Raw genomic sequence first — 72089 nt, forward strand, 5'->3', positions numbered from 1 at the left:
TGTTTGACTGTGATCCGTCGATCACCTCGAATGAGAATGTCCGCACATTCCAACACTACATGAGTCATAGTTGTATTGTACAGATTTCTGGGACCTTGTTACGATTATTACAGACGCATCACCGAACGACTGACGGCGCTTTTTGTTCACTTCCAACTCTCCGCAGACATTTGGTAAGCGCCTATGAATATCTGCGATTCTTTGGGTTTCCGCCAAAAGAAAATCAGTGACAGCCCCCTTCTTGGAACGCATCTCCTTTGCAGAAGCCATTTGTTAGCAATATTTCGTAGAAGAATTCAAGGAACATTGTTTCGACCATATGCCTTCTTCTTTAATGATCTCTCGATACTCTCCGCCAAATCTAGCAGTGTTTTTCACCTTCAAAGAGCCTACACCTAAGGTGGGTTTGTGTACGTTAAAATGACGGGCATACTAAAGTTGAGGTTCCAAACAAGCCCTCTTTGTGAAAGATTGTTTTTTTCCCAAATTTTATTAATATGCAGTATCTAGTTTTGCTTATGAAAATTTTATTAGTCTGGCTGCAACTACATTAGTATTTATGTGTGCGTTTCTTCTCGCTATATGTAGATGATGCTATTATCCAAACTAGTCGTCACTAAATAAAGTGATATGCAGCTTCTTGGAGGTCATATCTTCTTTTTTCAAAATTTGTGTTGTTTATTTACGTCAGTGCGACGTTGCAATACGGGACGATTTTATCCAACAATACCACATTACTTCAGCGTAACGGAAGTATTTCTTCCCATACTACTGAGAACTAATGAACAGCTTTGGAAGAAGAAGAGATTTCACGTCTTATAGAACTCGTAGGCACCATCGTAAAAGGAATCGTTTTTCGTAATACATGCTGAGATGCTGTTCGGAATATGGCTTGCGTTTACATGTTTTATATGTATTTTACGCTGAGTATTCTGTGCATTTCGTATATCTCATCATCTATGACACGTAACTTTTTCAGCTACCGTCATTTTGCTTTTCCTGAATTTATGGAAATCCATGCATATAAGTCTTACCACTGCCTGCAGGTCTGCAAACAATTTGTTATTTAGCAAAGCTGGCCCCATCATCAGTACACAACTGTTTTAGAACAATCCACACGTGAGGCAGCGAGTCAACGTCTCAAAAAATGTGTGTGAAATCTTATGGGACTTAACTGCTAAGGTCATCAGTCCCTAAGCTTACACACTACTTAACCTAAATTATCCTAAGGACATACACACACACACCCATGCCCGAGGGAGGACTCGAACCTCCGCCGGGTCAACGTCTCAGTAACTTCACATAATCTCTTCTTTTCCGCATGTAGATGAAATTTCAATTACATACTCCGAAGGCAGTAGCTATTCAATACAGGGAGCGAAAGGTTATTTACAACCTGTACAGAAATCAGCTGCTGTTATAAGAACTGATGGATATGAAAAAGGAACTGTAGCTTAGAAGGGAGAGAGGTAACTTTGTAGTCTATCCCTAACGTTATTTAATCAATATAATGAGATATCAGCAAGAGAAATCAAGGAGAAATTCGGAAAGGGAAGTAAGCTTTCGCGGAAAGAAATAAGAACCTTCTGGTTTGCGGATGATATTGTAATCATGTCAGAGACGGCAAAGGACTCGGAAGTGCACAATAAGGGTAATGGAATGTAGTCGAATAGAATCAGATTATGCCGAGGGAATCAGATTTGGAAATGAGACACTAAAAGTAGTAGACGAAGTTTGCTATTTGGCCAGCAAAGTAACATACAAGGACCGTAATAGAGAACAAGAAACGACAAACCACGAAAGAATTATCCGAATCGCAGCAAATCGGCAGCTGTGATGTAAATGTACAGACAAATAAATGATTACAATTTCAGAAAAAGTGGATGATTTATTCAAGAGAGAGAGCTTCATAGATTGAGCAAGTCACTAATAAGTTGGTCCACATCTGGCCCTTATGCAAGCAGTTATTCGGCTTCGAATTGATTGATAGAGTTGTTGCATGTTATCCTCAGGGATATCGTGCCAATCCAATTGGCAAGTTAGAACGTCAAAATCACAAGCTGGTTGGAGGACCCTGCCCATAATGGTCCATACTCTCTCATTTGGGGAGAGATCCGGCAACTTTGCTGGTCAAGGTAGTGTACGTCAACCACGAAGAGAAGCAGTAGAAACTCTTGTCGTGTACGGACGGGCATCATCTTGCTGAAATGTAAACCCAGGATGGTTTACTGTGAAGAGCGCTATAAGAGACGTAGAGTATCGTCGACAGACTGCTGTCATGTATGGATACCGCGTATGGTATGAAATTAAATGTCGCCCCAGGCCATCACTCCTGATCATCAAGCCGTATAGAGGGCGACAGTCAGACTGATACCCCACCGCTGTCCAGGGAGTCCCCAGACACGTCTTCGGCCTGGAATCTCATTGACTGGAGTAGAATTGTCTTCACTGATGAGTTCCATTCCGAACTGAGACCCGATGACCAACGAAGAAGTGTCTGGAGACGCCTCAGAAATGGTTCAAATGGCTTTGAGCACTATGGGACTTAACATCTGTGGTCATCAGTCCCCTAGAACTTAGAACTACTTAAACCTAACTAACCTAAGGACATCACACACATCCATGCCCGAGGCAGGATTCGAACCTGCGACCGGAGCGGTCACGCGGTTCCAGACTGAAGCGCCTTTAACCGCACGGCCACACCGGCCGGCGACGCCTCAGACATCGTTGGGATACCAACCTGAATGTCACCTGCCATACAGTTCGACTACCAGGAGTGATGGTCTGGGGTGCCATTTAGTCACCTTTGGTCGTCATCCGCGGCACCGTTACAGCACAAAGGTATGTCAAAGATATTCTCCGCACCGTTTTATTGCCCTTCCTGGGCAGTAAACACAGATATTCCTGAGAAGAACATCTAGCAACTGAGTCAGTCAATGCCTCAATCAGTCAATGCCAACTCGATTACCTGCTTGCATAAGGGCTAGAGGAGTATCAACGCGTTATTGATTTGCATAATTTGTGAAGCTCTTTCTCTTGAGTAAATCATTCAATACTTCTAAAATTTTAATCATTTGTTCGTTTGTACACGTACATCACATCTACCGATTTCCGTCCCATTCGAATAATTCCTCCACGATACGTCACTATGTCTTAGAGTGTAAAATGCGGGAATGGTTGTAGCAAGAAAAGTTTTTCTGACAAAGAGGAATACGTTAACATCGAACACAAATTTAGTTGTTAGGAAGGCTTTTTCGAAACTACCTGTCTGGAGTATAACCTTGGGCAGAAGAAAAATATGGGCGATAGACATTTGAGACAAGGAGAGAATGGAAGGTTTGGAACTGTTATATCACGGAAATATGCTGAAGATTAGGTTGGCAGATGAAGTGAGTAAAGAGGAGATACTGAAACGAAATGGGAAAAAAAGGAATTTGTGTCATTATTTGACTACAAGAAGTGATCGATTGACAGGACACATCCTGAGACATCCCATAATGCTCCATACTTTCTCATTTGGGGAGAGATCCAGCACCCATGAGAGTTTTTTAGGCCAGACGGTAGTTAGAAGTTCTCTGACAAACAGTCGATATGCAGCAAGGAAGGTCAGACCGCTTTTTATCAGTAAACTGTTCCCGAATTTACTGCCCTACAGGAAAGTTCTCGCTCTCAAATCATTTTTGGGACCGAGAGCTGACTGAAACAAGAAGCGGAAAGCTCCGAGATACTTAGTGAGTCGTGGATGTATAACGGAAGACAGATTAGAGGCCATAGGAGGAGGAGTTTCAGTGCAGTTGACAGAAATATTGTCCTTATTGAGGTCGAAGTTGAGCGTGACGGTGAAGCTATCTGGTCGCATGTAACAGGTGTAGGCGATACCAAATTAATTATTGGATGTTTTTACCGGCCACCCGATTCCACTGTGACAATTCTAGTGCCACTGAAATATAGCCTACGGTCATTAGCGCGTAATCCACACCGACAACTGAGCGGTCAGCGTGACGGATTGCCGTCCTACGGGCCCGGGTTCGATTCCCGGCTGGGCCGGGGATTTTCTCTGCTCAGGGAGTGGGTGCTGTGTTGTCTTTATCATTATTTCGTCCCCATCCGGCGCGCAGGTCGCCCAATGTGGCGTCGAATGTAATAAGACCTACACCAAGGCTGCAGGACCTGCCCCGTAAGGGGCCTCCCGGCCAAAGACGCCAAACGCTCATTTCATTTCCATTAGCACGTAAATACCCAGATCATGCAATACTAGTTGGAGGCGACTTTAACTTCCCGAGTATAGACTGGGATGTCTATGGATTCATTGCGGTGGGTACAGAAAGACAGTCATGCGAAATACTTTTGAACACGTTTTATGAAAACTGTCTTGAGCTGCTACCTCGACAGCCCAAACTCAGTGAAAATATCTAAGACCTTGTAGATACGAACAAGCCGGACCTTATCGACACTTTCAGTACAGAAACGAAGATTAGTGATCATAATGTCATTATAGGAACTATAGTTACAAAAATTAATAAATCAGTCAAGAAGGCAAGGAGAGTGTGTTAGATGCAGCAGATAAGCAGTATAGCATTTCACTTAGACAGTGAACTGACATCACTTAGTTCCAGTAAGATGGACTTAGTGGAATTATGGGGGAAGTTTAAGCAGATTGTAAAACATGGTCTGGAGAGTTACGTGCCTAGTTAGTGGATAGGTGATAAAAACGACCCACCATTGTTTAATAAAGAAATTCGTAAGATGCTGAGGAAGCAGAGACTGTTGCACTCACGGTTCAAAAGAGAACGCTCAAATAATGACAAGCAAAGGTTAATAGGGCTTCGTGCGTCTGTGAAAAGTTCTATGAGCGAAGCATACAACGACAACCCCCGAAATACCTTAGTAAAAATCTGGCAGAAAACCAGAAAAAGTTCTGGTCGTATGTAAAATCGCTGAGAGGGTCTAAGGCCTCCATTCCGTCCCTTGTTGACCAGAAGATAGTAAAAAGAAAGCCGAAGTTTTAAATTCCACGTTCAAGAAATCGTTCACTCGGGAGAATCCTACAAACATTCCGTCATTTGACGATCAGACAGACACCCGCATAGACGACATACTACACTGAAGAGCCAAAACATCTGGTACAGCTGCCCAACATCGTGTAGGGTCCCCGCGAGCACGCAGAAGTGCCGCAACAGTACGTGGCATGGACTCAGCTAATGTCTGAAGTAGTGATGGAGGGAATGGCACCATGAATGCTGCTGGGCTGTCCATAAATCGGTAAGAATACGAGAGGGTGGAGATCTCTTCTGAACAGCATGTTCCAAGTCATCCCAGATATGCTCAATACTGTTCATGTCTGGGGAGTTTGGTGGCCAGCAGAAGTGTTTAAGCTCAGACGCTTGTTGCTGGAGCCACTCTGTAGCAATTCTGGAATTGTGGGGTGTCGCAGGGCGTCGCAGTCTCCTGCTGAAATTGCCCACAGTGTACATGAATGGATGCAGGTGATCAGGCAGGATGCTTACGTACGTGTCACCTGTCAGAGTCGTACCTAGACGTATCAGGCGTCCCATATCACTCCAAGTGCACAGGCCCTACATCAGTGCAGAGCCTCCACCAGCTTGAACAGTCCCCTGCTGACCTGCAGGGTCCATGGATTCATGATGGTGGTTAGTGTTTAACGTCCCGTCGACAACGAGGTCATTAGAGACGGAGCGCAAGCTCGGGTTAGGGAAGGATTGGGAAGGAAATCGGCCGTGCCCTTTCAAAGGAACCATCTCGGCATTTGCCTGAAACTATTTAGGGAAATCACGGAAAACCTAAATCAGGATGGCCGGAGACGGGATTGAACCGTCGTCCTCCCGAATGCAAGTCCAGTGTGCTAACCACTGCGCCACCTCGCTCGGTTGTGGATTCATGAGGTTGTCTCCATACGCATACACGTCCATTCATAAGATACAATTTGAAACGAGACTCTTCCGACCAGGCAACGTGTTTCCTGTCATCAACAGTCAATTGTCGGTGTTAACGGGCCCAGGCGAGGCGTGAAGATTTGTGTCGTGTACACGGGTGTGTCTTCAGCTCCGAAATCCCTTATCGATGATATTTCGTTTAATGGTTCGCACGCTGACACTTGTAGATGGCCCAGTATTGAAATCTGTAGCAATTTGCTGAAGGGTTGCACCTCTGTCACGTTGAACGATTCTCTTCAGTCGTCGTTGGTCCCATTCTTGCAGAATATTTTTCCGGCCTCAGCGACGTCGGAGATTTGATGTTTTACCGGATTCCTGATATTCACGGTACACTCGTGAAATGGTCGTACGGGAAAATCCCCACTTCATCGCTACCTCGGAGAAGCTGTGTCCCATCTCTCGTGCGATGAATGTAACACCACGTTGAAACTCTTCTAAATCTTGATGACCTGCCATTGTAGCAGCAGTATCAGATCTAACAATTGCTCCAGACAGTTATTGTTTTGTACTGGCGTTGCCAACTGCAGCTCCGTCTTCTGCATGTTTACATGTCTCTGATTTGAATACATATGCCTATGCCAGTTTCCTTTGTGCTTCATGTAATAAGCATCCCTTGCGTAGAGTTACAGCTTTAATATTTGAAAGCAAATTAATCAACAAGTCCAAATGGAATCACATTTCGATTCTGCAAAGAGTACTCTACGGCACCGTCCACTTATCTATCTTGCATTTATCCTGAATCTGCTGTCCAACACAAAGTTCCAAGCGACTGGGAAAAATCGCAGGTGACTCCTGTAAATCAGAAAGGTAAAGAAAGAGACCCACAAAATTACAGACCGATATCCCTAACTTCGGTTTACTGCAGAATTCTTGAACATATTCTCAGTTCGAATATAATAAACCTTCTTGAGACTGGGAAGCTTATGTCCACGAATTAGCATGGTTTTTGAAAGTATCGCTTATGCGAAACTCATCTTGCCATTTTTCCACATGATATAATGCAAACTATGGATGAAGGGCAATAGGCTGATTCCATAATTTCACATTTCCGGTGTGCCATTGCACGCTGTTAACGAAGGTACAATCGTAAGGAGTAATTTCAAAGATGTGTGAGTTTCTTGAAGTCTTCTTAAATAATAGAACCCAGTATGTTGTCGTCGACGACTAGTGTTCATCAGAGACAAGACTATCTTCAAGAGTACGCCAGGGAAGTGTGATAGGACCGCTATTGGTCTCTATATACATAAATGATTTGAAAAACAGAGTGGCCATTGACTTGCGGTTGTTTGCTGACGATACTGTGGTGTACAGTAAGGTGTCGATGTTGAAGGACTGTAGGAAGACACAAGACGACGTAGACGAAGTTTCTAGTTACTGTAATGAATGGTAAATAGCTTTAAATGTGGAAAAGTGTACGTTAATGCGGGTGGGTAGGAAGAAGAAACCTGGACTGTTCGGATACAGTAATAGTAGTGTACTGCTTGACACAGTGAGGTTCTTTAAGTACCAGGGTGTAACGGTGCAAAGCGATAGGAAAGTGCGGTTCACATGTAAAGGAGTCCGTGTATAGGACGCTGGTGCCACCTATTCTTGAGTACTGCTCGAGTGTTTGGTATGCGAACCAGGTCGGATTGAGAGAGTACGTGGAGGCAGTTAGAGGTGGGCTGCTAAATTCGATATCGGTAGTTTCGAACAACACGTAAGTGTTACGGAGATGCTTCGGGAACTAAAATGGGAATCCCAGAGCAAAGGCGATGTTCTTTTCGAGGAATACTATTGAGAAAATTTAGAGAACCGGCATTTGAAGCTGATTGCTAACGATTCTACGGCCGCCACCATTCCGCGTAAGGACCATGAAAATGAGACATGAGAAATAAGGGCTTCTACAAAGGCACATAGGTACTCGTTTTTCCCTCGCTGTGTTTACGAGTGTGACGGGGGGGGGGGGGGGGGGGGGGAATGACTTGACTAGGAGCGGTACATGGTACCCTGCGCCACGCACCGTACTGTGGCTTCCGGGATATGTATTTAGGTGTAGATGTAGATCCTAAGGTGTCGGGGAGGGTGAAGGGGGGGGGGGAGGGGGGAAGTAACATTTTGTTACCGAGACCAATGGACGAATACAGTAAAAGTAAAGTAAATGGTTTCAGAGGGATGAATTTTACAGTAACTATGTAGAGATTATGGGGCTTACACAGGATCAACTAGCCAGGAGGGCTCTATCAAATCTGTCGTCGGACTCAAAACCACAACAACATAGTGTAGTCCTGGTTTGCCGATCTCTTACGAGTAGTACGACTCGCTAGCAATGTATGTAATGATATACGTAACGGTGCCCGTGAAGCGTGATTAAAATGATTATTAGTCGCTAAGTGTTCAGCGAAGAAAGTGACTGATTAAAAGAGCAGCGTTACCAACTTCCCAGAGTTTTCGAGAAAGTAACAAGAATCGTATTTCTTCTGACTGTACTGCAGTCCACAGCCGTATACAGAAAGGAGGACGAGAAATTCTTTTGTAACTGGTACAGTGCTCCCATCTGCCGAGAATAAACTATTTTAAAAGTGGCACACTTAGCTCCAAGAGCTCGAAGATTAAATTTGCATCCATTTCGGGATGCCTTAACTCAATTCTGTCTTTATAACTCCCCGGACAGGAGCTTTATTGCTGACATTTCCATCGTAACCCACCAGCACATTTAGTTTCAGATGCACTTTTACACAGTCCCGCGATTCTTCGAGTTCGTGGAGTCCAACCGAGTGACGCCTGCAGAGAGACGCAAGTGTACAAGAATATAAAAATTTTGGAGATGAATGAATGAAGCAGCTTAATTAAACAGCAAACCTCTTACGTCACTGGCACTAAGATATTTCAGAAATATTTGTAAACTGATGCTCAGGTGATAAAGGGATCGGCTGAAACCAAGATTCGTATTTCACCTGTCGATTCTGTAGCACCTGAAACCAGCTACTCTTGAAACCATGTCACGTTTCATAATCACTTTGTCGTCCAACACGGTAATGAAAAGGAAATGTGATGAACCGTTCAGTGGAGCGACCTTTTTCGAGCACTAAAAGTGATGAAAGTTGTGTTCGATTGACAGAATCAATAATATGTTAATAGAATTTTATTGATTCACACTGTGACATATGATCTGATGATGACACACATGTGACACAAGTCATGGGATACCTCCTAATATCGTGTAAGACTTCCGTTTGCCCGGCGTAGTGCAGCAACTTGGCGTGACATGGACACAATAAATCGTTGGAAGTCCCCTGCAGAAATATTGAGTCATTCTACCTCTATAACTGTCCATAAATGCGAAAGTTTTGCCCCTGCAGGATTTTGTGCACAAAATGACCTCTTAAGTACATCACATAAATGTTCGATGAGATTCATTTCGGGCGACCTATGTGGGCAAATCAGTCACTCGAAATGTCTAGAATGTTCTAATTTTGGTCCGGTAACATTTTCATCCATAAAAATTCCACCGTCACTTGGGAACATGAACTCCATGAACGGCTGCAAATCGTCTTCAAGTAGGTGAAAATAACCATTTCCAGTCAATGATCGGTTCATGACCAGAGGTCCTAGTTAATTCCATGTAAACTCAGATCACATCAATATGGAGTCACCACCAGCTAGCACAGTGCCTTGTTGACAACTAGGGTCCATGGCTCCTTGGGATCCGCGCCACACTTGAACCTTACCATCAGCTCGTACTAAGTGAAATCGGGACTCATTTGAACAGACCATGATTTTCCAGTCGTCTAGGGTCCAGCCGATATAGTCACAAGACCAAGAGAGGCTCAGCAGGCGGCGTCGTGCTGTTAGCAAAGACATCGCTGCCATAGCCCATTAAAGACAAATTTCGTCTCACTGTCCTAATAGATAAATTCGTCATACGTCCCACACTGCTTTCTGTTGTTATTTCACGCAGTGTTGCTTGTCTGTTAGCACTGACAACTCTATGCAAACGTTGCTGCTTTCGGTCGTTTAATGAAGGACGTCGGTCACTGTGTTGGACGTGGTGAGAGGTAATGCCTGAAACTTGTTGGTTTAAAAGAGGGGCGAAGGGACAAGACTGCTAGGTCATCGGTCCCTTGTTCCGAGCCGGCCGGAGTGGCCATGCGGTTCTAGGCGCTACAGTCTGGAACCGAGCGACCACTACGGTCGCAGGTTCGAATCCTGCTTCTGGCATGGATGTGTGTCATGTCCTTAGGTTAGTTAGGTTTAATTAGTTCTACGTTCTAGGCAACTGATGACCTGAGAAGTTAAGTCGCATAGTGCTCAGAGCCATTTTAACCATATGAATCTTGTTCCGAATGAAACAATACCACAAGGGTGAAAATAAAACAGACGAGACTGACTAAACAAAACGAAGAGAAACGACGGAAGGGCAACAAACACTTAAATGGAAAAAAGGGGAGAAGAAAACCACAGAAACCCAAGAAACAGGTGGAAGAGATTAAAGCAACAAAAACAGATTACCATGGCTGGCTGACCATGAGCTGGTCGCTGTGGCCGAGCGGTTCTAGGCGCTTCAGTGCAGAACCGCGCTGCTGCTACGGTCGCAGGTTCTTATCCTGCCTCAGGCATGGAAGTGTGTGATGTCATTAGGTTAGTTGGGTCTAAGTAGTTGTAAGTCTAGGGTAATGATGCCCTCAGATGTTAAGTGCTTAGAGCCATTTGAAACATTGAGCTGACCGTGGGAATAAAATGGAGAAGCCAGCCACTCTGCAACACATTAAAACCTCCACCCTAAAAGTACTAGGGTGGAGGACACAGAGGGACAAAGGACATGTGCGAAAACTTACATCAAATGATAAAACCCACCCACACGAATAAAACGTAAAACTAAATCAGCCGATGAGGCGTTGACAGATAAAATTAGAGGCAAGATTTCGTCGCAGGGCAGTCAAAGCGGAAGAGTGCAAAAGCACATGGACCACTGTCAAGTGGGAGCCGCATCGACACTGAGGCGGGTCTTCACGGCGTAGGAGGTATCCGTGGGTCGCCCAAGCTTGGCAAACGCGGAGCCGACAGAGAAGGACAGAGTCCCTGCGAGAGGCCCACATGGAGGACTGCCACACACTCTTAATGGCACGCAGTTTGTTGTGCACACTGAGACTATGCCATCGTCTCCCAAAGTCGAAAAACCTGGTGGCGTAAAAACGAACGCAGGTCAGTTATTGGAATGCCGATCTCCATAAGCGGTTTCCGTGTAGCCTGTTTGGTCAGCCTGTCAGCAAGTTCGTTGCCAGGGATTCCGACGTCTCCTGGGGTCCACACAAACACCACTGAACGACCGGACCGCTCCAGGGCATACATTGACTCCTGGATGGTCGCTACCAAAGGATGACGAGGGTAGCAGTGGTCGACAGCTTGTAGGCTGCTCTAGGAGTCAGTACACAGAAGAAACGACTACCCAGGGCATGAAGGGATGTGCTCTAGAGCACGAGCTATAGCCACCAGCTCTGCAGTGAAAACACTGCAGCCAACGGGCAAGGAACGCTGTTCAATATGTCCTCCATGGACATAAGCGAAGCCAACGTGATCATCAGTCATTTCATGGCCTCGCAACATGTCTGAGAGGAAGTGACAGAGGAGAGCCGCGGGGTGAACTGAGTCCTTTGGGCCATGTGAAAGGTCCAGGTGAAGCCGCGGCCTAGGTGTACACCATGGAGGTGTACGCGAATGAACCTCGAGTATAGGTCGTAAAGGCAAGGACTCCAGTTCATATAGAAGGGATTGGACGTGAACTCCAATTGTAAGCCCCGACCTTTGCCGCCGATGCTGAAGATGAACCGTCGTGGGTGGGAAAAGGAAACGGTAATCCGGAAGCGCAGGGGAACTACGAACGTGTGCAATGTAACTGGCGAGCAGTTGCGCACGCCTTACCTGCAATGGAGGGACTCCAGCCTCCGCCAGGACGCTGGTCACCGGACTCGTCCTAAAAGCTCCCGTCGCTAGTCGAACGCCACAGTGGTGTACTGGGTCGAGTAAACGCAACGTTAAGGGAGTCGCCGAACCATAAACCAGACTACCATAGACAAGGAGGGATTGAACAAGGGCTCTGTAGAGCTACAGCAGCGTAGAGCGATCTGCACTCCAGTTAGTGTTGCTCAGGCAGCGGAGGGCATTGAGGTGCTGCCAGCACTTCCACTCAAGCTGACGAAGGTGAGGAAGCCAAGCAATTCGGGCGTCGAAAACCAGTCCTAAAATTCGATATGTCTCCACTACAGCGAGGGGATCGTCAGTGTGGTAAAGTTCTGGTTCCGGATGAACGGTACAACCCCGACAAAAGTTTATTTTATTTTATTTATTTCATTAACAGTACAAAGTAACCTTCCACCTTGAAGTTTAAGGTGGGTCGGATGCTTTTGAATCTAACAGCAAAAACTTCTCATTGTTATAGTCTTATTGGTATACAGTTGTTTACGCTTTTTTTTAATAATATAAAGAACATAATATACAAAGATTTCTCTGAGGTCACAGCGAATTAAATGCTTAGCAATTGTTAAAATGGTTCCATATAATTTGTTATTACCTAGTTGATGTGAATGTAATTTATATAATGCAAATGTCAAAGAAAAATAAAAAATGTAATACAGTGAGCATGGTGAAAATAATTTGCAGTATGTAGACGGAAGTGATATGCTGTATTTAGAGGTGTAATACAGTCCAAGTAGCATGTTAGTCGATAATGGCCTATTTCTACCTATTTCAGATGAGAAGGCCTCGGTACAACCTCGAGCTATTCTCATCTGAAATGGTTTGTGCTAATGTGTGTTTACACTGATTATACAGATTAAATACTGGTTGAGCACTTCATACAGAAGTGCATAACACACGACATTGAGGCCGAAAACTGAAAGCCGTGTGCTAGAGCCCATGACTGCGCCTTGTGGATGGCTCTCTGTAAGCGCCGCTCAGCAACGCGGTGCGGGTGGAGTAGTACGAAATGCAGAAGTCTCCTCCATACAGAGAGGGTGAGACGGACGGCCCTACAGCTGCTGCTAGACTATTAATGGCCACTAAGACTAGAGATCACTCAATACAGAGGCCTGCAGGACCCCGTTCTCCTGGATATGGGGGGAACTATGGCAGGCACCAACTTGGACACGGAAAGTACGAAGCGACAGGAAATCCTGGATAAAAATCGGGAGCGGGCTTCGAAGACCCCACTCGTATGAAGTGGCAAGGATGTGATGTCGCCAGGAGGTGTCATACGCTTTTCGTAAATGAAAAAAGACAAGAAGGTGTTGGCGTCTGGAAAGGCTGTTCGGATGTCAGACTCGAGGGACACAAGATTATCAGTGGTAGAGCAACCCAGGCGGAAACCGCCCTGGCACGGAGCCAGTAGGCCACGTAACTCCAGAACCCAACCCAACCGCCGACAGACCATACGTTCCAGCAGCTTACAAAGAACGTTGGTGAGGCTGATGGGCCGATAGCTATCCACATCAAGCAGGGTTTTGCCGGGTCTGAGCACTGGTATGATGGTTCTCTCCCGTCATTGCAATGGAAAGAAGCCATCGCACCAGATCGCGTTGTAGATAACGTGGAGATGTCGCTTGTAGTCAGACGAGAGATGTTTAATCATCTGACTGTGGATCCGATCTGGCCCAGGAGCTGTGTCGGGCGATGTGCAAGGGCACTGAGGAGCTCCGACTTTGTAAATGGGGCGTTATAATGTTCACCGTGGCGTGTAGTGAACGAGAGAACTTTCCTTTCCATCCGCCGTTTGAGAGTGCGAAAGGCTGGGGGGTAATTCTCCGACGCAGAGGCGCGAGCATAGTGCTCAGCAAAGTGCTCGGCAATCGCTTTTGCATCGGTAGATAACACGCCATTTATGTTAACACCGGGAACAGCTGTTGGGGTCTCGTACCGAAAAACTCGTTTGATCTTTGCCCAGACTTGGGAAGGTGACGTATGGCACCAAATGGTAGAAACATACCTCTCCCAACACTCCTGTTTCCGTCGTTTTATAAGCTGGGGAACGCGGGCACGAAGCCGCTTAAAGGCTGTTAGGTGTTTCAGGGAAGGGTATCGCTTATGCTGCTGTAGAGCTCGCCGACGATCCTTAATTGCCTGAGCCACTTCCGGCGACCACCAACTGACTATCTTTCGCTGGGGGCACCCTAAAGAACGAGGGAACACGTTTTCCGACGCCGAAACGATCGTTGTAGTTTCCTGCTTAACTACCACATCGATGTTACCATGTGGGGGAGATTCAACGGTGACAGCAGACGTGAAAGGGTCCCAGTCTGCCTTGTTTAAAGCCCACCTGGGCAGGAGTCTGTGGGCCTGACGCTGGGGCAGTGACAGGAAGATGGGGAAGTGGTCACCACCTCACAGGTCGTCATGTGCTCTCCAGTGGATAGATGGGAGCTGCTCTGAAGCGCAGCATATCAAGAAAGGTAGATAGCTTACCTACTATGCTTCGTTCTGCCGTGCAGAATGCAATCATGTGTTTTCTGACTCTTCTAGACACTGATGGGCACCATAATGAGCTCCTTTTGTAGGAGTAATGGTACCGGTATGTAATGGTATGATGTACCGCAGCAGCACATTAAAACTGTTTCAGTTGAACTGATTCTGCATTATTTCTCTTCTCCATGCCCTTGACGTTAATGCTACCAAGTTTGGTACTAGTACGGTAATTAGTTTCCGTGTTATAACGTGTCAAATAGGGAAAGTTTAATCACAACTACCCGATATATTAGCATACTGATTGTGCGAACATTGATTCTACTGCAGGCTCGATTAAAATATCAACAGAAAAAGTTTGAAGAAAGAGCGTTATATAAACTTTCTATGAATCACAATCAACAGTTACGTTGAACTCCGTTTAAAAGTAGTATTTTAATGAACTACAGTATCCATTTAATAACCAGTGATTATACTCTAGACAGAGGCATATTGATAAGATAATCTATGTATTTATTTTTGTACCAGTACGTATCTTACGCATATAACAATCCTTCCGAAAATGTATATAACATTACTACACTGATGAGAGGAAACGTTATGGACACTGCCCACCGTAACACCGAATGCCGCCTGGTGGCGTTGTGGGCACATGACGTGGTAACGAAGTACGTAAGCGGAGCAGGCAAGGACGGGGGATCATCCTAGCAAAGATATGGGATGGGAAAATCCGTTGACATATGGGCCTTTGACAAAGGTAAGATTATTATTACGCGCAACCTGTGAACGAGTATCTCGAAAACGGTGAAGCTGGTCGATTGTTCTCGTGATACCGTCTTGAGCATATGTGGAAAGAGGTAGGACAGTGAAACTACCACTAGGCACTAAATCGTTGGACGTCCAAGGCTCTTCACAGAATATGGGGTTCAGAGGTTACACATCGAACACAGACGTGTGCAGGGATTAGAAATGCATTTCGATTCAGCACATCACTGGCGTGAAATTACGAGTGTTACTGGAATTTTTTGAACAGACCTCGTATTAAAAAAAAAAGCTATTTGCAACATCACTCTCAATAAATGCTAGTACAAGCCTGGTATGTGTCACAGCATCGTGACACTGTTAAGATGAGTAGTATAACATTTTTTACATAACTGGTGCAAATGTGATGCCGTTCGCTAGTAAGTGTGCGAGCTTTCTCGTAAACTAGCAACATCCAAAGTAAATTTAACGTCATTCTTATTGTTATTCACACTAAGACCGATACCAATTACATAAGTATATTACAACACAACTTTCACGAGGGCGTGCTAGCAAGTAATGCCTCCGAATTTTTTATGTGAAAACTCTTAAGGCCTTTTTTTTTTAAAAAAAACCAACGTTATAAACAATTTAAATCTTTACTCTCCATGTCTACATATTTGCAGACATCTGGCCGAACTGCAGCGTGTAACATGTCGGTGTGTTAACGTAGCTATGTCGGTACGTCAGAAGCAGCGTGCTGCAATCGAGTTGCGAATTGGAAGAGTTTGTCCACCGGTGGAGTATCCTCTCCTTCAGCATGACAACGCCAGACCATACACGAGCGCTGCGACATCTGCAACAATCCGACACCTTGTGTTCTTTTGTCAGCGATCATACTACATACAGCCCCGACTTGGTTCCATCCGATTTTCAACTATATCCAAAGTTTAAAGAACACCTTCGAGGGCTTTACTTTGACAGTGATGAAGCGATGCAGGCAGAGGTGAGGTTTTGGCTCAGTCAACAAGTCAATATTCTACAGTGACTTTCTGAAGAAACTGGTCTCTCATTGGGAGGGATTTGTTCGTCACTGCCGGCCGGTGTGGCCGTGCGGTTAAAGGCGCTTCAGTCTGGAACCGCGTGACCGCTACGGTCGCAGGTTCGAATCCTGCCTCTGGCATTGATGTGTGTGATGTCCTTAGGTTAGTTAGGTTTAATTAGTTCTAAGTTCTAGGTGACTGATGACCTCAGAAGTTAAGTCGCATAGTGCTCAGAGCCATTTGAACCATTTATTTGTTCGTCACCACGGTGACTATGTTGATAAATAAATATGTAGGCATGGAGAATAAAGACGTAGGGTGTTAAAACGTTTGTTCTATTTAAAAAGCTTTAAGAGATTTTTCATAAAAAATTCGGAGACATTAGTTTTACAGCACGCCCTCGTAGTCTCATTCAACAATGAATTGCAACGAAAATGTGCACCATTGGTGTAGAACATTGAGTCTACATAATCAGAAGATGAACTGGCAATGTTCAGGTTGTATACTGTTTAATGAAATTGGGTACAGATGACAATCCAATACAATTTGTGTATATGGTAGAGTCGTGGAACTCCTTCGTCATAAATATAAAAAATTATATGAATAAAAGTGTATCAAATTTTTACTGAATTGCCTCCTTTACCTGCAGAAGTATGACCGTGTAACTGCATCATAGTAAGGTGGTTGACAGAATTTGAGAACCGCAATTTGTGCCTCCAGAACGCTCCAGATCTCAGTTACTGAAGACACTATTCCTGAAATAAAAACTAATTGAGAAAAAAGGTGTGTTTTGAGATAGTGGAATCATTCAGCCTATCTGCAGCTGTCGTTACATTATTCTGTGGGACCACACTGAAGTGTGAAATTTTACTTTTTATAGACAGCCTGGTCCTTGACTGGGGAGACAGAGGTGCATACGAGCTGAGCTGAATCGTATTTCGTTGTGAAAAAAGAACGTGAAAACTTTAAACTTGCGTAGCCTGTTACATGAATAGTATTTGTACTGTCTAGAATGCCTTTCTCCACCTCTGAAATATTTCAGTAACCTCACAAAATAACATGCGGGTGTTCGAAGACGAGAGCGTAAAAACAGTAGTCCAAACTACAGGATGTAACAGGAAAAGATAATGAGGGTTAGGGAACTGTGATACTCTACTATCAAATAAAATTCACATGTATGAGGAATGCGCACATCGATGAGTGCCTCAAATCACTGAGAAACTTCAAACTGTTTGTCTAATATTGAATCGGCTATGTTTCAAAATGTCGGTATACACTGTATTTTGTACTGACTCTTAGCTACAGCAGACCTCAAAACTGACAAGCGCCATAGAAGGAACTGCTACTGTATAGTATAGAAGTTAAATGAAGTAAATATGCAATGAGATGAAGAAAATAGCCAATTTTATTCAAAGACAATAATTACGCCGAAGTAATCGTGATTTGTAATGATCCCTTGGACATGGCGAAAGGCCGGTCAGGGTTCTTAATAGGGCGTGTGATCACCCTGCACAGCAATGCACGTTGCCCTCGAGGTTAGTAAGGAGTTCTTGTAGTAAGGCGTTGCATTACTTCATCAGCGCGCTTGACAGCTGATGGATGCTCGTTGGCGCATGGTGACATGCTGCAGTACATCTCCCCGCAGCATCCCATACCTGGCCGTTGTGATTTGAATCGGTGGCACGGGCAGGTCAGTCCATTAGTCGAATATACACTCCTGGAAATTGAAATAAGAACACCGTGAATTCATTGTCCCAGGAAGGGGAAACTTTATTGACACATTCCTGGGGTCAGATACATCACATGATCACACTGACAGAACCACAGGCACATAGACACAGGCAACAGAGCATGCACAATGTCGGCACTAGTACAGTGTATATCCACCTTTCGCAGCAATGCAGGCTGCTATTCTCCCATGGAGACGATCGTAGAGATGCTGGATGTAGTCCTGTGGAACGGCTTGCCATGCCATTTCCACCTGGCGCCTCAGCTGGACCAGCGTTCGTGCTGGACGTGCAGACCGCGTGAGACGACGCTTCATCCAGTCCCAAACATGCTCAATGGGGGACAGATCCGGAGATCTTGCTGGCCAGGGTAGTTGACTTACACCTTCTAGAGCACGTTGGGTGGCACGGGATACATGCGGACGTGCATTGTCCTGTTGGAACAGCAAGTTCCCTTACCGGTCTAGGAATGGTAGAACGATGGGTTCGATGACGGTTTGGATGTACCGTGCACTATTCAGTGTCCCCTCGACGATCACCAGTGGTGTACGGCCAGTGTAGGAGATCGCTCTCCACACCATGATGCCGGGTGTTGGCCCTGTGTGCCTCGGTCGTATGCAGTCCTGATTGTGGCGCTCACCTACACGGCGCCAAACACGCATACAACCATCATTGGCACCAAGGCAGAAGCGACTCTCATCGCTGAAGACGACACGTCTCCATTCGTCCCTCCACTCACGCCTGTCGCGACACCACTGGAGGCGGGCTGCACGATGTTGGGGCGTGAGCGGAAGACGGCCTAACGGTGTGCGGGACCGTAGCCCAGCTTCATGGAGACGGTTGCGAATGGTCCTCGCCGATACCCCAGGAGCAACAGTGTCCCTAATTTGCTGGGAAGTGGCGGTGCGGTCCCCTACGGCACTGCGTAGGATCCTACGGTCTTGGCGTGCATCCGTGCGTCGCTGCGGTCCGGTCCCAGGTCGACGGGCACGTGCACCTTCCGCCGACCACTGGCGACAACATCGATATACTGTGGAGACCTCACGCCCCACGTGTTGAGCAATTCGGCGGTACGTCCACCCGGCCTCCCGCATGCCCACTATACGCCCTCGCTCAAAGTCCGTCAACTGCACATACGGTTCACGTCCACGCTGTCGCGGCATGCTACCAGTGTTAAAGACTGCGATGGAGCTCCGTATGCCACGGCAAACTGGCTGACACTGACGGCGGCGGTGCACAAATGCTGCGCAGCTAGCGCCATTCGACGGCCAACACCGTGGTTCCTGGTGTGTCTTCTGTGCCGTGCGTGTGATCATTGCTTGTACAGCCCTCTCGCAGTGTCCGGAGCAAGTATGGTGGGTCTGACACACCGGTGTCAATGTGTTCTTTTTTCCATTTCCAGGAGTGTACTTTCGTTCCAAGAGCTCCTACACCAGCGCTGTTTGATGCGGTCTCGCATTGTCGACCATAAAAATGAATGCTGAATGCACCGCTGAAAAGACTAATACGCGAAAAGAGAAGAGTGGCACAATGACGTTGGCCGGCGAGTGTACCGTGTTAAAAGATTTGAAGATCACTACTCCAACAGAATATTATACCTCTCGACACTATAACACGCAGACCACCATTACGATCAAGTTCCTTGGCGCATTACGCGATCCCACCTCTCGCCATATTATGGTACGTCCAGAATCATTAATCACACTGAATCTACTCGAATCTGAGAAGAGCATGCGACCCACTTCTCTTTGGTCCTGTCCGTATGCACTGGGTACCATCACAAACAGTGCCACCAATGTAAGGGTATCAACGGAACATATCGTACAGACCACGCTCATGCAGTCGCCGTGCCACTGTAGAGGGTGAGATTATGTGTCTTGCACCCGTGTTAAAAGTGGCTGTAATTGTACCTGCGATTTGACATGGGTCATTTCGTGCCTGTTGCGTAACGTAGCGGTCATCCGTTGTAGTTGCCCCGAGTCGACCACCTCCTCTCCTTCCGGCAGCAGAACCTGGTTTTCGGAACGCTCCCCATGCTAATGTAACTATAGTGAGAGCAGTACCAAACACTTGGGCTACACTCGTCGCATAGTATTTCTTCCAGCTACCCGAAGATTTTTATCTTTGTAAAGTCATCCAAATTATGTGTCTGGAGAACATCATCACAGTGCACCGTAACAGCTCGCTGATTGACAGACACAATACCTTTTCCCGTTCCTTCAACTGTCTCATGTTGCGGCACCAGCCACATTTGGCGATGTAGTCACGCCGATCTCACGCCAATCGAGGCCCAACTTTATTTTTGCCACTGGGTGACCTCTGGCAACATGTTCCCACACTTTAATTCTTTTCCAACAAGTAGTTAATATGTCACGTTAGTTTTTCTAGATCGTCCTGAAGTTTTGCAAAGCAGCGTATTTCGAAAAATCAATCTGTTTAGGACAGCATTGGAAAAAATTGTTTACTACTTTTCAATTTCTGTAATGTTTGCCGTCGCTTCAACAGCAATATTGTTAGGGACGGGGAAGCGGCTCAGTTAAAGCAAGGGTGAAGGAGGAATTGTCTACATCTACAACTACATTTATACTCTACCAGCCACCCAACGGTGTGTGGCGGAGGGCACTTTACGTGCCATTGTCATTGCCTCCCTTTCATGTTCCAGTCGCGTATGGTTCGCGGGAAGAACGACTACCGGAAAGCCTCCGTGCGCGCTCGAATCTCTCTAATTTTATATTCGTGATCTCCTCGGGAGGTATAAGTAGGGGGAAGCAATATAATCGATACCTCATCTAGAAACGCACCCTCTCTAAACCTGGACAGCAAGCTACACCGCGATGCAGAGCGCCTCCCCTGCAGAGTTTGCCACTTGAGTTTGCTAAACATCTCCGTAACGTCATCACGCTTATCAAATAACCCCGTGACGAAACGCGCCGCTCTTCTTTGGATCTTCTCTATCTCCTCTGTCAACCCGACCTGGTACGGATCCCACACTGGTGAGCAATACTCAAGTATAGGTCGAACGAGTGTTTTGTAAGCCACCTCCTTTGTTGATGGACTACATTTTCTAAGGACTCTCCCAATTAATCCCAACCTGGCACCCGCCTTACCAACAATTAATTTTATATGATCATTCCACTTCAAATAGTTCCGCACGCATACTCCCAGATATTTTACAGAAGTAACTGCTACCAGTATTTGTTCCGCTATCATGAAATCATACAATAAAGGATCCTTCTTTCTATGTATTCGCAATACATTACATTTGTCTATGTTAAGGGTCAGTTGCCACTCCCTGCACCAAGTGCCTATCCGCTGCAGATCTTCCTGCATTTAGCTGTAATTTTCTAATGCTGCAACTTCTCTGTATACTACAGCATCATCCACGAAAAGCCGCATGGAACTTCCGACACTGTCTACTAGGTCATTTATATATATTGTGAAAAGCAATGGCACGCGAGAGGTTACTTTAACGTCTGTAGACGTCCCTCCATTGAGAACAACATGCTGTGTTCTGTTTGCTAAAAACTCTTGAATCCAGCCACACAGCTGGTCTGATATTCCGTAGGTTCTTACTTTGTTTATCAGGCGACAGTGCGGAACTGTATCGAACGCCTTCCGGAAGTCAAGGAAAATGGCATCTACCTGGGAGCCTGTATCTAATATTTTCTGGGTCTCATGAACAAGTAAAGCGAGTTGGGTCTCACACGATCGCTGCTTCCGGAACCATGTTGATTCCTACAGAGGAGATTCTGGGTTTCCAGAAATGACATGATACGTGAGCAACAAACATGTTATAAAATTCTACAACAGGTCGATGTCAGAGATATAGGCCTATAGTTTTGCTCATCTGGTCGACGACTCTTCTTGAAGACTGGGACTACCTGTGCTCTTTTCCAATCATTTGGAACCTTCCGTTCCTCTAGAGACATGCGGTACACGGTTGTTAGAAGGGGGACAAGTTCTTTCGCGTAATCTGTGTAGAATCGAATTGGTATCCTGTCAGATCCCGTGGACTTCCCTCTGTTGAGTGATTTCAGTTGCTTTTCTATTCGTTGGACAGTTATTTCGATGTCAGCCATTTTTTCGTTCGTGCCAGTATTTAGAGAAGCTGAACAATCGCTCATAGCTCTCAGTGTATGCACTTTAGAGTACCTGTTTACAGATTTTTTCTTGTATTGGTCCCTAATACTTCCACCCAAAATATCAAGAGACAGGTTTCAGAGAATTGAAGATGAAAAAGTGCTCGTAACTCTTAAGTTAGTCATTTTAGAGTCCATGTTTACTGAGACATTTTTGCTATTTGTATAGTGAACTTTCTGCATTTATGCCATCAATTATGATGCATCCTGTATAATGTAGTATCATATGAGAACATTATCAATGAATCACAGCTGGAATCAGTGAACACATACAAATGCCTGGGTGTGACAAGTTGTAGAGCTATGAAATGGAATGAACACATCGGTTCAGTCGTAGATACAACAGATGGTAGACTTTGGTTCATTGGTGTGATATTTCGAAAACGCTATCAGACTAAAAAGCTTACAAAGCACTTAATCGGCCTATCCTCAACTACTGTTCAGTTCAGTGTGACCCATACTAGGGATAACAGTGGATATTGAACACATACATAGCAGGTGAACACGTGTGGGCACATGTTTCTTTGACAAGTTGGAGAGCGTCACGGAGATTCCAAAAATCTGTACTGCAAAACGCTTAGTGATAGATGCCCGTAGAACTTAGAACTACTTTAACCTAACTAACCTAATGACAGCACTCACATCCATGCCCGAGGCAGGATTCGAACCTGCGACCGTAGCGGTCGCACGGTTGCAGACTGAAGCGCCTAGGACCGCTCGGCCACCCCGTCTAGAAGGATTCAGGAACCAGGCTTAAGTGAGGATAATAGGATTACACTTCAGCCTCCTACGTTTGGTTCCTCTGTGGTCCACAAAGAATAAAAAAGATTAATTACAATGTGCACAGAGGCATTTAAGCAATCAGTCTTTTCTAGCTACATATGTGAATGGAGTGGTCTCAGGTCCAGATAGGTGATATAATTGGAAGAATACTCTGGTATCCTCTTAACAAAGGCTCGCTGAGTGCAGATGCAGCTGCTTCTAATTAAAGAAAATTAGATCACTACAAGTCACAGCGTACAGACACTACCAAGGATGCAGAACACTGCCTCTGGGTGCAAGAGGCGTGTAGAGAAAGCCGGTAGCTTTACACATTAACGCAGACCTATAGAGTGATATTTCTACATCGAAGACCACAAAAGGAGATGTACTCGGCGAGCCAGCAGGTGGTTGTGACATTCCCGTGAGAAAGATGTTGAAATTGGGATGAAGTGGAGCCTAAGTCAGCCAAAATCTCTCAATGGTGAACGCTAAATGAATCTACGTACTGCTTCTATTTACTTGTTCACACCATCTCTGATAGAACTTTAAAGTAAAATACCTCTTCCCCTTCCTTGACCCGTATCACTGCCACTGAAATTATTCTGGAACTGTTTTAGGAACGCTCCATCGACATGAAGACGTTTGTGTAGCCCTGTAAGTCACATGATCTCAGTCCTGTTGAGAGCATTCAAGATGGCAATGAATAATAGAGCCCTGCAGCCGAGTGGGCTATCTGTTGTGGGTTGGCAGGAGAGCCAAAACCGTATTATTAGAGGAAGCCGAAAGGCACGCGTTTTAGCTCACGCAGGCTGGCGTGTGGTCTGGAACAAAACAAGGAAATTAGACTTTAGAAAAACGGACGTAGCTGATGGAATACTTAACTTTAATCCATTAATGATGAGCGGCGCTGTTGACTGTACATGACTCAGTATCAATAGTAACTGGTAATGGCGCCTTGCTAGGTCGTAGCAAATGACGTAGCTGAAGGCTATGCTAACTATCGTCTCGGCAAATGAGAGAGTATTTTGTCAGTGAACCATCGCTAGCAAAGTCGGTTGTACAACTGGAGCGAGTGCTAGGAAGTCTCTCTAGACCTGCCGTGTGGCGGCGCTCGGTCTGCAATCACTGATAGTGGCGACACGCGGGTCCGACGAATACTAACGGACCGCGGCCGATTTAAAGGCTACCACCTAGCAAGTGTGGTGTCTGGCGATGACACCACACTCCTCCCCCGCAAATCGGCGGACGGTTGTGGCATAAGGCTTCCGCCCGCCGTGGGGAAGACCCCATGTTGACGTATGCGACGAGGTGGGGAGCCTAACAACAGGCGAGGCTGTGCCACCCGCACCCTGCCATTCGGACCGCGGGGAGCTAGGAAACGCCTGGAAACCTGCTCCAGGGTGCACGCCAACATGCGGTGTATGCGCCCGCAGAGAGACAGGAGGGGCCGAAGGGTCGACTTCCATCGGGCCGGAGCACCCGACGGGCGAAGACGACATATGGTCCGGAGCGGGCAAGAGTTCCATGGCGGAGGACAACTAGTCACGGGAAGCGATCGGCGGCGCGTGACCCAGGGAGGCGCCCGGCGGTTGCAGCGACGCGTCCACTGCGGGCGTCGCCAGCGGGAGCACAGGCGGCGGCGGCGGTGGCGGCGGCGCGTCGCCATTGGGCAAAATGGAAGGCAGCGTCGGTAACACCTGGGGCTGAGGCGAACCAGTAGATGGGTCCCCATGGCGCTGACCGGACGGCACCGTCGCAGAGCACGCCGCTAGGCTACCACCTAGCAAGTGTGGTGTCTGGCGGTGACACCACACTATCCACATTGCCCTCACGCGCCTGTGGTATGCGAGCTAGAACGCTAATACGATTCGCGAACGCTGGAGGAAATTGCCGAAGATTACCGATGGTAATGACAGTCACACGCGGACTTCACGCGCCTGCACTCACTTCCACACAGGTTGCGAATCTACAGTGAGTGCATGAGCGATGTGCTTCATTTAGCAACAGACTTGGGCGAAATTTATGCTCATGGCTGATAACGAATACAGATGCCAATTACTATTTGTTATTTGTGAATAACAAACATGACCCAAAACATTTTTCATTTACATGAATAAAAACACTTACTCGTCACCTGTGAATAAAAAGTGTTGAGGATAATAGATACATTTGAAAATCAATTGTGCTTATAGCTCCAATTCTTTGTCATTGATTAAACGAACGTACTTTTCGTTTCTTTTAAATTAATTTTCAGAACAACTCTTATTTTGAAACGTCTCATCAGAAACTTTATTTGCTTTACGGAGACACTAAAGAAAATATGTTCTACACATGCAATTGCACTCCTGAATAGCCGGCCGGTGTGGCTATGTGGTTCTAGGCGCTACAGTCTGGAGCCGAGCTACTGCTACGGTCGCAGGTTCGAATCCCGCCTCGGGCATGGATGTGTGTGATGTCCTTCGGTTAGTTACGTTTAATTATTTCTAAGTTCTAGGCAACTGATGACCTCAGAAGTTAAGTCGCATAGTGCTCAGAGCCATTTGAACCGCACAGTGTGCCGGGATGGTTACTTAGAAAGGGCACGGCCGATTTCCTTCCCCATCCTTCCCTAATTCGAGCTTGTGCTCCGTCTCTAATGACCTCGTTGTCGACGGGATGTTTAACAGCAATCTCCTCCTCCATTTGAACCATTTTTGAACTCCTGAATTCGTCTTTAATCATGACTATGCTTTATGACTTTCAGCTAATAATATTCTTCAGCAAAAAGTGGGAAACCATCAGCTCTGCTGTAGTTTATGGCAAACAATTCCTTATGATTAGAATTTAACATCAATCCTCAAATCGAATTCCTACTAATACTTTCTTTTTACGCCATATGGCATTCGAAACTCGTGACCCGATTGCTTTGACGTTTCTTTGGCTATTAGCGTTTGAAGTTTGTTGCAGCCTCTCTTCGTCACTGAAAGCACCAAAGGTGGACTACAGGGTTTTAAATCGTGAGTAAGACTTTACTGCTATAATTGAAGTTAGTATAGAAAGTTGAAAAACGTCTTACAGTCGTCTCTTGATACTTTCACGATACATAGGTTGCAAGTGTACTGTTATGTTACGAAGTCTTGTATATAGTCGAACCCACTGTCTCATCCGTCCGAAATTTTTGAATTTCATAGTTCTACGTAACTGCATAGACAGATGTCGGATCGAAGAATTATTCCATATTGTAACGGCAAGCTCATTCATAGTTAATCTTAAAACACTTTAGATGACTCTGGGCGTTCAGCAACGTTTCATAAACGTTTTAGGAGACTTTAATTATAAGTCTGGTGATGTTAAACGTTAGGATCCACTGAGTTCTTGCTTGGTCCACTCATATTGTAGCACTACAACGCGCATATCCGACAGTGTTTGCAATCTAAGGGATGGATGGGGAGGTTTGTATGGGCGCAAGACGGCAAGGTCTTCAGCGCCCGACCAAAAACAGGTTGAGACGGAAGATAAAACAGAACCTAAAACACAGGCAACATGCAATCTAAGAAAGGTTTTGACGGATGAGAGGTTTTGACGGCTGCATTCTCGTTGTTGGCTGCTTACGTAGAGCTTGAAATGCCTGGGCTAGCAGGACAGAGTGGATTAGGTTGTGGAAAGTGGCGAAAATAGGTTGTTGTCAGTTGCACTCAAAATACAAACTTCATTTATCAGCACACAATATTACAACAAGGATGCAAAACACTCAAAACGTTAATCGACCTCCTTTGATTAACTTTAGATCGGCTGAAGACCACACTCAAAATTCGAGGCACAAGGCCTAAGGAAGAAACTGAAATACAAGGTTCTTCTGGAGGTTTCACCCAAAAATATTTTCTAAATCTTCAATCTAAACAGGCTGAAGGCCTTTGCAATTTAATTTTATCGTAACTTGGCTGGAGGTCGTATATTAAGCAATAAGAAGGGTTACAATCAAAAGGCGGAAGGCCTTATCTGAAAACATTTCACGGAAAATTCGGCTGAAGGCCCCATACAAAAGCAAAACAATCTTATGTCATAAGGGCAAGACAAGAACATTAATTTAAGAGATAGTGATACTCGGCTGAAGGCCACACATAAACCAAATAACTAAAACCCAGACTGGGAAAGTACTATGTGACACACAAGAAACGGCGCTCAGAAGATTCCAAGAGTCAGCCTGGGATTGTAACACTAACGCCCGTTTAGGTGAGACAGGCAGCCTTTCCAATGACTTCTTAATCTGAAGGCAACCCAACCGACAGACAGCCGACCGGCCAATCAACAAAATCAGTTCCACTCCACGCAACCAGCAAAACGACCACAAGATTTCAATACAATGACACACAGAATATTGACGTCCTCAACGACCAACAACACCTCAGCTGTCGAACTACACGCCGCGCTGGACAGCAACAACACGACGAGGAAAATACACTGCCTAAAATTACAACGACCAGGGCAGGTAATTGGAACGTCAACGGCCACAAGGCAGTAGATACCGCTGGTCAATTTCAATAACAGGGAATAAATTAAGTTAAACTCCACAGGAAGACGGCTGGAATCTTAGTCGACTTGAGTACACACACGTTGTTGCTCGCGGGGATGTCCCAAAAGCTGCAACCAGGATCAATTGAAAAAATGTAAACAGCTGAGGCTCGATAGTATGTTAAGTGAGGACTCAACTTTCATGTCCAAGATCGGTGGGCGACGAACTTCGTAGCACTCGCAAGCAGCACATCACAGTCCAACCGTGCGTGCACACCGCCAGCGCCCCCGGCCAGAGGACGCGCGACGGAGACTTCCTTGCTGCTCCACGCCAACCGACCGACTGCCCAATCCCCGAAACGGTGAAAGGACCAAATATACGTCGGCCGATGAGACCACCAACCGAACGAACAATCAACGGTCGTCCCGCTCCACTCCAATCTCCCTCCGGCGGACAGTTCATGTGTGTTGCCAGCGGTCGGCGAGCACTGGCTGTCCAAGCCTCACCGGCGCTCCGTCCCCGACTTCCCTGCTGTTGCGTCCCGACTGCACTGCTGGTCCGTCCTGAACTGACTGGTAGACACACGACGACCCGAAAATCGTATCGGTCGCTTCAGAGATGGTACGACAGTGCACTTATCGATGCCCGCAGATGCTAACGCTCACGGACAAGTAAGGGAGGAAGTTAGTGACGGCAGTAAATGGGATAAGAAAACGAGGCGGCAGTACCGTAATAGAAGATGACAAACAGTAAATGGCATGAACGCGAGCCGTGCACGGCTCAGAACTCTTGCGTCATGTTAGGAGTAGAGAGGGGAGGGGGGGGGGAGACATATTGGCAGGTTGGCAGTTGCATAGAGAGATGAAAGGGGCCAAGTCGGTAGGGAGGTAAGACTGAAATAAGACCGTAACGCACTAGGCGGGCAGTCTGCGGCAGCCAATAATAAAAAACAAAAGGTCGTGCATTGACGCCCGCGTACTGTGCCGCTGAGACAGAAAGATGGCTCCGCGCAGCCAATTGTGAGTAGGCTGCCCTTGTGGAGAACTTACATGGCTGCCTTCAGTGTCCGTGCACTTGTCGAAGCAGTCAGACCTTCCTTACATCCTGAAAGAAATTTCATGGACTTTCGACAGCTTACAGGACTTGGGGGAATTTCCAGTTCTGGAGGGACGCGCAATATGTCTTCAAATTTATAGTCATCTCTTTCTGGAACATTCTTTTGTACAACACAACATACATATATAACGGGAATTGCAAATTCATCTCGAACGTCCACTGGGCGATGAAAAATTCTCCGTTCTCCATTTATTTGCAAGAGCGTATTCTACAACCGCTTAGTCCGAGGCAGCGGGTGTTTAAAGGTCTTTTATCGTTTGTTAAACTCCTTCCTCCACAAGAAAGCATTAAATATTCAGGTATTCCAAATGCCTCGTCTCCCACAATGGCGATCGGCATCAGTATTCCCTTGTTTGATATGGGTTTTTTCTCTGCTATTTGTAAATTTTTTCTGACGAGAATTTAATCCGCAGCGCATAAAGCAAGTAAAACTAAGCAAATAATTTTTATAATTATAGTAAGTACGTTTCTTACGAGAAAAAAAGCATAACATACTCCATGTCCATGTGGGGGTCACAACTGACCGTCAGCTGGCTGACTAAATTGGCTGCTTAACATTGTGACTGCTGAGGCCGTCCACCTATAAGCACTTTTATGTTTCATTTGTTATGCCGTGAATCAAGTAAAGTTGTGCTCAACAAAGACGGTTTCAGCACTGCAGTACTTTACTAGGCGTGGTGGTGTGCCCTTGATATCTCCCACCTCTGAACAGATACAGCCAGTTAGAGGGGGATCTACCTTTCAACACGTACTCCGAAATACGGTGCAGAGTGACTTGACATTATTGCCATTGTTACTGGTGAAAGAAGCGGTACTAACATAAAAAAATCGTTGAACCAACCGGAGATCGAAGCCTAAGCCTACATTTTATAATCTGGAATTCAAACCACTGAGCCTCAAAGGCAAATTTATGGACAACCATAATAAGTTATTTATAAAAAAGAAACTACACTGAGCCAGGGGAACAAATACGTAGAAGAAGTAAAGAAATGAAATACGGTGCTATTATATGTTACCCGTTATTTAATATTATTAATATCACATTCGTTTGAATGACATGCTTATTCGAATAATTATTCATATAGACATCTGTTCGAATATTACCCTCCTCTTTTCACAACTACACTTTTCGTCTACTTTCTCTTTGTGTTCATATTATCAAATGCAACGAGTGCTGATAGTTCACCTGCTCGATTTTTTTTTTTGAAAGCCTTGTGTGTGGTTTCAAGGTTTTGAGTTAATTATAAACAAAGTTTACAATTATAGTCTCTTTAGTTTGTGCTGATCAGGATATGTCTAAACCTCAGTGTGATTTTAGCAGCTGACTGAAAGTGAGCATTAATTCGTCAGCTATTATTTCGCAAAAATATGCAGTTCCACAACTGAAACCATGACCTTCAATAACATTATCACTTAATTTTCGTTGTACTGTGGTAGTACTTGGTAAATCTCAGGCGTGCAGTACACACCTTCTTCATATAATACATGGGAAATCAACAGCTAAAAAGAAATTCTAATTCTAAATGCATTTGAACTCTTGCTGGGTCCATTACAGGCGCTACGTTGTGTCGAAGCTGCGAGGGCGCTGGTGCAAAGCCTTCACAACACCACCTGGACTACAGGCCTGCGCGCACACTTGTGACGTCGCATACTGATGGCAGGGTCTGTATCGCAACGCTGCTGCGGAGCACTCTGGAGCTATACGAAGTTTACAAGTTTTAGTGATCAAACTGCACAGGTATTCCTGTGTTTTCCTCTTCTACATGGCCTTGTAATGAAAGTACGGAAATTAATATTATTACGTGAAGTAACTGAACAAAACTGCCCTATGTTATTTGAGCACGTAAAATTGTTTTGACGATTTACCTTAAATACGCATTTCAGGGCTTGAAGGCAAACTGTAGTTTTACATTCTGTCTTTTGCCTCAGGAACTACGTTTTCCTGCAGTAAAACATTTGTATTATGCAATAACAAGCAGACGTTTTCGGTTTTAAATAAAGCAGCTGGAGCTGCTACAGAATGTAAGAATTTGTTTGCCTGGTTATTTTCGTAAATTTTCCTCTCCACTGAAACATTTGTTGACCTCACATGAAACTCAAATCATTCGACGGAATGGAGCACCTCCTGATATAATGTTTAATAAATCATGAAACATGAAAAAATATTTTATTTCCCTGTTTCTCCAGAACTTCAGTAATCTTAAACATGAAAAGACTGTTTGCCCTATATCCTTCACTGAAATTCGTGTCACAGAGTGGTATTAATTTAATCATAATGCATTTAACTCGAAATTCTGTTGTCTATACTGCTTAATCTATCGAACATAGAATTCATTAAAGCAAATTTCTAAGGTAATTTATTTAATTACAAAATTATTTCCGAATACCTATATTTGTAAAATTGAACCAACTGATTCCGTACCTGTTTTAAGTAAAACTACTGGAAACTCAATAATCTGGTAGGAATGATAAGGAATACTAGCCATTTTCGAACCACAGAGTGAACGGAAATTTATTCTTCAGTACAGAAAAGTTGTATGACAACATGAATCAGTAAACCATTATAAAAATTCTGACAGATACATAACACACATGTAGCAACATAGTACAAGATACTCATATGTTTTTCTTACAGTAGAAAGAAAGCTATTTCCTTTCATCAGAACATAATTAAAATGAAGACTAAATATTTATTTCTTGAATACTAGAAACACAAATCTGGTTGAAAATTACATACGTCAAACACAATTGAAATTTATTAAAACTCTCCCAAAATATACACTGGTGCTGGCAGGGGGAATCTCAAGTTCAGATATGAGCACACACTGTATATACTGAGAGACAAGTTATACAGAGCATTTGACACATTTCATTGTTAGGCACATTGCTAGTTGAAGGAAGTTGCGCACAGAATACAATGCACAATTCATTGAAATAAAACTATGCTCACTCTCACTTTGCCGAACACCTTACCGAAACACATTTGGACTTTTTCATCAAAACATAAGCATGACACATAAGAAAGCTATGCTTCTCATATAACAATAGATAACTGGTGTGTACATCATCTGAAAGTAATGGAAAATGAACAAAGGATCCAAAAGGGATAAAAGTGTCACATTACCATAGTCATAATATAAGGAAAGGTGAGGTGGCTATATAGCCTACATAGAAAGTGCAATAAAGTTGCAGGCCACTGTCATAAACGAGTACTTCAATTAAGTTACTTTAGATCTGACAGTTTAAAGGCCCACATCACAATTTTTTTAAAACTTCACCAGATAATTACAGTACTAATAATACTTAGTAGAAGTACCTAGGAAGTCGCTGTAATCGCGTATTTAATATTAATTTCATGTAGGACTACTGAAAGTAGTCATTCAGTAGACTGCTGCCTGACTTTGGTTTCTTCCTCACAGTAGTATTCCCAACTAAGAAATGGGGGCAAAATCCAACAGTTATTGATAATTTATTTCCAAATCTGTTTTCATGAAACACATGCGAACTCCCTAGTAAGTGGCTTGTCTGACTATGACTATGATATGGAAGCAATAAAACATCTTCATCAGTCATGAGTTGTTGAAGAAGAGAGAAAGTGCAGTTCCTCAGAATCATAAATGGTGACTCATTCGCACCATCAAAAATGGTTCAAATGGCTCTGAGCACTATGGGACTTAACTTCTGAGGTCATCAGTTCCCTAGAACTTAGAACTACTTAAACCTAACTAACCTAAGGACATCACACACATCCATGCCCGAGGCAGGATTCGAACCTGCGACCGTAGCGGTCGCGCGTTTCCAGACTGAAGCGCCTAGAACCGCTCGGCCACCCCGGCCGGCATTCGCACCATCCAGAGAGAATTTCTTACATCAACAATGGGAAGAAATTTATCTCCAAAAACGCTATGAATCCAGTTTACCTTTAAAACAGCCCAGAAATAATAGAAGTGGAAACAGAGAAAAAGTTTCTGGCATACTTTCATTAAAAAGCCTAAAATGTTACTCGCAAATAGAAGGCAAAAAAATCATAAATACTTACATATTCACAACAAACTAAGAAGATACCCTACTAGCTGTCCCATATTTTATCAGAATATTTGGGCACAAATATGTAACTTTTAGTTTACACTAATGCTCATATTAACTAGTTTGTAATTGTTCCAGTGCATATACTAATAATAATGTGAAAGGTTACATAAATGTTTGGCAAAAACTTAGTAGACAAAAACAGCAACTGGATATCACAAAAACAGGTGCTTTGGCTTTTTATTTTTCACAGCAACTACTTTCTTCTGTCATGATTTTTGTTAATTGTGTACTTTACAGGAATAGCCGACAGTGGCTCCATCTTCCTGTTAATGTATATCTTGACTTCTTTGGTAGATTAAGATTTACAAAACATGATGTTTCAATGAGTGAATAAGTATAATAACAAAACACTTACAGAAAATTATGTATAAGATACAGCAATACAAGGTAACCAATTAGAAATCCTCATCCCTACCCCCAAATTCATTCTAATCACAACAAGCTTTCAAGCAGCTGTAGCTGTCTGTCATATCTGACAACAGAGCACTGGATTACCCAAAAGAACTATCTCTATTTTTTAAATGTTTCCAGCTTTCTCTTCTTACCACACTTTGACTGTAAATCTGCTGTGTTAATTTTTTTATTGCAGTAGTTTTACAACAATGAATTTGTGGCAATCCATATAATCATTTTGAGAATGTTTTCAGTCACATAAATCAAGCTGCTCCACATTTGAAGACAAATTATGTAGTATCAGACTGGTAGCCTGTTGCCTTTGGTTTTGCTCCTGCAGGAATTGTTTTTCCATGCCCAGGACTAACAAGCTTAGAAATAGTGACATAGCTTATATGACAGCATTAACAACAAATGGGCATGGATACAGTAAACCACCTCAATCTAAGATGCTTATGAGTTGGAAGGACTCCTCATAATGCACGACCATTCGATAAACCCAAATCCGCTTGGATACATCACATTTCAATTTCCTTGTGACTGTATATGCACAGTAGCCTGCAAGATATGTTATTACAGGCAGGTAACTGCTAATGCCAGTAATGTCAGAGTCCATCACACAGAGAGAAGCAAAGCTGTGTGAAAATGGTGTATGTTCTGCATTGTATTCCCTCCGTGGTTCTGAAAAATCAAAATGATCTACTTTGATTGGTCCATCTATTCCAATTTTAAAGAAATCCTTAAAATTGTAGAAAATCGCAGTTTTTTCCACTTTCAAAATTTGTCTGCTAGATACATGGTATTGTGCCCCTACCAGTTGTCTGTACTTTCGAAACCTGTCCTCAAGAAGGTCAGTTTTAAATTTTGCAGGCAAAATGTATTTTAAAGAAAGTTCATCCACTCAGTAATTTGTGATACCAATAACAGAGTGTTTAGACAACGTCAGAGCAGATAATGTTTCTTTTGCAAAGATTCCTATATCTTTTGCCAACTCTTCCCACTAATGTAGCCAAGACAAACAATTATTTAAGAAGATTAACCGCTCATCTGTGTCTAAATTAGTCAAAGATTCCTGCATTTGATCTCTTTTCAATAAGCATTTGTGAGGAGTCTTAACATTCAAAATTTTCCACCACAAGTTCAAGTTATTACATGGACCCAATGTCTTTAATGCTTCCACAACACAGTCATTGAAACTTTGGACTACTAATTTCACATTTTGCTTTTCTAGGGAAGAACGATAGAGTGCTTTCAATGACGACCCATAACCATATTTAAATAATTTGTGAGATTATAAGCTGTACAGTTTTCGTGTATCCGAGAATGAAGCTTCCAAAAGTGAATCTAAACTGCCATCAAATGGAGGAAATTTGAAAGTGTACCCATCAGTTTTCTGGTTAAGCTAATTATTTTTATTTGTAAACACTTCAATAAGTGCACAGGATCAATTACAAGAAAGAGGGGCTTTCTGCTGTCTGCTGGATGTGGATACACAATACTCAGCTTAGGCTTGCTTGAGAAATATGTCATAGCCTTCCTCTTTACAGCATTATTATAACTTACTACTGCAAGCACTTTGAACCCTATGTCTTCCTAGCCAGGAACTAGCTTCTGTAAAACAGCATGCAACGTTTCAGCAGTTATAGTCTGAACATGTAAAATGTGTACAACATCATTAAATGGAGATATATATTACTACTTATCATAAACGTGTGTGCACTAGTAGCTAACTCTTGGGAATCAAAAGCACTTCCAACAACATTACCATCTTTATAATCAAGATACTGCTTAATATGGATCTCTTCAACTATTAAATTTACAATCATATCCTGGGACTGCAAAAGAGGAATTTTACTCTTAATGTAAAATAAGAAGTTGCTGTCATGTTTTTCTAATTCAGGACCAACGTTAAGTGCGGAACAAAGTCTCCTTATTGTGCTTGAATAGGGCGCTACCAGGTTTCCATATTCCCTCATGAACCTATAGGCAGCTCGAGAAATAATTTGTACAAGAAAAAAAAAGTCTTCTGGTTTGTATCTTGGTCTGTGCCTGCTACTCACAAGTTGTAGTTGAGACTTCACAAACTGAAAAAAGCCTTTATCGTCATAGTTTTCAATAAGCTTATCTAAGATACTCTGCATTATCTCTAATAAATGCTCCTTACATTCATAATCTGGAGATGCACTGTTTTCAACAGACTTCAGTATATTTTCAATGTCATGAAAATAATTTATTTCCGTAGGAAACTGGTATCTGTTCAGGACGTTATTCATTGAGACTCCTTTATAAAAAACAAACTCCCAAATGTTCATTAATAACTACAGAGTAACATAAATTAGGTACAGATCCTGTTGTCTCGATGTTAACAAAAATTACACTGTCTGTCTTGTTGATGACTGTCCAGAACGTAGAAAAGTTGACTTTATACCCCCCCCCTCACCCTCCCCTGTTAACTGAGATATATTCGAAATTTTGTTTTGACTTTCGTATTGATCAGCAGAATTCACACTTTCACTCATCGCTTTCTCAAGCTGTGCTGCTTCCAGACACATCCGCTTTTCATCGGGCGATTCCCGGAAAGCCAGTTGCGATGACAAGCAAGAAGGAGGAACAGGAAATATCGATGGGACACATCCATCCTTAACCTCGGTCGTTCAGGAAATACAGTTAAAATCCGTCCTCTCTTCTCGTCACAGCAGCTTGCTTTGCATTTCAGTACTTCCCGGTTGGAGATGTTTGTGAAAGATCTGTAACAGCACAACACAAATTAATATAACTATTCAGTGTGATAATAGTTGCATAATGAGAGATATTTTACAGCCAGATTCGTATTAACCTTGCAGCAATGGTCTAGAATTAAGAAACAAATGATACTGGTGTGTCATACATACCTGTTTTTAAAAACAATTGATAAAAGTGGTGCAATGGAAACAACATGTTATAATTTTTTCATCATTTACTTACCCTTGAATGATGCGTAGGCACAAATTCCTGTCTGGAAATAGCTGCAATCCAGCGATTTCCCAGCTTCACACATTTGGGAAATCGAAACATGTGCACTTTCGTTCCTTTTTTGGATTTATAATTTCCCTGACAAAAGGGAACGCAGCACTTGTATCCCATACTTTAAATAACTATAGGCGAATACTGTATGAAATATATATCACTTTCGCGTGGCACACACTTCCAGCACAACATACGCACCAACAGGACTGCCGACTGAAGATAAGATGGCAAACAGATGGTGACGTCACGTGCCAGTATGGCCGCTGTGCATAGGCCTTGTATCTAGTAGTTGGGTGGTGTTGGCTGGTGTGGCTTCTGAGGTCACCCGCAACAGCCGGAGCAGCGTACGAGACAGGTGAGCCAGACCGAGTTCCTGTTGTGTGTCAGTCTCCTTACCCGCTTGATGAGGTCATGCAGCTGCTGCCCGTCACTCGGCGAGTGAGCGCCGCGTGATATAGAGTCAAATGTCCGCTGCGTATTTCCTTTTGCGCGTGCATAGCAAATGCTGTAGAGGAGCGCTGTTTACATGGCTTTGCGGCGCGGCTGCAGTGCTCTAGCAAGGAGCCAGATGTGTGCGCCTTCTACTGGGCTCGAAAAACATTCATTGAATTGCGAGTGGCGGTTGAGAGGCTATAGATAAGGGTAGTCCCCTATCTTCCATGATTTTTGCTGTCTATGCTAAGACGCGTTGCCGCCGTCATCAGGGCAAACGTAGATGCTGAAAGGTACAGTCTCTAATTCAGCTGGGAGTGAGCGAATCATTGAGTGTCATTTTTTACTTAGGTTTACTCCTCACACTGTGAAAGCATTTTCGACCCTTTTATCCACATTCGTTTCTTGTAATATTTGTAAGGGTGCTTACTACCTCGCCGTTCAGCACCCGACCCGTAAAACCCGAACACACACACACACACACACACACACACACACACACACACACACATATATATATATATATATATATATATATATATATATATATATATATATATATGCTCTTGTTCAGTTATTCGTAAGTCTATTATTATCGCTTTGATACTGGTCGGTTTCTGTCTGTGAGGACAAAAGTAACATATCAGTATTAAGGTCAGACATCTGAATGACAAGAAATTCTATTTAAATGAGTGTAGGATTAAAATCTTTGATTACAGGTTTCAGAGTAGGTTTACCTGCGCAGTAAAACACACAGGAACGGTATATAGCAACAGGAATCGTTAACTTGCAAGACCCTAGAAACAGATCTGAGTCTGGTAACATGATGGAACTAGCTCTCAGTTGTAATAGGATAATTTCAGTGTCCATCATTAACTGAAATAACTGGATATCGACAATGTTTCCTCTTTGAGAGATTATGTTTGCAGACACAGTGATTTCTTTTCTCCAGTGTATCCACTTTGTATTCAGTAAGCTTTCAGCTGCATATTCCTACATTAACAGATTTTGTGAGAATGAAAATATGTTTGATTAACAATGAAATTTCGAAGAACTTTTATAAATGAAACAATCGTTTAGAAAATAAACCTGACGTGAGGGATGTTATAAGTACATGTAATGAATATAATTGTTGGTTGAACGAATAGAGGGATATCACGAGAATTTCATTTTGTTGGTATCATCTCATGTTATTATTTCTAATATCGTTTTCGAACAGAAATGAAGGTAGAGATACAGGATAGGTAAATGAATCTACATTAAAAATTACACAAATAGTGCATGTAATTCTAATTCATCGATGAAGATTAAGGAGAAAGTGTTAGACTCATGTAGAAAAAGAAACTCTTAAAAACTGTTGAATCGGTACCAGATGTGTACAGAATAAAATCTAAGCTTCATTACCTTTTATATATAAGTGACATTAGAAGCCCTCAACACTTCGAAGAAAATGCTTCTTTTACAATTAAACGTCATAGTAATCAAACGAATAATAAAATGAGCTTCCATAAAACAGAAGAACGTTGTAACTCACAGTTGCACTACTTTTGTGAGTGTCTGTACATGTAATTGTTTCGTATTGTTCAACATAGTACCCTTCGGAATGCGGCTATGGAAGCCAGACACCGAAGGAGTCATGCATAGCAGCTCTTCTCTTAAATTCCACTTCTCTCATTCCTTCCACATTATTATTGTAGAAAATGTCTGTTACAGAATATCCATATTCATCTCGATTGTCTGTTTTTCGTCATTTGAACACTTCTTTCCTACCAGCTTCAGTTCAGCATCTTCACTAGATACAACTGACTTGGCCGACCGTTGTGGCCGAGCGGCTCTAGGCGCTTCAGTCTGGAACCGCGCGAGGTTTGAATCCTGCCTCGGGCATGGATGTCTGCGATGTCCTTAGGTTAGTTAGGTTTAAGTAGTTCTAAGTTCTAGGGGACTGATGACCTCAGATGTTAATCCCATAGTGCTCAGAGCCATTTGAGCCATTTGAACAACTGACTTGTACCGCTGTGTGCCGTTTTCGGAAGTAAGGAATACCTGTCTTGGAAAGCGGACCCTCGGTCATTGTCTCACAGGAATCGTTTACATTTTGGCTTGATTATTGCACACTACTTCCTCCGATCAGCCATGGGCAAACTATGCTTCCATGTTACGTCTGTTTACCAAGTATTGTTTCCATTACCTTGAAAAGAATGTTTTATTTGTATGTATTTAACAGCGTGAAGTAACGGGTATCAGTTATAGTATTTACATGCATTTTTTGAATGTTACAGCTGAGCGTTGTCACACATCATATAGCTCAGGTACTTAATTTCTTCAGGTGCTGTTTCCTGTAGAAACCCCAGAAACTACCGTAAATAAAAGTTCCCTTTACTATATTGCGATGAAAAAAGTTATCCTTATAACCAGATTTAAATATATGCTAACGAAACGACTTAATTTACTGGAAAAGGTAATTCATTTATCATTTAAAAACATACCTCGTCCGTCGAGAAAGTTCTGCGACTGATTTTATTCCTGGCGTAAAAGTGAGGTCTGCGCAGTAACTACGGTAGCAACTAGAACACTCATACGGTCTAGCAAGACAGCGTTCGTGACATTATACTGCGATGGTAGATCTTTACGTCGTCTGAGCAAGCCGTTATGTGTCTTCTTTGATGAGAGACCACTGTTAAACTGCTGTTGTGTTTAAGTTGTGCAGCAGGAGGAGGGGGTTCTCTTGTGGGAACTGGGGACGGTTGTTGGGCAGATACACTACAGCTGTTTTTCATTTATACCGGGAATAGGAGACAGAATTCGCGAGCCAGCATTTTGGAATGATCCCTCTCTCGAACTGGATAAGGAATGTGTGAGAAAGGGACAGATATTAATTTTGGGCCTCTGTTTTGACAATGTACTACATGTCTTCATATCCGCCTTCACTTCAATGTCGGGCAACTCTTAATACCTCGCCGCGGCAAAAGAAATGAAAAAAAAGAAAAAAGAAAAAGAGAAGTCCGTACTCCAGATTCCAGAAGGGGGTAGGTGTCATCTTTTGTCCCCCTTGCGGACGGCTGTGCTAATGAGCAATAATTTCGCTCATATTACGCTACAGGATCCGTTCTCCATCGTCGTCTTGGTGACCGCTCATTAGGCTCTGCGGGTCGTCGTAAGGTATAGTGAACCACCTGAAACCAGAAACAACCGAGGTTACAGCGCTCTAGTTATTCTCGCACTCTCATAAATGCGTGTACGTGAAATAAACTTCTGTTTGGCTATAAGTCTACAGTAACATACCTGGTATGATACTTCGTAGGGACATATACTGTTCAATAGTCAGCGGCGTTGAGCTGTCTCAATGAATATCCGGATGTCAAGAAAGAAATCACCAAATTGATTTTCTGTATCTACAGAAGGAAAAAAAAAGAAACATGCGGCATAAAATAAAGACTTCTCGTTCTCAGCGAGGTCATCTGAGATGTATCATTAGCCCAGCGGGATAAGGGTCGGGGACTGTGTAAGTGCTGTTTTTATTTCGAAATTCATGCCGTCATTAAAATGAAACTCCTTCAGAAAGCGGGTCCAGCGACTTAATCACAATGTAATCAAGCTCGACTATATTAGCTAGTTCAACTTGTGTTTCAGTCATAGCCATATATGTATCACTATACCCACATTTCATTTACAGTGTTGGACAAAAATATTGAAACAACGCGAGAAACGCATGCTTGTATATAAATGAAGATGCTTGCCAAGTCTGCACGTTGCGTCGTTGGATCTGACCACAAACGGCACCTGTGCAATGTCCTCAGTTCTTTGCAACAGTCAGTCATGGTCAGGATAATGTTGTGTGTGGTAGTGAGTGATGACGTCGATGCTGAGTGAATGCAAGGATGGGCAAATCGTTGGTGCCCGTGTGGTGGTTGCGTCCGTAAGAAACGTAGCCGAAGTCTATGGTCACATCTTCAAATAATTTAGTCCTATCGCACTCAGTTGCGTGCAATATTACGGTATAAGAAATACGTATCATCTCCCTCTCACTCACTCTCTTCCGCCCCCCCCCCCTCTCTCCCTGCTTCTGATATCATACACATACACACACACACACACACAGACAGACAAACAGATCACAGGTATCACAAAATTACACTCAATACGTTATATTTAATATTTGGTAATAAAATTCGACGTTTGTCAACAACAACGAAAACATGGCATGAGAGCAAGTGTTCAGTTTCTAGTGCTATGAAGTCTGAAAAACAAACTTTCAAGCGGAAATTATAAGAAGAAGAACAGCGCAAAAATGGAACAAAAATACAACGTTTAGAGTAACATCCCCGGAAGCAATAAGTAGAACTTTAAATTGTTACTATATCACAGAAAAGCCAGCTGCCAGAATTGTTTATAACCTATATATATATAAATCATTCCAAAATGTGAACTAAATATATAAATAAAAATATGTACATATTGCAAACCAGTGAAGGTGTCTTGCAGACAACAAATGTGAAACGTCTATGACACGAAAATTGTTTCATTCAGTTGTAATTAGATGGTCCAAAGGTTAAAGCTATCAGCGAACCGGAATGATTGGTGTTTCAAGACGCACCGTATGAAAATTTAGACTGCATACAGTGAAAGTGGAAAAACATCACTCGCTAAGTCAAAACACGGACGAATGTGAGTGTTAGTTATGTGATGAATGGTTATTGAAGAAGATTGTAACGAAAAGTAATGGGATAACAGCTGCAAAATTCGCGGCGGAACAGAACCAAGAAAGATGGTGATTGTTCGGCGATTATTTGGACAGGGATATTGTGGTATTCCATGGGTCCCGGATTGCTCTACAAGGTCACATTACTGCCAAGGACTGTGTGGCTTCAGGTCCACCCCATGGTTCAGTGTTTGTTCCCTAATGCTGATGTTGTGTTCCAAGAAGACAGGGCCCCTGTTTACACAGCTCGTATCGTAAATTATTACATCTCTCTTGGCCACCAAGATAACCAGATCAAAACATCATTGAGCCTTTGTGGTCCACTTTGTATAGCAGGATGCGTGATCGCTATTAACCTCATCATCCTCACCTGGGGGTGTCACTGTTTTGCAGGACTAATGGTAGAAGATTCCCTTGAAAACCATACAGTACCTGTATTTATCCATTCCGAGACGATAGGAAGGTGTTTTGAAATCCAACGGTCTACCTAAGCCGTATTAGGTACGGCGATGTGTTGTCGTTTTTGTGTTTCTATATTTTTGTCCACCCCTGTATTTGACTTTTTATTGGGCCAATTCAGAACTTATAGTCACACCCGAGACATAACTAAAACCCGCCAATTTCGCACTACGATGCAGCGACGATACGTGAGAATACGGAGCGTATTATTTTCCTTCGCAAGACCCATAACCCTGCAGATACAGAAAATAAAGTTGGTAACATCTTTCTTGACTTCAGGGAAGCCACTGAGACACTTCCACACTGCTTGCTATTGAACAACATAGGCGCCTACTAAGTATCATATCAGGTACGCAACTGTAGACATAGGTAAACAGAACACAATGTATCGTTGTCATCATGAACGTAGTGTCGGAAAATGGAAAGACGTGGGATAGAGCCGTTACCGTTCACGATCTGTATTACGAGACTTGCAAGATGAGATCAGTAGCTTTCTGAGGCGGTGGGCATTTGCCTGCCATTGCACCCATATTCTCTCATTCTCTTCCTACTGGCTTCCGTTCTCCATTCAGACCATGTTATTCATGTCTCCTTCTTTGGTTATTCCTCTTATTCAACTTGCCATTTGTGAATTTTAGACCCGAAGATTTCACAGTTTTGAACTTCTTCTGAAGTAACTGCTGCCAATTTCAGATGAGTTTTGATTTTTGCAACCCGTTTGATGGTGTCTGTTTTGGCTTTGCTGCTATTGTCAAAAAAAAAAAAAAACTGACTTCTTGTTTTGTAAATCTGTCTGGGAACAATGTTTTAAGGTGTCCATAGAATCTTCAACTGCGTTTTCTAATGTCACTATAGATATTGGTCTATTATTTGATTTCCTGATTGAGTCGGTACTGCTCGCCTACAGGCTTTGGACCCAGAATTTTTATATCGATTTTGCGTTCCTTCTTCTCACTGTTTTCTAATGTCTCTTTTCCTGTTCAAAATAAATGTTTCTGATCCATAGCGGTATTCTAGTTTAATTACTGCACAGTAATGTCTTAATTTCATGTTGTAGATGGATTGGGTAAGTCAGTATGTAGTTTCCATCTTTTGCCATCTAATTTCGTTTCATTTTGTTTCGATTCCAATTTTCTGATTGGTTTCACTGAAATTATATTAATATTATTATTACCATTATTATTTTTATGAATTATGTATTGTAAATGCCAAAGGCCTTGCCGCAGTGGTAACACTGGTTCCCGTCAGATCACGTAAGTTAAGCGCTGACGGGCTTGGCTAGTACGTGGATGAGTCACCATCCGGGTCTACCGAGTGCTGTTGGCAAGCGGGGTGCACTCAGCCTCTTTGAGGCCCATTAAGGGGCTACTTGATTGAGAAGTAGCAACACCGGTCACGAAAACTGACAACGGTCGGAAGTGCTGACCACATGCCTCTCCGTATCCACATCGGGTGATGCCTAAGGGCTGAGGACGACATGGCGGCCGGTTGGTACCGTTGGGCCTTCAAGGCCTGTTCGAACGGTGTTTCTCTGTTTTACGTACATTCGTCTTGGATTTCTCTCCAAAAATAACATAGCCAATAACAACATTACAAAACTATTTTTCGTATGTGGTTCCGTTAAATAGATTCTTTGAGTAATCCACATAAATGGGGGGGGGGGGATGCAGGGGGGAGGGGCACAGACGTCTGGCGGCGGCTTTAATGGTAAGTGGCGCGGGCAGAACGTGGGCAAAGCACACTGGAGATGCGTTATCAGGAGGAGCGAGACGGCCGTGCTACAGAATAGTGCAAATTATTCCGTCTTCAGACAATGGTTCTCTATATATCTTGCAACGCTTAGGTATTCAGCAGCAAAGAAGATAATGGATGCTTCCGTTATGGTTGGAAAAGAAGAAGGAATATAGCACACTAAACATCTATGTCGACCATTCCCAGATTAGTTACAGTAAGTCTTGCGACGCTACGAGGGTTAATTTAAAATTATAAATAAAATTGGGCTCGGTTTCTGTTCGCCTAGGGACAGATTTATGTACCTAAAACGCGTCACTTTAATTTACAATAAAACTGTAGAATGGTTACAGACAACTGATCTGAATTCCACTAACTGCTATGTTGGAATATAGATGCAGAAATTAAAACACTAACACAACTACAAGTGATTAAAGATTTCACAAATCAAATTTATTGGCCAATCAGCACACTCCTCTTGTCTCTCGTGATCAACACAAGCTATCGTGCAGCAATAAATAATATGACTCGAGCCAGAGATGGTGAGTAACAACGCACTATAAGATTAATAAATAAATAAAGTAGCCGAAAAAACGCCAGTCTGTTATCTCAGCTACAGCTTACGATAAAAAACCCTAGCTGAAACCGACACAACGATTAATTGTCCTGTAGGTTAATTGAATATGAAATTAAAATAAAGTTTCCACTAACTGTTGTAGCACATTACAAAAGTATGAGAATCCAAACTGAGTCCGAATAATTCTACATCCTGCGATTGTCTCAGAAACTAAGTCGAAAACTGCACAAAAAGGTTAATTGAATATGAAATTAAAATAAATCTTCCACTAACTGTTGTAGCACATTACAAAAGTATGAGAATCCAAACTGAGTCCGAATAATTCTACATCCTGCGATTGTCTTAGAAACTAAGTCGAAAACTGCTCAAAATTCGTCAGAGTCCACACGGAACGCGAAATATTTTTAAACAGCTAAGTCGCGGCTGGACCACAGCTCACACCGACGGACAGACCTCAAAAACCGGACAGATCTATCTCAAAAACCACACAGACTTACCACGAGGCTGCGACAACTAGACAACCACGAGACTGCGACGGTCGGACAGACAGAGAGACGGCGAGGAACCTGGCCGGAAACCTTTCAAAGCCTTGGTCACCCACTCCAAAAACACCCCTTCTCCAACTCTTAGCGTCTATCACCCGCGAGAGGGGCAGCCAGTGACGTCACACAGGTTCCTCACGTGATCACCAGCATAAATTTATAACTTTTTATACATAATTGAAATTCCAATTTCGCCAATAGCTGCGCGCTAAGATTCCACTTCAAAAACAAATATCATAATAATTTCTTAGTACTACAGTTTGCTAGTAAATTAGGCTTTAATTATTCACAATTCGAGCTTTCAGCGGAGAAAATTGTTTGTGCTGTAAGCATATTTGTTTTCTAGTTTACAATTACAGATGGTTTATAATTTTCATCAAATTCCGTCTCCCCTTTTCATTGCTGTAATCATAATTTACGTATCCTTAAGTAAATTGAAACTATGAACAAAACTGTGTAATTTAGCATTCTATAGTAAAACCGCTCAATACAAAAATATTCTTACAGTATAAATAGTTTGTGCAGTTCGTACACTGAAAAGCCAAAGAAACTGGTACACTTGCCTAATATCGTGTAGGGTCCGCTTCAGGCAGAAGTTCCACAACACGATGTTGCATGGACTCGACTGATGTCTGAAGTAGTGCTGGAGGGAATTGACACCATGAGTTCTCCAGGGCTTTCCATAAATCCGTAAGAGTACATGGAGCTGGAGATCTCTTCTGAACAGCACGTTGCAAGGCATTCCAGATATGCTCAGTAATGTACACTACGTGATCAAAAGAATCCGGGCACCTGGCTGAAAACGACTTACAAGTTCGCGGCGCCCTTCATCGGTAATGCTGGATGGACAGGGTGTGTGCGTGCTGTGTGCGAGCGCAGGAGGAACTGGCCGCGGCTCGCGAGCAGCTGAGCGTGCTGTTGGCCACGGTCAGCCGCCTTCAGGCTGTTGCCTCGAGGTGCAGCGACGGCGGAGGGTCTGGCGCGCCGCTTTAGACACCTCAGGTGTCGCTTGCTGCGTCCGCTGACTCAGCTGCCGAGGCACCTTCTAGTGTACCCGGCGCGTTGGGGCCGCCCTCACCTCAGGGTGAGTGGCGGACTGCAACGCGTTCGCGTCGCTCGAGGCGGAGGGTCAGTGTGGAGGCTGACCGGCTGGCCTCGCCCGTCCATCCTGTCAGTGGGCAGATGGCCGCTCCTTCAGCAGGGCTCAAACAGGCACACGGGGCCAAAGGCGTGCTGGTTATTGGGAGCTCCAACGTTAGGCGGGTGATTGGAGCCCCTTAGGGAAATAGCGTACAGGGCTGGAAAGAACTCCAACGTGTCTGCTGGGGGGCCTTATCCAAGATGTGGAGGCGGCCTTGCCTGTGGCTATCGAGCGTACGGGGTGCAGTCGTCTGCAAGTAGTTGCTCACGTCGGCACCACTGATGCCTGTGGCTTGGGTTCTGAGGTGATCCTCAGTTCGTACAGGCGGCTGGCGGATTTGGTGAAGACCGCTGGCCTCGCACGCGGGGTGCAAGCAGAGCTCTCTATTTGCAGCATCGTTCCAAGAGTGGATTGGTGTCCTTTGGTTTGGAGCCGAGAGGAGGGTCTCAACCAGAGGCTTCGTCGACTCTGTAACGGTCTTGGCTGCAGATTTCGAGACTTGCGCTATTGGGTGGGGAATTGTAGGACGCCCCTAGATAGGTCAGGGGTGCACTACACAAAGGAAGCGGCTACTCGGGTAGCAGAGTACTTGTGGCGTGCACATGGGGTTTTTTTAGGCTAGGCAGTAGTGCTATCAAGATATTAGCAGTAAATTTTCAGAGCGTTCGGAATAAAGTTCCTGAATTTACTTTCCTCCAGGAAGCATGTGGCACGCAAATTATTCTCGGGACTGAAACCTGGCTGAACCTTGAGATAGGAAGTTCTGAAATATTTGGTGAGGGTTGGAACGTGTATCGGAAAGACAGATTAGACACCGTAGGAGGTGGTGTCTTCATTGCAGTTGACAAAAATATTGTGTCTACTGAGGTCGAAGTAAAGTGTGATTGTGAAGTTATCTGGACACGTTTAACAGGGCTAGGAGAAATAAAGTTAATTGTTGGGTGTTATTACCGGCCACCAGGATCCACCGTGACAATTCTAGAATCATTCAAAGGGAGTCTACACTCTGTATCGCAGAAGTACCCGGATCATGCTATATTAGTCGGAGGTGACTTCAACCTACGTAGTATAGACTGGGATGTCTATGGATTCATTACAGGTGGTACAGACAAGCCGTCGTGTGAATTACTTTTGAACACATTATCCGAAAACTGTCTTGAACAGCTAAATCGACAGCCAACGCGTAATGGAACTATTTTAGATCTGGTAGCCACGAACAGACCAGACATCATCGACGGTGTCAGTGTTGAGACTGGGATTAGACTCCCTTTGAATGATTCTAGAATTGTCACGGTGGATCCTGGTGGCCGGTAATAACACCCAACAATTAACTTTATAAATCGACAGCCAACGCGTAATGGAAATATTTTAGATCTGGTAGCCACGAACAGACCAGACATCATCGACGGTGTCAGTGTTGAGACTGGGATTAGTGATCATGATGTTATCATTAAGACTATGGTTACGAAAGTTAAAAAGTCGGTCAAGAAGGCTATGAGAGTATTTTTACTAGAAAGAGCAGACAAGCAGTTGTTAGCATCCCACTTAGTAAATGAATCAACTTCATTTGCTTCCGGTACGATGGATGTGGAAGAATTATGGGCAAATTTTAAACACATTGTAAATCACGCATTGAAGAAGTATGTGCCGAAAAAGTGGGTTACGGACGGAAAAGACCCACCGTCGTTTAACAGCGCAATTCGGAGAATGCTCAGGAAGCAAAGACAGTTGCACTCGCGGTACAAGAAAGATCAGGATAATGAGGACAGGCAACAGTTAGTAGAGAGAGATTCATGTTGCTGTAAAAAGAGCGATGCGCGAAGCATTCAACCACTACCACCGTCATACCTTAGCAAAAGATCTTGCTGAAAACCCAAGGAAATTCTGGTCTTACGTAAAATCGGTAAGCGGGTCGAAGGCTTCCATCCAGTCACTCACTGATCAGTCTGGCCCGGCAACGGAAGACAGCAAAACGAAAGCTGAAATTTTGAATTTAGCATTTGAGAAATCTTTCACGCAGGAGGATCGTACAAACATACCGCCGTTTGAGTCTCGTACAGATTCCCGTATGGAGGACATAGTGGTAGACATCCCTAGGCTTGTGAAGCAGCTGAATGGGTTGAAAATAAATAAATCCTGATGGGATTCCAATTCGGTTTTACAGAGAGCACTCTACTGCATTGGCTCCTTACTTAGCTTGCATTTATCGCAAATCTCTTGCCCAACGTAATGTCCCGAGCGACTGGAAAAAAGCGCAGGTGACGGCTGTATATAAGAAGGGTAGAAGGACGGATCCTCAAAATTACAGACCAATATCCTTAACATCGGTTTGTTGCAGGATTCTCGAACCTATTCTCAGTTCGAATATAATGAATTTCCTTGAGACAGAGAAGTTGCTGTCCATGCATCAGCACGGCTTTAGAAAGCATCGCTTCTGCGAAACGCAACTTGCCCCTTTTTCACATGATATCTTGCGAACCATGGATGAAGGGTATCAGACGGATGCCATATTCCTTGACTTCCGGAAAGAGTTTGACTCGGTGCCCCACTGCAGACTCCTAACTAAGGTACGAGCATATGGGATTGGTCCCCAAATATGTGAGTGGCTCGAAGACTTCTTAAGTAACAGAAGCCAGTACGTTGTCCTCGATGGTGAGTGTTCATCGGAGGTGAGGGTATCATCTGGAGTGCCCCAGGGAAGTGTGGTAGGTTTGTTGTTGTTTTCTATCTACATAAATTATCGTTTGGATAGTGTGGATCAGCAATGTGCGGCTGTTTGCTGATGATGCTGTGGTGTACGGGAAGGTGTCGTCGTTGAGTGACTGTAGGAGGATACAAGATGACTTGCACAGGATTTATGATTGGTGTAAAGAATGGCAGCTAACTCTAAATATAGATAAATGTAAATTAATGAAGATGAATAGGAAAAAGAATCCCGTAATGTTTGAATACTCCATTAATAGTGTAGCGCTTCACACAGTCACGTCGATTAAATGTTTGGGCGTAACAATGCAGAGCGATATGAAGTGGGACAAGCATGTAATGGCAGTTGTGGGGAAGGCGGATAGTCGTCTTCGGTTCATTGGTAGAATTTTGGGAATATGTGGTTCATCTGTAAAGGAGACCGCTTATAAAACACTAATACGACCTATTCTTGCGTACTGCTCGAGCGTTTGGGATTCCTATCAGGTCGGATTGAGGGAGGACATAGAAGCAATTCAGAGGCGGGCTGCTGGATTTGTTACTGGTAGGTCTGATAATCACGCGAGTGTTACGGAAATGCTTCAGGAACTCGGGTGGGAGTCTCTGGAGGAAAGGAGGCGTTCTTTTCGTGAATCGCTACTGAGGAAATTTAGAGAACCAGCATTTGAGACAGACTGCAGTACAATTTTACTGCCGCCACCTTATATTTCGCGGAAAGACCACAAAGATAAGATAAGAGAGATTAGGGCTCGTACAGAGGCATATAGGCAGTCATTTTTCCCTCGTTCTGGCAGTGGAACAGGGAGAGAGGCTGCTAGTTGTGGTACGAGGTACCCTCCACCACGCACCGTATGGCGGATTTCGGAGTATGTATGTAGATCTAGATGTAGATGATAGATGAATTCAATATGGTGTTGACCTACCCTTAGCTTTGAAGACAGTTTTCCCTTTCACAGGCATACGTTCAGTCAGGTGCTTGAAGTACTCTTGGGGAATGGCAGCCCATTCTTCACGGAATGCTGCACTGAGGAAAGGTATCGATGTCGGTCGGTGAGGCCTGGCACGAAGTCGGCGTTCCGAAACATCGCAAAGGTGATCTGTAGGATTCAGGTCAGGATTTTGTGCAGGCCAGTCCATTACAGGGATGTTACTGTCGTGTAATCTCTCCGCCACGGGCCGTGCGTTATGAACAGGTGCTCGATCGTGTTGAAAGATGCAGTCGCCATCCCCGAGTTGCTCTTCAGCAGTGGGAAGCAAGAAGGTGCTTAAAACATAAGTTAGCTGTGCTGTGACAGTGCCACGCAAAACAACAAGGGGTGCAAGCCCCCTTCATGAAAAACGCGACCATACCATAACACCACCGCCTACGAATTTTACTGTTGGCACTACACACGCTGGCAGATGATGTTCACCAGGCATTCGCCATACCCGCACCCTGCCATCGGATCGCCACATTGTGTACCGTGATTCGTCACTCCATCGCGAACACTGGACCTGGGAATGTTTAGAAGTGTGGAAATCTCGCATACAGATGTATGACACAAGTGACACCCAATCACTTGACCACTTTCGAAGTACGTGAGTTCCGCGGAGCGCCCTATTTTATTCTATCACGATGTCTAATGACTACTGAGATCGCCGATAAGGAGTACCTGGCAGTAGGGCGCAGCACGATGCACCTAATATGAAAACCGTATGTTTTTGGGGAGTGTTCTGATAGTTTTGATCACATAGTGTATATGTCTGGGGAGTTTGTTGGCAAGGGGTAGTGTTTATACTCAGAAGACTGTATCTGGAGCCACTCTGAAGCAATTTTGGATGTGTGGGCTGTCGCATTGTCCTGCTGGAATTTCCCATGTCCGTCGGAAAGCTCAATGGACATGAATGGATGCAGGTGATCAGACAGGATACTTACTTACGTGTCACCTGTCACAGTTGTTTCTAGATATATCATGGGTCCCATATAACTCCAGCTGCACACGGCCCACACCATTACAGAGCCTCCACCAGCTTGAACAGTCCGCTACTGACATGCAGGCTCGATGGATTTATGAGGTTGTCTCCATAACCATACACGTCCATCCGCTCGATACAATTTTAAGCGAGACTCGTCGGACCAGGCAACGTGTTTCCATGTATCAACAGTCCAGTGTCGGTGTTAACGTGGCCAGTAGAAGCGTAAAGCTTTGTGTCGTGCGGTCATCAAAGATACACGATTGGGCCTTCGACTCGGAAAGGCCATATCGATGATGTTTCGTTGAATGGTTCGCACAATGACACTTGTTGATGGCCCAGCATTGGAATCTGTAGCAGTTTGCGGAATGTTTGCATTTCTGTCACATTGAACGATTCTCTTCAGTCGTCGTTGGTCTCGTTATTGCAGGATCTTTTTCCGGCCTCAGCCATGTCAGAGATTTGATGTTTTACCAGATCCCTGATATTCACCGCACACTCGTGAAATAGTCGTACTGAAAAATCCCCACTTCGTTGCTACCTCGGAGATGCTGTGTCCCATCGCTCGTGTACTAACTGTAGCACCACTTTCAGAGTTACTTAAATCATGATAACTTGCCATTATAGCAGCATAATCGGTCTAACAACTGTGCCAGACACTTTTCTTATATCGGCTGTTGCCAACCTCAGTGCCGTAATCTGCTCGTTTACATGTCTCTGCATTTGGATACGCATGCCTATACGTTTCTTAGCAGTATCCGCTGTCAACACATACTGTCATCCTGTCAGTGTGTAAGTCTTCATACATAAGATGTGCTGAAATTAATTAATTTCCAATTAAATTGATTCTCTCGAATTAATTATTAGAGTTACGGGTCATATGACTATCGCATCAAAGGCAACAACTGGATCATTCAACCTCTTTGCTGGAGGGATTACATCACAAGTTTTAAGTCATAATGTGCTTACTGTCGAAGTAAGCCTATTTGTCTCTTTAACTTCTGTTATGTAAATCATTAAGTGTGTACTTAGACCCACTTTCATGTGACACCTCTTGTGTACGTAATATGTTTTGCGTTGCGCATGGGCAGATGATTAGAAAGCAGTTGAGACTTTCCAACAGCCAGTGGCCGCTGACGTCACGGTCTCGTGAAAAGCGTACACGTGGTCAACGCTCCGCTCAGCGGAAGCGAGGCGTTGAATGGTGAGACCGCATCCCCAGCACTACGTCCGACAGGCGAGAGGCGCCAAGCCGTGCCGTGCAAGCTGCGCCCACGATTCAGACTTAGCGCTCGATCAGTACACGCCGATATGATTTGTGTGTTGCAGTCTGAAACGTGTTTTCGTACTGTGTTAGACAGTCAAATGGTTCAAATGGCTCTGAGCCCCATGAGACTTAACTGCTGAGGTCATCAGTACCCTAGAACTTAGAACTACTTAAACCTAACTAACCTAAGGACATCACACACATCAATGCCCGAGGCAGGATTCGAACCTGCGACCATAGCGGTCACGCGGCTCCAGACTGTAGCGCCTAGAACCGCTCGGTCACTCCGGCCGGCGACAAAGTCAAGGACATTGTTCAGAGAACAGCAGCGAACTACGGCCCCTGAATAAAATATCTAACAGTTTAAATGCGCTATGGAAACTTCCAAACTGTGTCAACGGCTTGGACGATAAGCACACAAAAAATAATGATACCTACAAGTCCGGTATACCTTAGCGAAATACATCTGGGATGTGTTGTTAGCATTGTGGAAGCTAGTATGTTTCCAATACTGGAGATAAGTGGATGTGAATTCATCGTTGATAGACGAGCATTTTATGGTGCTAATTTTGAATGAGCTTTGCATCAAGAACACCTTAATTCTCACACTCAATTTCGTTACCAGGAGTAACGTGTAAGGTTCCTATCTGTTCCGTGACAGATGAGGCATTGCTCCATTTGCACAAGTATAATTAAATCAGTGTCATGGGTTCTGTTAACAAACGAGTGAAGAGTAACCAGTATTATTAAGAGGCCGATCATCGGTACAATGCGCGTGTGATATTTTAACATGAAGTTACTAACTATTAACGCACAGTTGTGTTTCAATCCTTTGAATATTGAGGTTATCATTCAAGTTATTTACATGTTACATAACGTTATTCCGATTTCTGACGCGACATTCTCAAGAACTCAATTAATTACCACCACAATAGCAATCTCTAAGATTTATTAGAGGATGCCTTTACATAAATTTGCTAAAATTGTCACCCATTTCTTTTCAGAACACCTTCTGCATTCAATAAATACTCACATGTACAAAATTTTATTTCGAACCATATTCGAGAAACTGGTTTTGGTGCTTCACTTATGACTGGCGTTGAAGTAAAATGTTTCTAATACGAATTAATTTCACCTGATAAACTTGTTTTTAGCTTTCCTGTAGGTCTGAAACTTACAAACTCTCTGAATTGGTAGTTACTACTAAGCTGAGTCTCATTATTCGTGAAACCGTGCAGCACCGTTGAATGAAAAACTGCAGCGCGACACTTAGACGTCTGCGCCACACGTCACTTCGGAGCGCCCCTCGGGACGTTTTTTCATCACGCCATCTCGTTGTTCTATTTGTTAACAGATTGGTGACTCGAAACATTGCCTCGTTACAGCTACGAAGCCTCCACATGTCTATGGCGTGTCACTTCCGTGTGCAATGGACCTAAGGTAGCACAACAACCTGGAAAGACGTTCTAAATCGAACATTAATAATAGTCTAGTAAAACGAGAGTAGTCGCCTGGAAAGGTTTTCCTGTGGAATGATCCATAGTTTGGTTCAACACAGTGAGGATGAGTATGAAAGAGGTCAAGTTACATGTGTGGCTTTCATAAATCTCACAGCTGTTTATGATGCTATCAGCCAAAAAAAAAAAAAAAATTGGAAAGTGTATTCAGTCAGAAAGGATTACCATTTAACACAGTTCATACAATGTTTGCTTCAAAATGCGAGATACTTCGTCACCCTGCAAAACAAAAGTTGGTAGAGAATTCATAAGGGTGGCAGCTCTAAGGGAAGTGTGTTGCATCCACTTTTGTTTGACATCCACGAAAATGACCAAACAATTAGCTCTGGAACTAAATTACCTTTTATGCTGATGGTACAGCAATTGCTGTCCAAGGTAAAACCTTTGAGGAGGTGGAGTTGAAGCTGACAAGAGCTCTCGAAACCTTGGTCAAGTACCACGATGATAATCATGCGAAGCCATATCCTGGAAAGAAACAGGTTGTGCATATCATCTTAGAAATGGGGAAACTAAAAGGGAATTGAACATCACTTGGAAAGGAGAACAAATATTCCATTACGATACTCCCAGATGCCTTGGAGTAAAGACTGACAGTTCCCTTACATTCAGAGTCCACTGCGGAGAAACAAAGTTTAAATAACTGCACGGAACATCATTCGCAAAATTACAGGAATCACCTGGGGCGCTCAATCGAAAGTGCTTCGAATTTCTACCCTGCCACCATGTTTCTCGGCAGCACAGTATTCTGCACCAGTTTGGAAAAATTCTGTACATGTTAAACGCTCTGACACAGTTTTTAACGAGACTGGACACATTGTGACACGCTGTCTACGACTCACTATTGCCAGGAAACCGCAAAAATTATGTTTATAGCACCACTAGTTATTCACAGGAAAGCAACTTCACAAGTGGAGAGGAAGAGACAGAAAATTGATCCCAGACATCCCTTGTTTGGACACGAACCTCAGCGGCCAAAACTCGGTTGAAGGAAGAGCTTAATGCGGATAACTACAGAAATTTCGTCGTCTCCCGGAACTCGCCGCGTGTAACTTTGGCGAGGATATTTGCCCGAAGCAGACCGGAAGAATACCAATGAGGAACCAGCCACACGTTCACAGCCGCTGTATGTGACACGAAAGACGCTGATCAGACTGAGAATTGCGGTGTCACTACGCACTGTCGACCTCACGAAATGGGGTTTCGCCAGTGATGCTGGAATTTTCCAGTGTGGTAGCCTACAGGGCGAACAACATCTGTTAGTAACTAAAGGGAAGTTTGCATGGTTTTATTACTTTGGGTGTTGTAATAATTCAATAACTGGACTTGGAAATTAGTGACCGGACAGGGACTTGAACCCAGATTCTCCGCTTCTCGAGAACGGTCGCCTCAAATTCCCAAGTGATGTGTCATCATTCAATTTTCCCGTTGCTCGCAGCCTCACTGTATTCCCACGAGGGGGCGATTGATGGTAAGCATTCGCACTTAAATAGTCATATGCCCGTCGAGACGTACCTGTACAATAATGTGTGTGGTGATTATTCTTTCGGACTTGTCCAAGAGAACAGAAACCACGAAGAAAATTGTGTAAACGTGTTAGGTTGCAGGGACTGCCGGATACGCGCACAGCTCTACAGAATCGACAGATACGTTTTATCATTAACAGACGACAATCGATAGTTAGGTTTTACCTCTGACAAGATTTGTATCTGTCGATCATACTTCAGACAGTTCGCAAGTCATATGAAAGTGCAACAATGCCCGGCTGTAGGTGGGAAAGAATGTACAAGCTTTCTTCGAAGAACGATTTTGCGGCAGCTGACGAAACATCAGTCAAAACCGTAGAATACTGGGATTTTCACAGAATATGAAGAGAATTATCTTTCTGCCTATTCGTGTTTTATCTTCCTGTCTGTATTTTAAAATTCTTGTTGTACATACTGTATTAATCGCTGTATTTTTATTATTATTACTTTCAGTTTGTATTTTATTCCACTCTCGCTACAGTTAATTTTCCATATGTAAGTAATCTTCGTGTGTAAGTTATTAATTCTGTAGCAGTACAGTAATAATTTCATATTTCGATATGCATAAAATTTGTAAATACACGCTAAAAACTATTTACTACCGACATGATATGTGGAAAAACGTATGTTTCGGGAGACAACGGGATGTACTGGTAAATTAGCAATTTGAGCAGAAACACTTTTGGTAGTTGTGTCAATGAAATTTTTTTTGTGTGTTCACCAGACACTCTGAGATGGCCTTACAAACAACGTAAACTATTAACAGCTTTCTGAACTCTCAGGCAATATAACTTTGGAGTCGGAGTACCACATCAATATGTACAAAAATTTCAATACCCAGAATTAGACGTTCGAAAGAATCCCAACTAGGAGCACACTGTATTGCTAAAAGAATAAAGGAAGTTCAGTGGTGTACTAGAAATAAGTGATTAACATTCAATAGAGACAAACTGCAAGTAGATCTAGCACCAGCCTCTACTATATAACCAGCAAGGACAGGGGCGGCCAATAAAGAACCGTCAGACCAACTTTAAGTGTCACTGCAAGTGCTAATATTCATCCTCGTCACTAAAGGGAACAACAGTCGATGTGAATGAGCTCACATGGAGGCTCATCGGCAAATTTTCTTCCCTTGAACTATCCGAGACTGGAACAAGGAAGTGAGGAAGTGACAATGGTACAGATGATGATGATATTTGGTTTGTGGGGCGCTCAACTGTGCGGTAATCAGCGCCCGTACGAAGTCCTAACATATTCTAGTGTAAACGCAGTCTGTCAATGTCTAGGTCATTTTTGAGAAACTCTGTTGATTTTTCCAAATTTTATTCACCTCTTTTTACTAAAAGCAAACACACTTGCTCAACTGCAACGCAAAATGGCACCGTTTCACAAACTTAAATGTAAATAGCTTTGTAGTATTCCTTTGCAGTTTTGAAAGTGTGCGGTGAGCTGACTTCGTTGTTTTCATACTTCTTTGGTATACTTCGATTCCGAGGAAGCGAAGGATCATCAGCTTGTGAAGGTTTTTCTTTTAAACACAGTTTCCAAAAGTGTTCGAAACTATCACGCCTCCCATGCAATATAAAAATCAAGCCATCATATATTTTTTCCAGATCTGCTACACTCAGATGAGGGCATTGAATTTTTTCATTGACATCCTCTTCTGAGTTCATTGCATGGCAATAAAGACGTAAAAAGAAATAAGTCTTGAATTGTAACATTGTCTCAACGTAGCCTGCACATTTGTAACCTGCCTCTGTTTTGTCCTCTGCAGAAAATGTTTCAAAAATCTCTAGAAGTTCTTCAAAGTTTTTCAATATTCTCAAGACACTAGAAGCTCGCATAGTCCATCGAGTCGGGCAAAGGAGTCGTACACCAGCTTGGTCGTTAGCGCTCTCACAGCGTATGCTTCTGAAAAGTCATCCTTTTGTTGGATTCCCTTACGGTGTGTGTTAAGTGGTTGGCTACAGCCATAATATCCGTCATAGACGTAAGATGGCGGAGACTGTCTACAACTGCCAAGTCTAAACTGTGAGCAGTGCAGAGCACATTAGGTGCTTTTGGTTGTATATCCAAAACTAACTCTTTTTAGTCCTTTGAACGTACCTCTCATATTGGTGGCACCATCATAGCACTGTCCTCTTAAATTATCCATTGACAAATGAAGACGAGCAAAAACTTCTTTTAAAATACTAATCAGAGTGTGTGATTCAGTGTTTAGTGTCTCGTATAAGCCAATAAAGTCTTCATTGATGATTAAGGAATCAGTGGCAGTACGAATACAATATGACACTTGTTCGTGAATCGAAGAAACAATTGTTTCGTCAACCATAATGGAAAAATGTTCAGTCTTCTTGATTGAAGCCAATACCTTTCTCAACACAGACTTTCTTAGTAGATCAATGATCTCGTTTTGAATATCGTGGAATGTCCACTTATACCCCGAACGCCCTAACCAATCTTTAAACTCAGGTATGTCATTCTTTCGGAGTTCCAACAATTGAAAAAAATTAGAGTTTACATTTTTGTGCCCTCTAACTACTAGTCCTTGTCGGCATAGAAATTGCACGGTAGTAAAATTTGTCTCCAGAGCTAAACGGCCTTTCTTCATATCACTATCTAACTGTGTGGTGATTATTCTTTCGGACTTGTCCAAGAGAACAGAAACCACGAAGAAAATTGTGTAAACGTGTTAGGTTTCAAGGACTGCCGGATGCGCGTGCAGCTCTACAGAATCAACAGATAAGTTTTATCATTAACAGACGACAATCGATAGTTAGGTTTTACCTCTGACAAGATTTGTCTCTGTCGATCATACTTCAGACAGTTAGCAAGTCATATGAAAGTGCAACAATGCCCGGCTGTAGATGGGGAAGAATGTACAAGCTTTCTTCGAAAAACGATTTTGCGGCAGCTGACGAAATACCAGTCAAAACCGCAGAATACTGGGATTTTCACAGAATATGAAGAGAATAATCACCACACATATTATCAATTGGGAGGCCACACTTCGGTTAGCGATATAATTTAGTTTCAGAACACCTTCTTTACGCGTAAACGTATTTTCATAAAGACAGAATTTTTCGAAAGCCTTTTTCTAGTTAGAAAACCCTATGGAAGTAAATGCATCTTCTTTTTTTGAAGAAAATTGTAATAGATTTTTAGCATCTGCCTCTTTGCAGATTTTGCAAAAACTTTTTCGGTAGATGCTTCATATTCTAGCCATGTATATTTGATCAACGTAGACTTCTGAAATGATCTTCCCTTACCAGATTTTCCTAGTTTCGGCTGTGAACGGTTCTCGCCTGAAAAAGACGAAGCAACTGACGACACAATAATTGTTGGAGGTTGACTTGCAGTATCATCAACTTCGAAGCGCGCCTTTTTGGTAACAAATGTATCCATTGCAAACTTAAGTCACAGTATTCTAAGAGACTAAAGTAAACGAATAAAATATAGTCAAACACGTCTGCAGGATGCACTGAAAGAAACTATCCACATTGAATGACTGCGACAGCAGGTTGGGCTTTATATAGCTTCGGTGTCGTAATGTCTGGAAGAGTCAAAGTGACGCGAGGAGGAGGGTTCCAGGCGCTTCTGCTCCAGTCCTTTAGATATCACCGAAGCCGCAGCACTGGCCCGGCGGCGCCAGACTACCCGAAGGTTCGCGCACCAGGACAAATTTTAAGTGTCCCCGCAGCACCGTAACACTATCATGATTCACACGACTCGTTTTCGGTTAACCTGCTAACTACCGTAATAATTATTTATTTCAACTCATTATTGACTAATAATTATCTCAAATTATTGGGGAGGTTCTGCCCCCCAAACGAATTTTTGAGGGGCCTCGGTCCCCCTGAAGCCCCATGGAGGCGGTGAGTGTGTCCCTATCACTTGAACACCAACTGCATGCTTGAATTACAAATGTCTCCGTATTATCACAGCTGGATATGTATCTCAAGGAATGTAAAAGAAAACTATAATACCAAATACTGTTTGTTAAATCAATGATCTATTTCTCAAAACTTTTTCCACGTCAGTATGTAACTTTCACGTGATATGTAAATAAATTCGCTGTGTGTCACTTGCCTCATATAAATTCCCAGCGATTATATTTATATGGTAATATCATACCGTTTCACCAATTGGCTTTCCCAGGCGAGAACCTGTGTAGGTAACACACAAACTAACCTCCATCAGATTCAGGCATTGGTTCCGGCCATGAACAGGAGCAGAAAACAATAACTGAAATAAAATTACGTAACAGCTACTGCTATCTATTTTCTTCTTGGTTGACGGTATTGTGTGACTCACATTGTTTCTGAATTCAGACTGTCTATAGATTTCGTTCTGACATCCGACAGGAGCGCTCTCCATGCGGTTTGTATGCAACTGCACAGAGCCTCAACGCTGGTTTCTGAAGGGACCATGAAAATTAAGATGTCGTCCTACATTATTCCAGATTTAGCAGACGACGTATCAGCTGAACCCGCAGTCCATGGAACCGTAGTTTCCTTCGTTCCTCGGAGAAAGCATGTACATTCCCCGCCATGCATGGTGCGGTATTGTCGTGCTTTAATATGCTTTGCGAAGTTGTCTGAAGCAGGATCAGTAACTTGAGCTAGGTCTGTGATGTAGCCGTTGCTACTGAAATTTCCTTCAGAACGTAAGGGCCAAGCCGGCCGAAGTGGCCGAGCGGTTCTAGACGCTACAGTCTGGAACCGCGCGACCGCTACGGTCGCAGGTTCGAAACCTGCCTCGGGCATGGATGTGTGTGATGTCCTTAGGTTAGTTAGGTTTAAGTAGTTCTAAGTTCTAGGGGACTGATGACCTCAGAAGTTAAGTCCCATAGTGTTCAGAGCCATTTTTTTTGTAAGGGCCAAAATTAGTTGTGGTATCCGTGGTGGTCCCAATTATCGAATTTGCATTTTCTGATATGCTGCTCAACCAAAACAGCTACCTTATTGTAGTCAGAATGTCAGTGTCTGAAACTTGTACTGCCATCAGTGTAGGAGAACTAGCAGTATAAGGACTACAGTAGCCTCTAAAACATGAGCAGCCATCAGAGTAGGATAACTATTGGTATGGGGCGATTGAGGATTCTAGACAACGGAAGCTGGCTCAGTGGGATCTTAAAAAACATGCGTGACGTAAGAAAGTACATTACACAAGAGCTTGCAGTTGAGGAAATGTTATGTGAAGTAGTGAAGTGCATTAAGCCTTTCGGAGTAGTTCCAATCACGGCAGCAACAGCAGAACGGTCATTTAGCGCCCTTAGACGTCTGAAGTCATATCTCCGATCAACAATGGGACAGAAGTGATTGAACAACTTGGCTGTACTTCATGCCCACCGAGATGTTTTGGATAAATTAGATATCCGACCAGTCATCAACGACTTCATATTCAGTAATCCAGTAACGCGGTGGACATTTGCATCTTTCTAAAGACGCTGTAGCCCTAATAATGGCATTTAGAGCAATATTAAGAATCTTTATAAAATAGAGAATTAAATACATACATTAAGTTAAATTTTCAGTTTCGAAATATTAGTACTAGTTTAGTACTGTATTACTATGTTACTATAGTACTGTATTAGCTGTTTTCAAATACTTAAATGTTTATAGCGTGTAACACACAATCAAAACCCGCTATTTACCTACTTTTTTACTGAAAGTATTAGGTACACTAACTTTATTAACTGCATTAAAGCATTAACTTTGAGATATTGTTTTTCTTAAATAAACTCTGAGCCTTATTCAAAATAAGCTTAAATTAGCTATTTCCCTTATTAATCAAAGTGCTATTACTGTGCGACGGCAATATTTTATGTTTTATTCTTTTAATGATAGTTTAGGATTTATTTAAATATAATTTCAGTCTTTTCAGAGCTATATATTCACTACTCTGTAATAGTCTATAAGCATGATTATTACTGTAAATTAAATTAGCTTTTAACGAAAATACCATGCATGTTTACGTTTTGTTTCTTTTTTTCAAAGCCAAAAATGTGCCAGGCTTGTCAAGTTCCCCGGAGTGTCGAGTTATCGAGAGTCCAGTTTTCGGGGTTCTAATGTTGATAATATGACTCTAAAATGCTTAAAAAAACCTTAAAACTCACTATTTTTCATCTAAAATTTAGAAAATTTCCCGGGGCAAGACCCCCAGTATGGGCCCCCACAATATTTTTTATAAGTCGACGCCCCTGGATAGGGATGAGAAAAACCGACTGGTTAAATTCGATACCGGTATTTTAGTTCTAAATAACTGGTGTTTCTCTGCATTTACTTTGTATCGGTCGTAACAGGTGTTTTTCATTTTTAACTAATAACCTGATAAAATAACCGGAATATAAATTTGCATTGCAGCAGTGCTAAAATTTTTAGATTCAAATTAAATCTTTTTGAAACGAGTAATGTTTATTGTTAAAGTTTCTATTGTTTTTTAAAATAATGAGTTGTTATAGAAAACTGGAAAATGCTGTTTTTTATAATAATTAACATAAGAAGCGGTGCGACGCTGCTGAGACAATAATGTAGCTGTTGCCGTGTGGCGAAACATGCGTTGTATCATTGTGAGAGATACAGAGGCGAGTGAGTGTGCTGGGACTTACCCCAGTTAACTACTAGCACCACGTCATCATAAAGCGCCTGATAGTGGTATAAAAGGTATTGCGCCGTACTGAAATAGCTTTTCCAAACTTTGTAAGTGTATGCTTCAGTATATTAACGTTAACATTGTGGAGTCTCAGAATGATTTTATTAATATGTTCTGCCAAATATTTTAAGAAAAAATAAATGACGCTAAATAATGCATATAGAAAGCAAAAATTGTTCATAATGTGTGAATGTATGTCACGATCAAAAGGTCAACTTCGTCGGTGTAATATTTTGGTAAAAATCAGCATATCTACGAAAAACTGAAGGATCTAAATATTAGACTCTGAAAGATGCAAATTCATATATAGCCTTAGTTTGATATAAAAAGGTTAACTATGTGACTCCATTGAGCTGCCCCTATTAGTTTTCAAGATATGTACTAAAAACAAAATTTGGAACTGAAACGCCCTAATTAATAATAGATTAAGTATCATTTGTCTTTATGATGGAAAGTTCTACTAATATCACTTGATTACATTTATTAAATAATACACCTGCACCGAATTTCAGGATTTTAGTATACATAACAATCAGTAAAAGGACTCTTAAAGAGGTAGTTCAGAGGTTATGTTCTGATGTCGGTTCTGTTCTAAAAATCCTAGCCGGCAAAGTTTAAATGCAGTCGAGGCAAAACTTTTTCCGTAACTAAAGCACACTTCACTTTAATTATATTGGCTCAATTTCAATTGGCTCTAGCACTACGCGACTTAACTTTTGAGATCATCAGTCGCCTAGAACTTAGAACTAATTACACCTAACTAACCTAAGGACATCACACACATTCATGCCCGAGGCAGGATTCGAACCTGCGACCGTAGCGGTCGCTCGGTTCCAGACTGTAGCGCCTAGAACCGCACGGCCACTCCGGCCGGCACTTTAATTATATAAAAATTATTAAAATTGTACATTGTTACACAACAGAGTTGTTAAAATAATACGTGTCCGAGAAAGCGGCCATTTAGATGCTTCTACCCGTGCCTACGGCGGCAGATAGCAGATGTTACGTTCGGCGGTCCGAAATTGGTACATCTGCCTAATATCATGTAGGACTCCCGCGAGCACGCAGAAGTGGAACAGCAAGACGTCGCATGAACTCGACTAATGTCTGAAGTAGCGCTCGAGGTAATTGAGACAATGAATCCTGGAGGGATGTCCATAAATCCGTAAGAGTACGAGGGGGTGGAGATCTCTTCCGAACAGCACGTTTCAAGGCATCCCAGATACGCTCAATAATGTTAATGTCTGAGGGGTTTGGTAGCCAGCATAAGTCTTTAATCTCAGAAGAGTGTTCCTGGAGCCACTCTGTATCAATTTTGGACGTGTGGGGTGTCGCATTGTCATGCTGGATTTGCCGAAGTCCGTCGGAATGCACAATGGACATGAACAGATGCAGGCGATCAAACATGATGCTTACGTACGTGTCACCTGCAAGAGGCGTATCTAGACGTATCAGGTGTCCTATATCACTACAACTGCACACGCCACATACCATTACATAGCCTCAATCAACGCGAAGTCGCCTACTGACAGGCAGGTTCCATGGATTCATGACGTTGCCTCCATACCCGTACACGTCCAACCGCTCGATACAATCCGAAACGGGCCTCGTTCGACCAGGCAACATGTTTCCAGTCATCAACTGTCCAATGTCGGTGTTGACGGGCCCTGGCGAGGCGTAAAACCGTGAGTCGTGCAGTCGTCAAGGGTATACGAGTAGGCCTTCGGCTTCGAAAGCCCATATCGATGATGGTTCGTTGAATGGTTCGGGCACTGACACTAGTTGATGGCCTATCACTGAAATGAGCAGCAATTTGCGGAAGAGTTTGCACTCCACAGCGATGTCGGAGTTTTGATGTTTAGCCGGATTCGTGATATCCAAGGTACGCTCGTGAAATGGTCGTACGGGAAAATCCCCACTTTATCGCTACCTGCTGTGTCCCATCGCTCGTGTGCCGACTATAACACCACGTTCAAACTCACTTAAAACTAGAGAACCTGGGATTGTAGCAGCCGTAATCGATCTAACAACGGCAACAGACCCTTGTTGTCTTATATAGGTGCTGCTGACCGCAGCGCCGCCTTTTGCCTTAGGAACATTTTCTTTCAGTGAGCAGATGAATAAAGTGGACTTACAGACTGAAAATTATGGTCAGTAAGTTATCCATCGGTTTCTGGCTAACAGCCAAGATAATTTTCAGACTCTTGTAAAACGGCGACGATAAATCCTCCCGCTGCCCCACAGCCGGATGGCATGGCGTACTAGAGGGTACGCCTGCATGTGCAGCGAACAGAATTGCCGATATATCGCCTATGTAGTAGTTTCTCGTTGTCGTCCTCGGATATAGATTCTATTGCAGAATGTGAAAGGTAATGGGGGATAATATGGACCTCTACCAAATAGTTCATAATTTAAATTTAAATCACAGCAGCAGAGATAATATGTTGAACTGGTGTGCTCCAATCAAAATATTTCATAGCAGAATTAAGTTATAAAGATGTTTTGAATAATTACAAAGTAATTCAATATTTTATTATGAAGCCACCATTCAGTTTCGATCTTTGTAGTGCCAGACAAGTATTTTTATCTCTCGTATTTCGTGCAGAGACGTCATTAAATGAAGGGAGAGGGTGAAACTGTGCCAAAAAAGAAAGAGTTATTTCTAATTATGTAAATCTGATACCATGTCATAAATTAGTTCTGATTTTAATTTTCTGTGCATAAGAATAAAATTATGTATTAAATGCAGAGTGAAAATAGTGTAATGCAAAATGGACATGAAAATACTTGTTTTGTGTTTTGATGAGCGTCGTAGTTCCGTTGCATAGTATTTTTTTAATTGCAACGAATTATAACATTATGTGGTGATAAATGTGCGTAAAATTATGTAATGTATGTAGGTTTAAGTATTTAAATCTTATAAAAATTGTATACGAATTGTGGCCATGTTTAGGAATTATTTTGATTAATGTAATGTCACTTGAACCGACTCAGGGCTAGGGATATGAGCGGAAAAAGGGGGTCTTTGGTGGTTGTCCGTTGTGGTGGTAAGTTCGGAGCGGCAAAGTGCCGCGAGTGTAAGCGTGGACGCCAGTGTATGTGAGTAAAATGTGAGGGAACAACGTGAAAGTGTGTAGGTGTAAGACAACAAGCCATGTGTAGGAATTGCACCGATTATTATTCATCCAGATCGGATTTGTGAACTTTAATGTGCATGGCCACAGTTAGAAGTATTTTTTAAATAAATAAGTTTCAATATGAACTTGTACAGTGTACCTCATTTTGCGCAAGTTTGCGGTGTGGACAATTGTGTGTTTAATTCCCTGCTCTTCAAAGGATAGCCAATATGTGGCTCAGTATTAGGGGCGCAATTGCAACCTTTCACCACCAGCCCCCTTTGCAGATGAGCCACGTGAAAATTAGGTAGTGAACGAGACCGAGTACAGTTACAAATGACACCACTCTTAGTCTGGAAGTATTGTATGTGCAGTAGAAATAAAGTACAATGATTAATTTGATTTAAAAAGTTTGGCCTCCGGCGGGAACACTATTGTAAAAACTAAAACAGCGACGGTTTTAATGCTTTATTGATGCCTTAACCTTGAGCTATTGCTCCAATGCTGCTATGCATTCTATTATTGACGCTTACTTGACAGTACGGGGTTCCGGGTTCGATTCCCGGACGCGTTGGGGAGTTTCTCTGCCCGGGGCTGGGTGTTTGTGGTGTTCTCATCATCAACATCATCATCATCCTTGACAGTGGCTAGATTGGACTGTGTAAAAATTGGACTGTGTAAAAACTGGGACTTTGTACGCCGCTGGTGACCGCGCAGTTGAGCGCCCCAAAAACGAAACATCATCATCATTACTTGACACTCTTAAAATGGCTTTAGTTTCTTTATTTAACTGTCTCGTTTAGTTTTCTGAATTGAAAGCAATGATGTGTTGAATGTTGTAAAATGTACAACGCTTGACTGCTGTTGTGACAGTTGCAAGCTTCGCTAAAATGTTATTAAAGGAAACTGAAAGGGCTAAATTTTTTATTATTATAGAGGTTGATAATAGATTTCAACTGTTTTCTTCAATATATTTAATAGTTTGTTCAGCAGAGACTTACTTTTACCTAAAAACATCCATGTAAATTTTACATCGCGTGCCTGCTCATTTGACAACATTAGGCGCGCCTTCTAGAAGCTTAAAAATGGGAGGAGGTGGAACAAACTCGCGACATCATATAAGGAGAAAATATCCACGTTGTTCCTAGGAAGAGAAAGTAGATTTTATTTATGACGTGCTCTATAGTCTGTATAATAACGGAACTCTGTGATAACTGAACTTTTATGATTGCTTCAGGGTGAAAAACTGATATCAGCAAAAAGTGATCATGCGGAAAAGTCATCAACTTATGGTCTTTCCCTCCGTCTCCTTTTCCGGTTTTGCTGGAGACACACCGATTTCTGCCACAGCCTCATCCCCATATCGATCGATGTCTCCTACTCCTTCACATTGTTATAATTTTTCAGTCCCTTTTCAAAGTCTACGTTTATTATTAGAAATAACTTGACCAAAAAACCAAAAATCGGTTACTTCAGAAACCACGTTTTTTAAGCTGTTTTACCATTAGCGCTAATGTACTTAAGTTAAGTCTCCCAACCTTGATGTTTTAGTCCGTGTGTTTCAGTTTGTGCTGCAACTTTGTTAACTGTTCTTTTTCATTTCTGTCTTCGTATACGTCAGTTTTCACATCTCACAAATCTGCTCGTGGCTGTATAGATAGACGAAAAATATCGGTATAGCCGAAAACCTGTTCTTTCCAAGATTACCGCCATCCTTATCAAGAGAGAAAGGAGAAGAAAGTATTCGTAGCCAAGACTAAAAGGAATATGGAGCTCTTAGTGTTTTTGACATTTTATAAGTACTCTGGACAAACAGAAGAGCATAGAATTTGACTGATGAGGAGCCACGTTTACCAATTATAAATTTACTACTTCAGTGGTAGATCAATGGTTAGACCTGCAGTTTTTTGACTGTTGAAAAACTGCGCCAGGCTCTTTTACATCGTGGAAGTGCTGCCTCGTGTGCACTTCTTGAGGGAATAAAGTATTGTATAGCTTTTGCGCGGATTTTCATGCCACGTTTAATGACTGATTTGCACTGCAGTCAGGTTTTAAAAAGTAATAATGTGGATAAATGTCGGGCTCTGTGTTACAGAAAGGCGAGAAGGAAAGTCGCAGGCAACGTGGATTATACGGATGATGGAAGCAGGGAATGGCGGGTCGGACACAGACATCGCCCTAAAGTCTTTCGAAAGAATAATCGTTCAGATAGGAAACTCGTTCACTTGGTATTAAAAATCAGAAAAATAGATGACCCTAGATATTTAAGAGTGATTTTCTACGAGTAAAAGAATTAATTGCTATAGCTATTTACGCTAAAGTGGGAAAGGACACACTAATCAATAGTTTCACTCAAAGGCCGCAAGTATGACATATGCTGTCCTACTCAGTAACAGCTGTGATTTTGTTGGTTACCACGGATACCACATGTTGTGATTTCATTGCACCTTAACGGATACATGTTCAAAAGATATATCCTATAAGACAAAGTGATGTCAGAAACTCTTAATATCCTTAAAGTTATGAAGTTCGAACTATTCCCACAGATTGTGAGTGGATATATCGAAACACATTTCTTCTTTCTTCCCATTTTCGTGTCTCTAACAGTGTGTTGAAAGGGGCAATATAAATTGCAACCACATGCCGGCAACACATCCGGCTACTGTTACCTGGTGATGTTTGCTGTTATACATTTCCGGAGCGGAAGTGTTTACACGGGTCACTTTACTGCCGCTAAACAGAAGAAAGCGACCTACTGGAAGTAGCACTTGTATTCCACAAAGAAGAAAATAAAATTACAGATGCAGATAAATGTGGATTTATGGACGCGTTCTTTCTTAAGTAAGTGAACTGCTTCCGAAACTTTAACTCTTCAGCTGATGCTAGAGAGACATATATCGAAATATTGAAACACGATTTAGAAGTATAGTAAAAGCAGTTGGTCCGAGATTTGGTAAGATCGATACCAATACGAAAGACTGTATGCTAGTTTACAGCCAGACTGCCAATCACCCTTGGTGTTTTGGTTTCTTATGATTCAACAAAAGACTGATGTACATTTTTGAAGTGCACTTCTCACCGATGTACGTCTTGGTACAAGACTTTGCAAGGCTGAGGTGGAAAATACTAAAGGAATTCATAAAGTTAGTTTGTTTTTGTGGTTCACCAGCGCAATAGTAGAACTACGAATTTCATAAATACGATACAGCTACGACCATATTTGTGGTATGCCAAATGTGACTTCTACGAAAAGACAGTAATGAAAATGAACAGTGAACAAAGCTGCTGTTCCGACTGAAAAACACGTGGTGAAACTTAAAAAAAGCTTAGGAGACTTAACATACTTAAAACACAATTATGATTCATTGCTGCAGATCTACTACGACAACAGTAACGAAAATATCCCCTTTCAGACTGTTGTCTTTGTACATATTAATTTCTACGAAGGCGTGCTGAAATGTAATGCCTCCAAGAACCTTATGTGAAAACTCTTAAAGCTGTTTTAAATAAAGCAAATGCTATTACCATGCGCCATCGTTATTCTTCATGTCTACATCTTTATTTTTCAACATGGTCACCCTGTGAACGAACACATTCCTGCCAGTGAGAGACCAATTCGATGACACTGTCATTGTAGAATGTTTGATTTTATTGCTAGAGAGACAACCTACTCTGGCTTACACCGTTTCATCATTGTCAAAGTGAAGTCCTCGAAGGCGTACTTTAAGTTTTGGAAACAGAAGAAAATCTAATTTAGCCATCTCGGGATTGCAGGCAGGATGATGGATGACAGGGAACTCAAGACGTCGGATTGTTGTAGATTCCGCTGGGCCAGTGTGTGATCTTCCATTGTCATGTTGAAGGAGCGGGTGCTCCATATGTGGACGAACTCCTCTAATTCTAAATCCGATTACAGAACGCTGTTTCTCATGCAGGGACATAATTCCGCTACACATCGTCATGTTACACGCTACAATTCGGAGCCCTCTAGCGGCAGCGTGTTCCAAATATGTAGACGTGAAGAATAAAGACGTACTGTGTTAATAAAGTGTTTTACTTAAAAATCTTTAAGAGTTTTGACATAAAATATTCGGAGGCATTAGTCTACAGCACGACCTCGTATATTCCATATGTCTGACTGTAGATGTATATCTCAAGTTTATATATCCATTTCTAGGTTCTTGTAGACAACAAAGAATTCGAGTGCCTCTAGTTATGAACGTCAATTTTTGACTGAAGCGAAATAAAATTGTTTCATCGCTCAGTTCACCTGACCCGATACTGCAATGCTGTCGGCCTGAGTAAGACAAATCAAGGCTTAAGTGAGTGGGAAGCTTTTCCAGGCAAGGACGAAGATAGGCTTGCATATGTCCCAGCCGTATGAAAAATTGTCCAACCTTAATAGACAACACCGCCAGCACCTCGAACATACCTCGGTAAATACTTGCAACAGCCTGCTCCATTCGCAATATTTCCAAACTGTGCCGCAATATCGCCGTGTATTTCCACCACATCGCAACATCTTGACGCCAACACTATTGCGCCCACACATGAATTAAAGTAAAATGTGGCTCGTCGAAACTCACTTTAAGTGCATTTTCTTCAGCTTGCGTGTTTGTATCTTTACTATGTCCTTTCCAATATTCCATCTTTAATGTGGGTTTTGAAGCTTTGTTCTATCTACTCAGACCCTTATTCTATTTTTCCTCTTTCCACCTTCAACCACCCACCCATCCACCCACCCACCCACACACACACACACACACACACACACACACACACACACACACACACACACACACGCGAGAGAGAGAGAGAGAGAGAGAGAGAGAGAGAGAGACAGAGACAGAGAGAGAAAGAGGAAGAGGGAGGGAGGGGATTCTTGTACTATATCGTGAAAAGATAAAAACCTCGGAACTCGTTTCAGATGTGCTGTTACATAGTCAATTCATTCTTATTCTCAAATTATGCACACTGTAATTGCATAGTCGTAAGAGAGAGCAACAGCGGAGTAGTTTATTGCAGTGGTTCTCAACCTTTTCCTACTCAGCACTCCCTTTCTGTTGCTGTCCTGGAAAGTTACCAACGCCCCCACCACCCGACTAACTTAACAATCATCGCCAATGCAAGTGTTTCCAGTTTAAACTCATTCAAAGTTTTCTTTGCATGCAAGCTCTCATAAGTGCAAAGTACTGCTGTAAGCCCAGATGAAAAAATTGTAACTTTTTATAATTTATTTTATAATTAATTTTACTAGCTGTCGAAAATTATTTGTTCAGAAGTTTCATTGATATTCTCCAAAGTTTAATTCTTTAAAATTCCATCTTATATTTCATAACACCAAAAATTGGATATTATTTACACAGTAGTATTAACAGTGACAAAAGAGGCACTTTAATCACCTGAATAATAATAATGAGGTAGCTTTTGGGTACAATAATAGCTAAGCTCTGATGAGGAAAACATTTTCGGAACGGATTAATATTTAGAACTTTAATTACCTTCTAGAGAAAATCGAAGGCACGCATTAATTTTTAATGGTCAAAATATTAATATTTAAATAAATGTAATAATACTAATGTGTTGCTTTTGTATCCTAAATTTGTTGATTGCCCACGGTGATATTTCGGTGGTACTTAAATCACGAGATCTTGTTTACATATCTCATTTAGCTTCTATCAGATGTGAGGGAAAAAAGGAAAAGAAAAAGAGCTAAGACAGCATTTGGTAGTTTATCCCATTGGTTCCCAATAATTTATTGAAGAGTCGGAAAGTGAAGCAGTTCACGTTGAATCAAGTGTCTAATTTTACAGTCCAGTTTGGTAACGAATGAAGACATTCTACTGGTATGATATCTTAACGAACTTCATTTTGTCTTCTCGATGTTTTGTACTGAGTTCGTAGAGTCTGCGAGAGAAGCTATGTCAAGGTAATTTTAATTACAAATTTTCCTCTTGAAAACTAAGATGTATAAGACCAGTGAGCAGCAGTCTCGTTGCTGACCGTTAGCCCTGCTGCTGAGACCACTCAAAGTATTTGTGAAGAAAATAATTCACTAGCAACAGCACGCTAGGGTTTGTTGATTAATGTTATCAGTGAGAGCTGGTGAAATACGGAATTCATTTACTATATATCGTGGAGATGTTTTAACAGAAACTTTAGTTCTTGTAGCACAAAAATGTTGAACGCTTTCCCGGAGCACTCGGAGTGAGGCGACGTAGTTTCCGAGGAGCCAGGCAGCAGAAAAAACCCCTGGCGGTGGATGTAGTCAGAAATCGTTTCCGTGCCGCAGCACGTACTGCCGAGAGGGCCGGGGAAGTCCCAAAGCGTCAGCGGCGACGGAGACGTGCGAAACACATTTAACGTTTCTTGCTAAGTTTAACCACTGAGGAAGCACTTACAGGGTAAACTCCTTGAGAAAGATGGACGTTTTACAGTACATTAAAATCACGATTACATATGAGATATACTAATAGTGCAGGAGTACACTTCGTTAAGTTGAATGCCAATGGTGCGGGAATACAATTCGTTAAGTTGAATACACAGCTAAGCTATCGTCCAGTACTGATTGCAACACAGCTGTTTCGCCTAAGAATAGCATTCCGCAGTGAGTTAAAATTCAAATTCCCATTTCCAATGCCGCTAAGGATTATAAACTTAATGCGTGCTTGAGTAATGATTTAGGCCCTTCTGCCAAACTTAAGAGAGAATACTGTCACATTTATCCCATTCCTGTAATACTACTACTGCCGCGAATTAGTACCAACAAGTCGACTTATATCATAATTATCGGACGATAGATTTACTTACAAAACACTTTTGAACAATAAAACCAAAGATCTTCTTTTATGCGGCAGTTACAAGCTGCTACGTGAGGAAGGAGTATGGTGTCAAAATGACATTGACAGGTGAGAGTACAGTGTTCAAAGAGGTCAATACACCCACGCAACACGATGCCTCCCTACACCGTAACACCTGGAGCCGGCCGAAGTGGCCGAGCGGTTCTAGGCGCTTCAGTCTGGAACCGCGCGATCGCTACGGTCGCAGGTTCGAATCCTGCTTCGGGCATGGATGTGCGTGATGTCCTTAGGTTAGTTAGGTTTAAGTAGTTACAAGTTCTAGGGGACTGATGACCTCAGATGTTAAGTCCCATAGTGCTCAGAGCCATTTTTGAACACCTGGAAATCAAAACAATCATGTTCGACAATGCCGGATGTGCCATCATATGGCAAGAGGTGAGAACACGTAATGCTCCCAGGAACATTATCGAATATGATCGTTTTGGTGGTTCAAATGGCTCTGAGCACTTCGGGACTTAACATCTGAGGTCATCAGTCCCCTAGAACTTAGAACTACTTAAACCTAACTAACCTAAGGACATCACACACATCCATGCACGAGGCAGGATTCGAACCTGCGACCGTAGCTGTCGTGCGGTTCCAGACTGAAGCGCCTAGAACTGCTCGGCCACTCCGGCCGGCGTTTTGGTGGTACAGGTGTTCTGTAGGGAGGCATAATGTTGCATGACCTTCAGATCTTTGAACAGACCTCGTCGAATTGCGTGGGTGGAAGTATTATGTACGGACCAGGCAGCTCCAAAAGTAAAGATCCAGGTATAAATTAAACAACAGTTTATTTGAATTAAGAAAACTCCATTTGGTGAAAAGCCTTGAAAAGTCATGAACATAGTAAGATCCTTTGTTTGAATTCAAACAGTGTCTCTGCCTCCTACTGGAGAAAAACCAAGTCATTAAGTTAAAGTGTAAGGTTTTCACATGTTTTCTGCCAATGTAAATATTTCATCTTTCCTATGCTGGGACAATACTGCATGAGTGCGCTGCGCGAGTAATGGGTGAGATCCTTGACTCTGTGTTTAATGC

The sequence above is a fragment of the Schistocerca cancellata genome, chromosome 4 (genome assembly GCF_023864275.1).
Source record: "Schistocerca cancellata isolate TAMUIC-IGC-003103 chromosome 4, iqSchCanc2.1, whole genome shotgun sequence".
Lineage (NCBI taxonomy): Eukaryota > Metazoa > Arthropoda > Insecta > Orthoptera > Acrididae > Schistocerca > Schistocerca cancellata.